The sequence below is a fragment of the Patiria miniata genome, unplaced genomic scaffold (genome assembly GCF_015706575.1).
Source record: "Patiria miniata isolate m_02_andy unplaced genomic scaffold, ASM1570657v1 HiC_scaffold_29, whole genome shotgun sequence".
Classification (NCBI taxonomy): Eukaryota; Metazoa; Echinodermata; class Asteroidea; order Valvatida; family Asterinidae; genus Patiria; species Patiria miniata.
This window is the reverse complement of record NW_024037068.1, coordinates 8,972,254-9,033,201: the sequence shown is the minus strand read 5'-3', so window position 1 is coordinate 9,033,201 and position 60,948 is coordinate 8,972,254. Positions and strand designations below refer to the sequence as shown.

Below are 60,948 nucleotides of genomic sequence, written 5' to 3'. Positions count from 1 at the left end.
ATTTCTGACGACTGCCAAAGTTTTAGCACAAGATCATCATTTTTCAGGGACGAAAATCGTCCCCCGTTCCCAAACGATCGACGCCCATGGTTGGCACCGTGCTTCAGAACGACAAACTTTACACGTACATTTTCTACTTAGGGCGTATGCATACATGCTGTACAACGTTGGTTGGTGAAATCGAAAATTCTGAGAGAGACCCTAAAACTTTTAAAAAACTTTTCTCTTCGCGTGTGGGTGTGTGTGGGTATGCCTATGTGTTTTATGGTACAATGCGGAATTTTCGTAGGCCCTCCCCTAAATTGTTCGTAGGCCCCCAATTTTTTCGTAGGCCCTAAATTTTTCGTAGGCCCGAAAGTCACGTCCACCGACTGAAACTAGAAACCAGACGATACTCTAAATTTTATTTTCAGAGTATTTCAATGTCAAACGGAAGCGATCTTCAGTCTAAATCGTAGTCCGTAGTTTCACATTTCGGAATTTATAGAGTGGGGGCGCTCTTCACATTGACTGCGCGACTCACGCACTCTCTTTTGCCTTGGGAAGAGTTACAAACAAGATCTTCAAATGTGTCGTTTAACACTGCCAGCCTCGGTTTTGACTCTTAAAATTCGTAAATCACTCATCTTTTAGCCGAGGGCGCTATTGGAGACAGCAAAGTTGGATGAGAACATACATGATGTTCTTTTATACAGCTTCCCATTTTCCTCGTGTGTCATTTGCTGTGAGTATGGTATCTCCATTATATTAAACAGGTTGATGTTACGAGAAAACAGGACTGTGGGCAGGTGATTAAAGTAGAGAAGCTCTTCAAATCAGAACTCATAGGTTGTTTATATGAAAACAGGAATCAAAAGTGTCATTTAAACAGTTGAAGTTGGTGGGAAAAGAAATAGATGTGCAATTTGGCATTTCTGAATTTTGGCACTTCTAAATCTGTGAGGCGAGGGTGAAGGGGGGTGGACGGAGGGAGGGGATGGGGGATGGGGGATGACCACAATCCAAATCTTGCCCGGCCGTGGAAATTCGAAAAGCAGGGGAGGGGGGGGGGGGGACTGCATACCACATTAAGCTAGGGGGCGCTGTTCATGATACAAATGTATGTTTACTCGCGCTTAAATAAAAACGGCGCATTTTTAGCTTTTGTACTTTGTTCTCCATTTGTTTGTACTATTGAATACATTTTGGTTGTTGGGAAGTTCGAAAAATACCTCGGGATCCAGTTTTTTGGTTTCTCACCAAAAACAAGTGGGGGAGGGGGATTCAATAGCCCATCCCCGGTCAAAAAGTGTGGGGGGATTATACCCCCCTCCGGATTTACGCCCCTGACACGTCTGCATTTCAACACAGGGACATTATGTCACTCTCATTTAAATACAATGTTGACAATCCAGCGGGCATAGTCCTGAAACCGCATTAGAGCACCCTATACCAAGAGGGCGCAATTCACTCCCGTAATGGAACTTCTTTCAGAAGTCTCCGAGTCCCAGTAAACTCTTTTGTGAGTTTGAGGACATTGTTTTTTTTGATATTAATACTACCGTTTTCACATTGTCTAGTTTCTCAGGCTAACACAATCAGGTCCTTGGAGTCCAATGTGTGGTAGCAACTGGAAGATGAAACTGGCAACTGCAATAAATTAAGTACTGGATTCTTAACTTCAAGATGTACGAAAAGGTACAAACAAAGGAAAAGGGAAGAGGAATCCTCGATTTTCACCATGAACAAACGCGTGTGTGGGTGTGCATGTTTATGCTGTAAATCGAGGACACACATGTGAAACATGTAATTGAGGTAATTGGAGAGAGGAGTCCAATCGAGAACGACCTCGATTAGTAAACGGGTGCAACACCAATAAGAGCTGTTGCCCAAAAAAAAATTGAGTAAAAACAAAAGATTGATGATGAAGAACAATCCACTCGATCAATCTTCGATTTACAACCATAAACAAACCTGTTTCGATGTGTTGGAATAACAATCTTGAAAAACAAATCGTACTATAGTCGGAGGGTTTTGCATGTTTACATGTGTGTATCACTTGCTCCCAAGTCGTTTTTTTTTAAAGTATGCTAACACAATACTAACCACTTATTCAGGGTACCATTTTTCACCCCGTACAACGCAAGGTCGCAGCAATTCCAAAACACTCGCCCCGTTATATACATGTACACACCATCCCATCGATCGGGTCGCTCCTGTCGCACACGAAATCAATTGATTAAAGAGTACGGTCAATCTCCTGGATTTGTCAAAATTGTGTGTAAAATTGTATACCAGTTGGACCTAGGCCCCTAGTATAGCCACTCTAGAAATAAACTACTTAAAACGGTGAATACATAATGACAATCTGGGGCAACTCGGTCAGGGGGCGACTTGACAGAATCATCTCCAGACAGGTATTTTCTTCATCGTTTTCGTCCAATAAATCCCACTGATTATCCGAATCATTTATTATTCACCCAAACACACCAGCTACATAAAGGTTACCTTTGAAATAAGTACCTGCTACTGAAAACCAGAAGTGGGAAAATCCTCAAATTTGAGCAAAAAAAATCAAAGAACATAACGGACGCATCATTTTGTTTACATTGGAGAAATCTTACAAAGGATCGGTGCCCCCTCCATTGACGTATTTTTGAGAGGGAGTTAATTCATAAGGCGAGTTTCGCAATGTATATTCATATACAAATGTAGTACGAATTGTACGATCGACGGTGACAGGGTTTTAGTCCGGTTCCGGGCTAGTATTTTTTTGCGTTCCAGAACCAAAAGGTAGGAGTCTGTGACACGTCGAATGTCTTTTCACGGCGGGCGTATTGTATTCGCGAATAGACGTGAACATATTTTGCACCGTAGGCCTAATTCGAGTTTTGCTTTTATTTTTGGGACTCGAGTCTCATAAGCCTTAGAATCGAGTCTACTGGTGCGGGACTCGAGTCGAGTCGAGTCATTTGCTCGCAGTGACTCGAGTCGAGTCGAGTCACACACAAAAAATTGACTCGCGTCGGATTCTAGTCGATTCATCGCCTCGAGTCAATATAAATCTATCAAACTGTATGATAATCATCCATTTTTGTCTTACACTTGTTTCCGGATTGCATCCGATGGCGACATTGTAAGATAAGCATCAGACAAGTAAGTACATTTAGTTATCAAAACGTCTATCCGTCGAAGCTTTACTTGTCTGCATTATACGCTCTATGATTATACGGTCATCGAGAGCAGGCTTATGTAACTCAATCTGCAACCTTTGAAATCGAAATGATAAAAGCTTGCAAATTCCGTCCACCTGAGGAGATCCTACACATTGTACGGGTATGATTAGGAACTGGGAACGAAAACAGCCAAGATGACAAATGACAAACAGTCATTAGTCTTAGGCCAGCTCATCAACAAGGTGATTTTGGTTTCCTGACTACAACGCATATATAGGTTCTCTCCAGGGTAACAATTAGGCAGTCATTTGTTATTGTATGGCCAGCCTCACTGATTGTCATTTGCATGGTCTCTTGAATCTCCTCCACATAGTTAATGTCAGTGCTACAGCCGAGTCATTGCGTTTTTTAAGTAACTGATAACAGTACCGAGATCAGACGGGCTTATAGCGCGTTGTACAGTACATCGATCACGACATTGAGAATATCTGTAACCACAGTTAAATTTCAGTATGCCAAACGTTACTCCAGCAGACGATGAAGGTTCGGTGGCATCTGTCTATGACAGTTATGGCGAGAAGCAGTTGTTAGCTGCCTTGTACGGTCTCATCTCATTCGCCGGTGTGATCGGCAACAGCGCCGTCGTGCTAGCCCCGATCCTCTCCCGCAAACCACGCACCACAACCAACGTGTTTGTGATCAACTTGGCCGTGGCGGACCTTCTCACGTGTCTGAGTCTGCCCATCATGATCCTGGCGGTGCTGGGAGAAAGCAAAGAAAAGCTACTTATTCCACCGCCTCTTTGCGCAGTCCAGGGCTTTCTATTCGTCGTTTGCATCGGGTGCAGTGTGAACAGCATCGCGTCAATTGCCATCTACCGCGCCCTGATCACTCGCAGGACGAACCAAAGCCGTCGGATCTGGCTGTTCAACCGTCGCGGCCTGGCTGCCACGGTCGCTATGAACTGGCTGGTTCCAGTTGCCTTCAGTATTCTGCCCATTTCATCTCTGGCCGGTTCGTACGAGTATAACACCAATCTGAACACCTGTTCCTTTAACCCAACCGCCCAAGGCTCCGGTACTTTCTCCAAGATCACGGTCACCCTCTTCGCTTTGCAGTTGGTTGTCGTTTTCGCCAGCAGTGCCTTCATCGTGTTTTCGGTGAGAAAACACATCGAAAGAGTCAACGTCATTCCACAGCAGCCAATAGCCTTTGCTGGTGCAGTCATGAGGCTACCTGGCCGGCAGCCAGGCACGCATGGCGAGGGTCACCCATCCGCTCATCAGCATCCTCGCAATCGACACAGACGCACGTTCCGCCGAAGTCTTGACGTTACCTTCACTTTATTTCTAGTCGTCTTCTGCTTCATGGTTTGTTGCACACCCTACTTAGTTGCTGCGGTTGCCCTGAAGGGAAATGCCCAGAAACATCTTCCCTTCTTGGCCGCACTGCTTATCACCAACAGCTGCATCAACCCTGTGATTTACACGGCCCGGCACCCAGACTTCAAAGAAGTGTGCCGCTGCATCATGCTGTGTAGACTCTCAGAGATACCCAGGAAATCGTCCTTCCTACGGAACTTGCTGAGATTTCGAGAAAGACGATCGTAAAAGTCTCGTCCCCTATTTTACCCTCTGGACGAATCTACCACCAGAGAATGTGGCTACCAATTAACTCAAATAAAAATGGATCTTGAAATGGAGGCCAATTAAAAAAATAAATCTTACCTCCCTGTTCTTACATCCCTCTTACCTCTTTGTAAACATTTCTCATTCTCACCACTTTTTCTTTATCCAGTGGGCACTGTTTCGTAAAATGCAGTATTACTAAGAAAATAAATATGCGCTGGGCAGGTTTTAGGCAACGTTTAACGACGCCTTGCGCCCTGGACACATATAAAAGCCCGAGCCAACGGCGAGGGACATCATCAGCTACCAGAACATTTTATTCCTATTTACAAAACAACCTTTCCATCAAAATATTAAACAAGTCAAACATCATACATTTCCAGCGACAACAATTTTACTTCATATTTACATGTATCTGAAACACCCTTCTAGCTATGTTTATGGAATGGGCCTTTCGCAAGTATAGTACTAATAATGTCCTCATATCGAGAACGAGGCGATGCCGATTGCCGATGTTGTGTGAATCTATATGACTCTATGAAATACGGACTCATTGGTACTATTGCGTACCCTAATTGAAGACTGTGAACGTCCAACCAACAGAAGGATAAAGAGGACCAGATTTCATCAGAGTCCAAATTTTTTTCGTATTGCTACAAACATAAGGTCTATAGCTGTCCCTAGGCGTACCTCACGATACGTCAGACGATCAGACGATCCTCGTGGAGAAAGGGGGTTTAAACCGTTCGGAAAGTGCCTTTAAATAAATAATCATATAATACCTTCAACTAAAATAAATAATTCAATTCCAGGCAAAAAAGATTTTCGTTCGTTCTGTCGTTTTACTTGTTGCCATCTTTGTGTCTGTAAACATTTGTATCCCCTCGTGCCGAGCTTGGCAATGATTGGATCTTTATAACTGGTCGTCAAGCTCATTTAAAGGCACTTTCCGAACGGTTTAAACCCCCTTTCTCCACGAGGATCGTCTGATCGTCTGACGTATCGTGAGGTACGCCTAGGGACAGCTATAGACCTTATGTTTGTAGCAATACGAAAACAATTGGAAGACAAGTCGACAGATTTGCACTGGCGTTCTTACGTAATTCTCGAGAGTCTGCGGGGCCGTTCCCTGTAATCCTTTTCCTCTTCTCCCTACATTTTCCATTCTTATTTAACTCTTTCTTCTTTCTTTTCACGAACGTTATCTTATTTTGGGAACATCTTATTTCTTACACGTTAATAAGATTTTAAAAATTATTAAATTATCAAATAAATTTTATGAACGAGATGCTTAACTAAAAAATTTGTATTTAACCTATAACAATCTCTGAGCTGCGTTTTTTACTTACGTCGACCCCGCACTGATATTGTGCCACTCCTTTCATTGATACGCACAACGATTCATTATTACGCGCGCGTATGATACGCGTGTATCTTAGACGTTTTCAAAAAACCGTGCGTCGCGCCGGCGTCACGTCACACTTTGCTCCCAGCTACCATAAGAACAACACGTATTTTCTGACGTTGAAACGCAATTCCTTTACTACATGTACTTGTACCTTTGAACGTGACCTCTTAACACCATATCCTCGGCTTTAATGCGCGGACGTCTTATCGTTTTAGGTGAGTTGATCTCTAATGAAAATTATACTCTTACAACCCAATTAAATACCCCCTTCCTTGAAATATAAATTATGATATAACATCAACACGTAAGAGTTCTTACGGGGTAGGTCGTACAGTCTCGAGACGAAACCTACCCAAGGTCTAGCGAACTGTACCTGATGAGTCTCGCTTTTTAGACGAATTTCTGGTTTCTTGTCAAATTTACCAAAACAGACTGGTAAGAGCTTTTACATGCCGGCATTCCTTACTACTTATACTAACCTATAAACTACTTCACTTTCCGGTGTATGTTTTAATGATCCGTTCCTTACAATCCTTGAAATTTTCCACGCTGCGTTTGTACGGCCTAACGTAAACTTCCTTTAGTATTCATGCTAGGCTACTAGCTGCGCCAATTTTCCTTCTAAAAAGTACCCTCCGAGCCATGCTGGTTAGTCTTCCCAACTTTATTTATTTTATTTTTTTTTTTAAATATCCTCCTAGCCATGCCGGCTAGTCTTCCCCATTTTCCTTCTAAAAAATATCCTCCTAGCCATGCTGGTTAGTCTTCCCCAATTTTCCTTCTAAAAAAATATCCTCCTAGCCATGCTGGTTAGTCTTCCCCAATTTTCCTTATAAAAAATATATCCTCCTAGCCATGCTGGTTAGTCTTCCCCATGTTTCCTTCGAAAAAATATCCTCCTAGCCATGCTGGTTAGTCTTCCCCATTTTTCCTTCTAAAAATATCCTCCTAACCATGCTGGTTAGTCTTCCCCAATTTTCCTTCTAAAAAATATCCTCCTAGCCATGCTGGTTAGTCTTCCCATTTTTCTTTTTAAAAAATATCCTCCTAGCCATGCTGGTTAGTCTTCCCCATTTTTCTTTTAAAAAATATCAAGCTCATTTAAAGGCACTTTCCGAACGGTTTAAACCCCCTTTCTCCACGAGGATCGTCTGATCGTCTGACGTATCGTGAGGTACGCCTAGGGACAGCTATAGACCTTATGTTTGTAGCAATACGAAAACAGAAGAATAAAAAGGACCAGATTTCATCAGAGTCCAAATTTTATGTGTGACACCTGAGAGGTGTTCAAAACTCTCATGGACCACCAGCCGTGTAGTGTGCGTCATCGTACAAGTACATCCATTCGGGTTTTGTTTTTGTAAAAAAACTGTATTGCCGAACTTGAATTTGCATGAAAATCGTGGGTGCCGCACATGGCTTTGAATTTATATCAGTGAATCACATTTAGTATTTAACAAGATTTTTTTTAAATTGGTACATTTATGAAGTTACAGATCTCAGCTCACTATCTGTATCAGCATAGTCGGCATGCAGGCGCGGTTCTACGGGGGGGGGGGGGGGGGGGGGGGGGTGGCTGGGGGGGCTTTAGCCCCCCAAAAACTTTGTCTAGCCCCCAAAATAAATTCCGTAAAAACAAATTGCATTAGCAAAAAGAAGGATTGTGATGTACATGCGAACGGTCTCCCCCTAAAGAAGTAGTCGTGACTAGTGTGCATTAGTTAACAGTGTGTGAATGATTTTAGGATTTATTGACGCTCCCCATTTAAAATATGGCATGATTTCCCTACATTTATGTCGTGCACACAGAGCAGAATTACCACTCGTACATGTGAACAATTAATTAGCCATAATTCCCAAACTCTTTGACCAATAGTCATGAAATGTCTTGGGTAAGTTAATGATGAGTTGTTCTATGCATGTACCGTGTTTCAAAATTTTAAATTTTTTCGTCACTCGATGGCCGAGATCTTAGGGGGGGGGGGGGGGGATCCGTGTTGGTGCAGTCGTTTGTATACATTTTTCTGGGCTGTGTGCCAATTGTACGGTGCCTCCCAAAAGACTCCTCACTACAATACATAATGAAAGTTTGATAGAGGCAAACGGACATAAGCTAAATTAAGCACGCAGAGCGTTGCATACACTCTACAGAACACACGTTACACAACATGCGTGCACATTTATATACAATGTACGTAATACGCGCGCTCGCGTGGAGTGGCTAACCATGTGCTTACTAATCAAAACACTGACGGGCTATATTTTTTCAAGCCAAAATGGTCGTCGAAATTTATTGTCCAATTAGCATGTTTCTTACATCAACGTTTAGAGAATTTTATCAACGTAATGAATGTCCTCACCCCAAGGTTGTTGAACTGTTTGTTTTGACGCTATGGTAAAAACACCCATGCGTGCAAAAAAACTAGTTAATGCTTCGTGGATGTGCTCAAAGAGCACAAAGCGTGGATGTGTTTTTTCGAAACTAAAATAATCGTTATTGGCCGAGCACTGTCAATGACAAATGTCATCCCTATAGGGGGGGGGGGGGGCGTGGGGGGCGTGGGGGGGCGACCCCCCATGAAACCTTTTCGCCCCCAGTCGCCCCCCACTGAGATTTTGAGTTTCTAAAAATATTATCATTGATCTACCTGACGCCCCCCCCAATGAAATGTTCCAGCCCCCCCCCCCAGCGGCCCCCCCCCCCCCCCACTGAAAAATTCCTGGCTACGCCACTGTTTAATACAATTGGCAGGCTATTTCCAAATGGATAACCGAAGGGCCTGCTAATATCGCTGTTTTCCCTGATGTTGTGAAATCACGGTTCATTTTCAGTTGTTTTGTTTTCCACAATGTTCACAAATTAATCAGAGTATTGCATACGGTACGTGCCACACAGCTGATTGAAAACTGTGGAGGGACTCATCAGAAAGCATATTATTGTAAACATGAGCCCATGGGCGTCACAGGGGGGGGGGCGAAAAACAACAACAAAACATTAGTAAAGGGAGGAAAACGAAAAGAAAAAGAACAAACAATGGAAAAAAAACAGACGCGAAGTCTTATTTGCGATTAATTCAATACACACGTAACAAAAATGGCCGTGGGTGTCAATTAGGGAGTGGGTGGGGTGAGGTTGGCAAAATAGATTGAGAATATGCTGGAGAAATTGAGGATTGGGGGATGTGCTCTCCCCCCCCTCCCAGAAAAAAATCCTGGCGACGCCCCTGCCATGAGAGGACCCCTTGCATACATGTGGTTTGACCTTTAAATGAATAATTATGGAGTAATGTTAATACTCCAAGTGACATTCTGCATTCTACAATTGCACGTTGGTCTTATGATCAGGTTTTTGCCCTTCGTCGACGCGTCGCGACGTATAAACACTACAAAAGTACTCTGTATATTACCTCCTGAGTGAAATTTGAAATGTTGGAAAAAATCATTCGGTGAAACTTTCACTCGGGAAACACTACACAGTGTTTATTCGTCGATGAAGGGCAAAAACCTAATATTGATTTACATCTCCCCGACGCGACGCAAATTCCATCTTATGAATGGACTACTTGGTCTATTTGACCTTGTCATGAAATGTATCACTCTAGATCTGCTTGAGCACATGTCAAGAACAATGAGAACGATATCGAGAATGTGTACTGTTAAAAATACATGTAGTGATGCGGACATGTACTTTTCCTGCGAGAGCACGTGTAATATGCCATCGACAAGGGCAGTCTGATAATCAATAGTAAGTTATGAAGTGACAACATATTATAAGAGTTCACTGAATTAAGCTCCGTCTGCACTGCGGTCAAGTTTAAATGCGCATGCGTTTTAAGGATGCTCCATTCAGAACTTGCTTTCACCTTGAACTTTAACACGGTAGGAAAATTATTATTCCATTGTACCATTAGGCTACAGGCAGTGTTATTATACCTGAACTTGCAGTGCTCGTGTAGAGGTGAATAAACAGTACTGCATTTCCGCCTGCGCCATTTTGAACAACCACATAGCCTAAGTTGCATCTGCACGCAGCCACGTAGTTGACACGCCCGTACAGTACTTGCCTGTGCACGTAGTCATCTCCGTCATCAGGAAAACACTGGGACAAGACACGTAAGTAGTTTTAATTTGGCATAAATCTCAACAAAGATATATGTGAGCTGCAATTATTTCTGAAATTTAACTGCAAGGCAATGTGATTTGTGTACATGTGAGAATTTCCAGCCTTATACAAGGTCAGTAAAAAAAAATGGAAACCCAAATGGTGGCCCCTGTGTTTTACCCAAGAAATTCTGCATGTAGCGCTTTCCAGATCTAGGATATGAAAGCCCAATTACTTAGCTTTCTTTTAGTGAAAAAAAATCATTCAAATTGCTCGTGTAGTTTTCAAGTTATGGAATTTTGAACACAAACACCCCCTTTTTTAAAGCTTGATCACGGACCACAATAAAAGTTAGAGATATTTCAGTAAAATAAAAACTACGCATACCAAAATATATCAGAACACTCTCATAACCATGAGAACTGACACTAATCATAAAATATATTTAAAAACCAGCTGCTTCCAATGTTAAAATAATAGCTTTATAATGTCAAGAGTTTATAGTTTTGCCCTGCCTTTTATACTAGGCCTTCCCGGAAACTTATGGGATTATTCTGATATCATTTTCAGGAAACGACATGTGTTAATTTTTACTGAAATATCATGTACCTTAAATGTGATCTATGGACAAGCAACAAAAAAGGTGTTTGCATTTGAAATTCCATAACTGGAAAAGAACATGGGCGATTTAAATGATTCTTTCACTAAAGGTAAGCTTATTAATTGGGCTTTCGTATCCTAGATTTGAAAGCGCTATATGAAGACGCTTTTCATGAAGACGTGTTTCCTGATACCTTAAGATGAAGCGGAGCAATTTATAGACTTTGGGAAATTGTAAGGTATAGAGAATCAGTCTAGCAGGCTTGTACCCCTTTACTAGGTGGGTAATCAATTGCAAACACAATGCGGAATAACTAAATATAACAAATTGGGAGCAGTTTTTGAAGAAAAAAACAAACATTTTTTTCCCAACGCTGGTCGGCCAACCAGCGTTGGAGAAAATACAATTTTTCTTAAAAATGACAGCACACCAGGAGCCACGATTTTACAGGATGCTTTAGACTGTCATTCCCTAACAATTCAGTAAGATATTCCTTCATCATTTGATGATTTTGTTTTTTGATGTTTGCAAATGTATCTTCCCTTTAAAGCCCACCGCACACGAGAGCTACGTGCTGAGCAACAAACGTCATTCGAGGCCGTTTGCTCAGCACGTAGCTCACAAACCTCGCGAGGCCGTGAGGCAAATATCTATCCTGTTTGATTTCCTTCGCCTCGCGAGGAAAAAAACTCAACGTGTGCAGTCAACCTGAGATACGTGCTGAACTAAAAAGATCAAAGAGCCAATGAAATCACATACTCTGTACTCGTGATTTTAAGATAATTTTGTTTGTGTGCAAATGTTCCAAGGGTTCACCCCAGTATAACAATTCCCATATACATGTACATCTTTGCTAAATGCCAATACAAAATGCTTTCAAAATAATCAGAATTCTCACAAGTGTTTTTGCAGCACAAAATACAAATGATGATCAACATGTCATCTTTCATGTTCTTTTCATTTGTTGGTGGGTGGACCATTGGCTTTTCGAGAAATGTGTAATCGCTTTGTATTAGTACAAGAACCACCCCTGTAAAAAAAATATGAAAATCCGCCCAGAACTGTTGACTTATCCTGTTCATAGAAAACACACTAACCAACCAACAAACAAACCAACGCCAGTGAAAATATAACGTCCTTGGCGAAGGTAAAAATACAAAATGTATTATATTTTCTGAAGTTCTGAACTACTCTTTATACCCGACAGATGTTGGAAATGGATTCTTAAATTCAACGTATACAAGCTCCTGTCATCGCACTAAGACGAAACTCTCCCCCCCCCTTTTTTTATCAGATCTGCGGTCATGGCAGACAGCAAAATTTCTGGGAGTGATGATATGTTTGAATCAACCACCACAGTGTCGACTGGATCTGATATCTGTGCTGTCCCTGATGATTTAATACAGACGATTTTGCAACATCTGAGTAGGAGTGCAACTGACCTGTGCCACGTGGCATTATGCTGCCGTTGGCTACGCGATGCAACCAATCAGGATTCATTCTGGCTCCCTCTTTGTCAAAGCAGAGGATGGGAGCACTACGGCACCACCACAGACCTGGCCAAGATAGCCTCCTACGGACCTTCCGAGCAGCAAGCAACTGGTGCTACTGAAGCAGGTCACTCCAGCGTCACCTTCCAGAATGATAGGATCGTGACTGATGACAACACAGTGGGTTTAACCAACACTTGTAGGTGGAAGGGCGTCTACATGAGAGCTTACCATCTGAACAGAAACTGGTCTACAAATTGCTCTTATTGCAAAGCGTGCTACCTTGCTGAGGAAGCAAACCCCCATCCCGATCACCGCATTGTTCTTGTCGATGGCGATCTCCTGGCCATTCACAACTATGATGAAGCGATCCAGGTCTTTGACATTCGTAAAAATACCCTTCAGTGTGTTATTCTTACTATCAAACCAGCGGGCTTAGGCAAGTTCAGAAATGGCGTAATCGTGGTGCCTTTCAAAAGTGGGGTGGCCTGTGCGTTTGATGCAAGGACAGGGAAGCTGCTGCAAACGATAGACGGAAAATGGCGCTTTGAAAATGTGTTATTGTTCTTTGATGGTGAACTGGTCATTACGTACGTGCGTACTTTCAGAGGGGTAGACAGTAGTAGGCCAAAGTTCCGTAACTTTTACGTGTGGAATGTGAAAGACGGCAAACTTCAACGAATCATAAAAGTGGATCCTGCAGACGGGGCCGACGTTTGTTATAACGTGGACTATCGGGACAAGATGGCAGCAGCTTCCCTCGATGATGACTACATTCATGTATGGGATGTGAGGAGCGGAGAGTGTTTGCATAAACTCAAATGCCCTGGGGAACAGTCAAAGGTTCATCTCGGCGATAATGTTATCGTTGGTTTCAGCACGAAAGGCGACGCCTGCGTTACTAGTATCTGGAGCCAAGACACGGGAGAGTGCCAAAAGGTGATACATGTAGGCTTACCCAACCGTTTTGCGGGGCTATATACTGCAGGGATTATGAATAATTTGATACTAATAGAGTTTTCGACTAGATGTTGCACTTCGATTTTTTCTGTGTACGCTTACAATCTGCGTGGAGAATTGGTAACGAAAGTGAAGCGTAATTTCTCTGACGTGAAAGGACAAGGCAGCAAGCGCCTCCTGTATCTACTACTAAACGAGTCGGTGGAAGGGAAGGGTAGCGGAGATGATGAGCTATCTGTGAGGTGTGGAATGGAATTAACGCGAGAAGGCAGAAGAAGGGAGTATGAATCACGGAAAAGGGTCATCTTCAACACCACACCAAATGGCTTGGTACCACTCTTTGATGCCTGTCCTACCAAAATCATCTGGATTGACGAAATCAGAATGATCCTCTGCGACGATAAAGAACACAGAATTCGTATCCATCATTACTGGTAAACCAGTGGTGACAGCTGACCAATTAACGAACTCACAATACAACTATCACAAATGGACAATAATCCCCTCAAAACGCTGATATGTCAAATGGGAGCTCTCAGAGTACACAACGGACAATGGCACCATCAACTCCTGGCATATAAACTGAGTACACAGCGATGGGAAAAATGTTACACCAGTACACACGGTTTTGAACTATTTTCATCTATTAAAGCCAAGTCCTTCTATTTAATCTTTTGGACATTTCAATATAAATTTTTCTTGATCCTGTTCAAATAACAATGTGTTTTCCTCGTTGCATATTTAGATTTTAATATTTGCATACATAAACACATTTCTGTAGATTTCTCATCATGACCGAAACGTTTGTATTAGGCGTTGCCTCTGCAACCGGCTTTTGTTTTAGCATATCGTGTAGTTGAACATTCGCCCATAAATCTTATTTTGCTACCACAAAAAAGAAAAAAAAAGAACTGAGAATGCAGAGGCAAAAGAGACTCAGAAGAATTCATCATTCGATTCCATCAATTTTGGATATACTGAGAGAGTTCTCGTTTTTGATTCTGTGTTTCTGCACGCATTTAGTAGCCAAATTCGCACGAATAGTGCGTTATTAAGTCGTCCACGAAGGTATTCTCGTGTAAATATTGACGGAACAATTTCGACTCAATAATTGAGTTTGTAAATCTAAACCTGTGCATCAACGGGTTTTAGCATTAATGCAAATGAATATTATGGAACAAGTGAAATTTGTTTACAAAATTTCATGCTGCTGTCAGGTGATGCAAACTTTCAGCGAACAGTTCTTTTCTGCACTGTATGTATATAATTGTTAACATACTGTTCAATATAGGCCAAATAGCATGCAAAAATATGCTTAACTGTTTGGCTTGCCCTGTGGTTTCTTGTCGGCATGACGTCACAGGGCAAATAAATCTTCTAATCATGTATATGCTGTAAATATTGAGTGCAACTGAAGAATTATTTTAAAAGGATTGATGTTTTCACTGTACAGCAATGTATCTCTGTGTCATGCAATGAATCAATTAGGTGGACATAGAACCACACACGAATAATAGAAGATATATTAAATAATATAAGAAATATTAAATAAGGCAAATTGTATCATTGTCAGTTGGGCGTAGCTAGTTTTGCTCATTTATCGGCAACCTAGTTCATGCAATTTTTCTGGCATATTACAGGCATAATGTGCTGGTCATTAAAAAGATTGTGTTACCCGATGTCAGTCTCGGAAAATTACAAACAAGTTTGTGTAAATAAAGAACAGTTGATTCTTGACGAGTGTTTAGGCCCGGCACCTTTGTACATAAGCAGTACATGTAGACATAAAATCAAGTAATTAATAATGAGTTGACCTTCATACTATTTAACATACTTGTATGAGAATGGGCTGGTTTGTACTGAGGACCATTAACCAGGAATACAACTCGTGGCTCAGTCAGAAAGTTGTTTTTGTTTAATTTTCAAAATTCTCATCTCTGAAAACATTTACGACCGTACCACTTTGTACACGCTAGAGATAGGTACATGCGATGGAAATATGTAGAGTTTAGGGTCAGTAATTTTTTTTCAGGCGTTATTTTGACATTTCTAGTTCATAACACCGTGTTCGCTTTGTGTGCGAGACCTGCTGATGACATTCTGACACACAAAAAATTCATCCAAACAGACATATCATTCAATTAAAGTAGAGCCCGTTTTATTTAACATAATAGTTTGGAGTTCTTTTTATCCGGTGTTGCCTACGTACAGAAAAACTAAAAGTGCTCTATTTACATCTTTGTTGCGGGTTGTCTTTACAGTGTCCAAATGATCACATTTTTGGAGACAATTTCCACGTTTGACGCTGAATTTCGAGGGCCTTTTTTAACATCAGAATTACCCACGTCATGTTTAAGGGTTAAAATATATGTACATGTATATTTACTGGGAAAATCCCTGCAGTTTAGCTCAGTTGCCTGCGATCACACTTCATTGCGCATGCGCCCAGACTGATCTTTTGAATACTCATCAATGTGAACTTTAACCTTCAAGCTATTGTTACCATGCAGAGAAATGCCTATTCAACTAATATAATACACCCAAAGGTTACGTGCAAGTTAATAAAAATACTGAATTCTGTATTCCACAATTTGTAAATCAATATTTGAACTATAGAGACAAGATTCTGTCTGCAAAACAGCCATTTTAACAGTAAGCCATTGATGGTTCTAAATAAGCATAACGCTGGGGTTTTGACATTGTAGTAGTGAGCTGAGATCTTTAACTTCATAAATGTACCAATTTAAAAAACAAATCTTGAATACTTAAATGTGATTCACTAATATACATTCAAAGCCATGTGCGGCATCCATGATTCATGCAAATTTTCGGCAGTTACCTTTCTTTTTACAAAAAAGAACCCAATGTACTGTACGTGTACGATTACGCACACTACACGGCTGGTGGTCCACGAGAGTTTTGAACACCTCTCAGGCGTCACACATGAAATTTGGACTCTGATGAAATCTGGTCCTCTTTATCCTTCTGTTGGTTAGACGTTCTAGGTCTTCAATTAGTGTACTCAATAGTACCAATGAGTCCGTATTTCACAGAGTCATATAGATTCACACAACATCGGCAATCGTTATCGCCGCGTTCTCCATACAAGGACGTTATTAGGACTATACTCACGAAAGGCCCATATCATAAACATAGCTAGAAGGGTGTTTCAAATACATGTAAATATGAAGTAAAATTGTTGTCGCTGGAAATGTATGATGTTTGACTTGTTTAATATCTTGATGAAAAGGTTTTTGTAAATATGAATAAAATGCTCTGGTAGCTGATGATGTCCCTCGCCGTCGGCTCGGGCTTTTTTTTTTTATAAGTGCCTAGGGCGCAAGGCGTCGTCAAACGTTGCCTTAAGCCGGCCTCAGGTCAACCTTGCGACAACACAGATCAGTCGGCGACTGACTTTTCAGGATCAAGCTGTGTCTGAGCTACGACCGTCGGGAACATTTCAGTCGCCGATTTTGTGCGACCTGAGTGTAACTACGACGGTATTAATACCATCGGAATTAGTCGGCGCTCAAAAAAAAACCAACAGTCGTAAGAGTAGAAAAATTTCAACTTCTACGACGACGTCGAGATCTTGCGCGCATCAAGTCATTCTTTTTCAATTGTGAAGCCAATCAGCACACTACACACCGGCGCTCAGCGTTCCGCGTAACATCACGCGCGCGTCGATCACCATATAAGGAGATTGTTTACTACTACTCGCAAGAGGATATTATACAAATATTGAGTGGCTTAGCGTGGAATGGGAGGAATATTATCGCAAGGTAAAATCTGGACTTTTCCATTTCACGAGGCGAAGCCGAGTGAAATGGAAAAGTCCAGATTTTACCGAGCGATAATATTCCTCCCATTTTACAATTTAAAGCCACTCAATATTTGTTTTATATAACTGACATGTAGATCCTTGTCATTTGATATATTTGAACTTTTATTTCAATATAAACCTGGAGGAAAATGTATTTGTCTCTTCCAAAGCACCCCTTCACGAAAATGTTTTAACCCAACGCTTTAGCGCTGGCTCTTTGGAACAATACGCGCTACGCGCAACGCTGGACGCGCACACCAGCATGCATTTGCACACAAATACCGCGTCATGATCCTAACTGTTGAATAGTATTTCCCATTCCCCATGGGCGGGTGGTACTTTTTGAGCCGTGGCATGAATGGGAGCAATAACGAATGCCACGTGATGTGAGTTCCACCAATCAAATGACTAGGATAACGGCCAATCAAGACACAGAATCTGTGGATGAGGTGTTATAATCCACATTATACAACACCTGAATAAATCCCTGTCATCTGATTGGTGGATCACTGATCACATGTTATTGAATTATTCGTCCCAACGCACGGCGCGCGCGGCGGCGCGCAGCGCACAGTATAATGGAAGTTCCATTGCACGGTGAATAGAACTTCCATTGCACGGTATTATCGCTGCTGGCGGTGGCGCTGTTTTAAATCGAGATTACTTGACTATGATGGTTCTCAACCTGTTGAACAGTTTGCATAAATTAAATATGATGAACTTCCTTGTCAAACTTTCAATCAGTTTTTAAGCTGAATAAATTTGCTATTAAAAGTCAACCAATCAGATGACAAGGATTTTTTCAGGTGTTATATAAAACAAATAATGAATGGACGTTTCCCGTTTGAACAATGGAAAGAATAATTTCATTCGGTGACAGATGAAATGTTCCATTCCACTCGGCTTCGCCTTGTGGAATGGAACATTTCATCTGTCACCTCATGAAATTATTCTTACCATTGCACTCACAAACTTTCATTATTTGGATACCATAGCTAGAGGGGTGTTTAAAAAAGCAATGAAGTAAAACTGTTCAACAAAATCGTTGGAAATTTATATTTTTTTTTTTTACTTGTGTCGACTTTTTGACTCAAAAAGTATTTGTGAATGGGAATACAACTATATTTAAGACCGTATGCGCGTTGATAATGGCTCGAGCCGAACCGGCCAAGCACATAAATATTCCCTTGTTGCCAAAGAAGCCACATGACTGTCTATGCTGTGGAATCGTGGTGGATCGTCGCGTCTTGGGTGACATGAGCATGGTTGAGAATATTTTGCGTCGGGATGCCGCTTGTTTCAAGAGAATCACACGATTTTCTCAGTTTTGTGACCTGAGTATTATTTTTCTGCTTGATGCCGACGGTTTCGGCGTGGCGCAAGCAAATCGCAGGTCGACCTGAGGCCAGCTTAAAACCTGCCCAGCACATATTTATTTCCTTAGTAATACTGCATTTAACGAAACTGTGCTCCCAATGGATAAAAAGTTGTGAGATTGAGAAATGTTTACAGAGAGCTATTATAGAGAGATGTAAGAACAGGGAGGTAAGTTTGTTATTATTTCTTTTTTATTGGCCTCCATTTTAAGATCCATTTTTATTTGAGTGATTTGGTATCCACATTCTCTGGTGGTAGATTCGTCCGGAGGGTAAAATAGGGGACGAGACTTTTAAGATCGTCTTTCTCGAAATCTTAGCAAGCTCTGTAGGAAGGACGATTTCCTGGGTATCTCTGAGAGTCTACACAGCATGATGCAGCGGCACACTTCCTTGAAGTCTGGGTGCCGGGCCGTGTAAATCACAGGGTTGATGCAGCTGTTGGTGATAAGCAGTGCAGCCAAGAAGGGAAGATATTTCTGGGCATTTCCCTTCAGGGCAACCACAGCAACTAAGTAGGGTGTGCAGCAAACCATGAAGCAGAAGACGACTAGAAATAAAGTGGAAGTAACGTCAACACTTCGACGGGGCATGCGTTGGTGTCGATTGCGAGGATGCTGAGCGGATGGGTGACCCTCGCCATGCGTGCCTGACTGCCGGCCAGGTAGCCGCATGACTGCACTAACGACGGCTATTGGCTGCTGTGGAACGACGTTGACTCTTTGGATGTGTTTTCTCACCGAAAACACGATGAAGGCACTACTGGCGAAAACGAAAACGAACTGCAAAGCGTAGAGGGCGACCGTGATCGTGGAGAAAGTACCGGAGCCTTGGGCGGTTAAGTTAAAGGAACAGGTGCTCAGATTGGTGTTATACTCGTACGAACCGGCCTGAGATAAAATGGGCAGAATACTGAAGGCAACTGGAACCAGCCAGTTCATAGCGACCGTGGCAGCCAGGCCGCGACGGTTGAACATCCAGATCCGACGGCTTTGGTTCGTCCTGCGAGTGATCAGGGCGCGGTAGAAGGCGACTGACGCGATGCTGTTCATACTGCACCCGATGCAAACGACGAATAGAAAGCCCTGGACTGCGCAAAGAGGCGGTGGAATAAGTAGCTGTTCCTTGCTTTCGCTCAGCACTGCCAGGATCATGATGGGCAGACCCAGACACGTGAGAAGGTCAGCCACGGCCAAGTTGATCACAAACACGTTGGTTGTGGTGCGTGGTTTGCGGGAGAGGATCGGGGCAAGCACGACGGCGCTGTTGCCGATCACACCGGCGAATGAGATGAGACCGTACAAGGCAGCTAACAACTGCTTCTCGCCATAACTGTCATAGACAGATGCCACCGAACCTTCATCGTCTGTTGGAGTAACGTTTGGCATCCTGAAATTTGGGACGATTTCCTTTGGTACAGTGCGTCCGAATTCAACTCGGTTTAACGGATATTCTCAATTTCGCAAACGCGCTTTAAGCCCGCCTGTCCTTTGTATTGTTATCAATTATTTAGAGAACGCGACTCGGCTAGCACTGGCATCAACACTGTATGAGCTGTACGACCGTCTTTCTCCCGGCACTATAAGATTGAGGTGTCAATAGATATGACAATTAGTGCCGGTGGCCAATCAATATCCTTATCAAAAAGATTGATTGCCTGCCTTAATTTGTACCCTAGGGTACCTGTATACGCGTTGTATTCAGGAAACCAAAATCACCTTGTTGATGAGCTGGCCGAAGACTAATCATCCTCTTGACTGTTCTCGTTTCCCCTTACTTATCAAACACGTACAATGTGTAGGATGTCCTCATGTGGACGGAATTTGCAAGCTTTTATCATTTCGATTTCAAAGGTTTCAGATTGAGTAACATAAGGTTTGCTATGCTCTAGATGACCGTATAATCATAGAGCGTATAATGCAGACGAGTAAAGCTTCAACGGATAGACGTTTTGATAACTGAAGGTACTTACTTGCCTGATGCTTATCTAGTAATGTCGCCATCGGATGCAATCCGGAAACAAGTATAAGACAAAATGGATGATTATCATACCGTTTGACAAATTTGTATTCACTCGAGGCAATGACTCGACTCAAGACCGACTCGAGTCAAACATTTTTTGTGACTCGACTCGACTCGAGTCACTGCGAGTAAATGAATCGACTCGACTCAGTCCCGCTTTAGAAGACTTGATTCTAAGGGTAATGAGACTCGATTTCCAAAAATTAAAGCAAAACTTGAATTACGCCAACGGGTGCAAAATATGTTCACGTCTCTTTGCGAATACAATACGCTCGTCGTGAAAAAAAAACCGGACTAAAACCCTGTCACCGTTGATCGTCCGAATTCGTACTACATTTGTATATAAATATGCATTGCGAAACTCGCCTTATGAATGAACTCCCTCTCAAAAATACGTCAATGGAGGGCGCACCAATCCTTTGTAAGATCTCTCAAACGTAAACAATATGATGTGTCCGTTATGTTTCTTGATTTTTTTTGCTCAAATTTGAGGATTTTCCCACTTCCGGTTTTCAGTAGCAGTTACTCATTTGAAAGGTTACCTTTATGTGGCTGATGTGTTTGGGTGAATAATAAATAATTCGAATAGTCAGTGGGATTTTATTGGACGAAAACGATGAAGAAAATATCTGTCTTGAAATGATTCTGTCAAGTCGCCCCCTGACCGAGTTGCCCAAGATTGTCTTTATCTGTTTAACTGTTTAAGTAGTTTAGTTTTAGAGTGGCTATAGTAGGGGCATAGGCCTAACTGGCATACAGTTTTACGCACAATTTTGACAGATCCATGAGATTGACCGTACTCTCTAATCGATGAACAACCCCGAAATCAGCATCTGGGCTCGGGTTAAACTTCTGAGATAGCACCTGCGGATGCATACTTTTTTTCGAGGGGGATTTGAATATGTTTTTTTTAAGTGATATATACTTTTGTTCGATACACGATTTGAAATGGGAGAGGGCACCCGTGGGGCAGCACCATCCCCCCCCCCCCGCCTCATGTCTCCCCCACCCCTACTTGCGCCAATGGCCGAACCCCGTCTTGAGTTCATGTGCATTATTGCCTCTACTGATTTTCCAAACTGGTTTTGAATGGAATCACTGGAAGACCAGCTCCACATTGATGGGTCTCGGGCGTATCATCAACAGCATTATTTGTGCTTTGAAATAACCGAACTACATGTATCTTCACCTGATGCTGTAACGTTTTTACGTCATGCACGGCCCTTCCTCCCCGGTAATGCACACAGGCGATGGTGTTGTAATCAGTGTGGGCTCATTAATTTCCAAATGATCCAATTAGTGTCGTAATCACAAAAGGTAGACCGTGTTTATCTGACATCTGGCTCATTACTGTCAAGTAGGCCTTGTATCGACACAAACACCAATTTTGCAGGAGTTCCCTATTAATTCTATTCAATGACCCTCGTTCACAACTCTGCGTCTTATAAAAACGAACATGTAAAATCCCCTTACTTGTGGGATGGATTTTGAAAGCTACGACTCGGTCGTGAAAGTTCAAATGCTCGTTGACATACAAGTAGCGAAGCAGAAATGGCCATATTTGAAAATGACATGGGAGGGCGCTATATGCTTTGGGCCAAACAAAATACGAGCTTACCCAAACCAAAAACGACCTTCTATTGTGATTGCCATATCTCAAAGGCTAATAACCAGCGCCGTAGCTATTGGGGCCGGGGGGGGGGGGCGTTCGAATCCCGCCCCAGGCCCCAGTAGCTACGCTGCTAGTTATGAAAAGTCGTCGCCCCCAGTCGCCCCCTTGTCTGAGTATCACCCGTTATCCACGGAGCAAAGTCTCCAGCATGCAGAGTTATGCAATCTCGCGCCAGCCAATCGGAGTCGACTTTAATAAATCGTGACATCATTTCATTCCCAAATCAAGACTAAACGTTTGATTGGTCAATTCGAATACGGTGTTTGTAATACAACAACAGCCGGGCGCATATCGCGTAACGCAACACAGAGCGAGTGACCACAGCGTTTGTTGCTGTGTTCAGGGATGTTTTTTATCCATTTCTATATGACGGGACAACGATGAATGACCGAAGACCTTATATAGATAGCACCCGCTGATTGGTCAAAATCTAGAGGTCAAGATGCGGTTGTCTTGCATAATCAGCGAATCTGCTTAAATGTTATAGTCATGGCTTTCTCCATGGGCTATTACATATACTAGTCGCTCCCCCTCCCCCCCCCCCCCAATTTACATTTGGCAATCGGAGACAAACTCAGTCCTATAAGTTACCATGATTAGCGGGATGAACATGAAGTGGCTATGGGTAAACTTTTTCTGTTTATTTTCCCCAAAAAACCTCAGCAAAGACCCATTTTTGATGCAAACAGATGCCATTTTTTTTGCCCTGGTGTGAATCAGGTGAAAAGAAACCAGATTCCAAATAGTTTTCATTTTTTTTTTATCTGAGGTTTTGATTCCGTGTGAAACAGGAGCGACGCGATCGATGGGATGGTGTGTAAAGCGGCGGGTGTAGCATCTGTAATATCGCCCCCATTCGACCATGCTACATAGTTTAATAAGTCATGTCACATTACAGAAGTAGTACACGTCCACTAACTTATCAAGTGCTCTCATTCTTTGTTCCTGAACCCCAAAATATGAAAGCACGTGTTTTTTGCATTGCTGCTACCTTGCGTTGTACGGGGATAAAAAAAGGTACCCTTATTGGATAGTATTGTGTTTAAATACTCATAAAACCGACTTGGGGAAAGAAAGTTTTGCTGTAATTTAGTTGAATTCATTGCCCATTCATCACTGACTGTAAGAGAGATCCGATACAAAATGAAGCAGTCGTGGTATCCCGGGCTCAACGGCTAGCAAGATTGGTTTCCGTCTCATCGCATTGTCCCTAGCTTTAATTGGGGGTCTGGAAACTAAACTATTTATTTTACACAAGTAAAAATAAGTTCCAAAGGTAAGCAGAAATAATTTTTTAATCGCTTTGTAGAATCAGTGAAGCTCGGCATTTTGCCTGCGGTCACATTTAAATGCGCATGCGCCAAGCCTGCTCTATTCAGCACTTGCATCCGCCTCGAAAGTTTGACCTGAAAGCTATTGTACTCATGCAGGGCCTGGGAAACTGTATGCCTATTCCATTGTACCCATAACACCTGTACTTGCAGTGTCCGTGTACAAGTGAATAAAAAAGTACTGCATTTCGGTCTGCGCCATATTGAAAACCAGTAGGCAAAGCATTGCATGATTACATGTACAAGGCCATACAGTCGACACCCCCCCCCCCTCCCGTACTTTCTTGAGCTCGTATCACTAACGTAATCAGGAAAACACTGGGACAAGTCATGTAAGTAGTGTTCAGTTTGGTATAATCTCCAGTGAACTGCATATCTTAATGAAAAATGGAATTTAACCGCAAGGCTATTGTTGAAGTAAGTGATGAGATTGCGTTAGCATCGGAAATACCTTCCTTACGTCTCTTACCATTCAAAAGTGGAAAATTTGGAGTGGTGAGCATTACGTTCTAGAATGATTTAGTAGGTGAACGTAAATTGTTGCGCGGATTATCCCTTCCAGGACCAGGGTATTCTTGGTCTTATCAAAGCCGGAGGGGCTTGGGGACGGGGTTGCTGCTCCGGTCGACTTCGTTTAATAGTTTTGCCTTAGTGTCGGTTGTTCTATATTCAAATGATGACGTCATTTTGGTATCGCTATTGCAACCACAGAACAGAGGCTAACCCGTTTTTGCATGTATTCTTTTTTTTCTCTCCAACAAAGAGTATTGTGCCATTTGTGTGGCTCCATTGCCAATCCAATGCCTTGAACTGAAACAAAGCTTAGTGTTGAGTACCTGGTATACAACAAGTAGGTCAATATTTAGACATTTATACTAGAAACACCAAACACGGCTTTTCATAATCCGATTCTCTGAAACCATCATGCAGATCACTTTAAAGTGCTGTCTGGACTACATTGAATACTTGACAGGTTCAGGGCATCAAGTTATTTTTAAATTAGATTGTCTTTTGTAAAACTAAACAGTCAAACTGTTTTTCCTGAGTTTCTAGAATTCGGATCATTTATTAATATTATCGGGGGTCTTTGGCAGTTCATTTACAGGTCTGCAACCCTAGCCTTCACCTTTTTCATACTACATGGGGCGAAGTAGGGATGGGGCGAAGTGGGGATGGGGCAAAGTGGGGATGGGGCGAAGTGGGGATGGGGCGAAGCGGGGATTGGGCAAAGTGGTTAGGGGCGAAGTGACATGGGGCGACGTGGAAATGGGCCAAAGCGTCCGACTGCCGTTTGAACGCATGTTTTATAGGTTTCCACGGTTTGTCTAATTCATAAGTCAGGGCGTCTTATTCAATCCCAATGAAATAAAGCAAACCTCACTATATTGCTGATTGCAGGCTCACATTATCGCAGTGTTATTGATATACAAGAATCTTAATAACTGAAAGTGTTATTACCATCAATCAGTGAAGGTCGGACATTAAGCTTAAATCCAATGCGACGAATATCGTTCAGGACTGTTTGATATCAGCTCAATTGTGTATAGCTTAATTAATTAAGATGTATGTTCTGTTTGCTATGTGCATGAATTCCGTACGTAGTGTTGAAGACATAAGAATCATTAACTACTCTATACCCGATGGATGTTTCAAATTGATCTCTAGGTTAAACCTGAGATCGATTGATGTCGTTGCTCTATAAACATTAACTATATATTTTTGTTTTTGTTTTGTTATATTTATTGACAGATGTCTGAGGTTATGGCAAACTGTGGAATTTCTGGAAATGATAGCATGTACGAATCAACCACCATTGCGTCGAGTGGATCTCTTATCTATGCTGTCCCCGATGATTTAATACAGACCATTTTGCAACATCTGGGCGCAACTGATCTGTGTCACGTGGCATCATGCAGCCGTTGGCTACGCGATGCGACCAACCAGGATTCATTCTGGCTCCCTCTTTGTCAAAGCAGAGGATGGGAACGCTACGGCACCACCACAGACCTGGCCAAGATAGCCTCTTACGGACCTCCCGAGCAAGCAGCCGGTACTAGCGGAGCAAGGGACGATATTGTCACCTTTCAGAATGATAGGATCGTGACTGATGACAACACAGCGGGTTTAACCAGCACTTGCAGGTGGAAAGGCGTCTACATGAGAGCTTACCATCTGGACAGAAACTGGGCTACGAATTGCTCTCACTTCAAGTCGTGTTACCTTGACAGGGAAGCACCACCCAGTCTGAATATCAAAGGTCGCGGTCTTGTCGACGGGGATTTGCTGGCAGTTTTCGACAATTGTGAAACAATTCGAGTCTTTGACATTCGGAAGAAGACCCTTCAGTGTGTCTTTCCTAGTGTCCAACCAGCGTACGATTGGTCAGCAGCCATCAGCAAGTTCAGAGATGGCGTAATTGTGGTGCCTTTGAAAAGTGGGGTGGCCTGTGCGTTTGATGCAAGGGCAGGGAAGCTGCTACAGAAGATAGACGGAAACTGGCGCGATAAAAATGTTTTATTGTTCTTTGATGGCGAACTCGTCATCACCGGGGTACTTCCCGGTTTTCCTCATGAAGACAGTGAGGTGTATCGTGACATATACGTGTGGTGTGTCAAAGACGGCCGACTTCAACGCATCTTAAGAGTGGATCCCGAAGACGGAGTCAACATGGTTTATGACATGGACTATCGCGACAAGATGGTGGCGGCTAATTACACTGATGGCTACGGTCGCGTGTGGGATGCGAGGAGCGGGGAATGTTTGCATAAACTAAAATGTCCAGGGGGAAACGTCAAACTTGGCGATAAAGTCATCGTTGGTTTCAGCCAAAATGTCGACAGCTTTAGTATTAAATTTTGGAGTCAGGACTCAGGAGAGTGCCAAAACGTGATACATGTACCACTCCTGCATAATTATAAGCCAAACCAAAAGTGCTGGGGTGTAGAGGTCGTGGGTAATATGATATTGTTAGAACTCGCCGGCATTGACTGCGACCCAATTCGTTCCGTGCAGGCTTACAATCTACGTGGAGAGTTTGTATCGGAGACGATAGTTCCTTACTTGGGTGGATTCGGTCGCGGACGCAAGCGCATCTACAGTGTTTCAAAAATGCCGATTGAAAGGAGTCAGGAAACATGGACAGAAGCAGCTCTCAACGTCACTCCAAATGGCTTGGTACGACTCTTCGATGTTGATCCACTAGCCCGATTCATCTGGATTGACGACATCAGAATGATCACCTATGACGTTAAAGAGCGTAGACTCCTTTTCCATCAATTCTGGTAAACCAGTGGTGACACCTAACCAAATTAGGGAACTCGAATCACGACTCATCACATCAAAAATCAACAATAATTCCCCCAAACAAATGCTCGCTACTCAATGTTCTGTCCAAATGTTCGCTGCTAAATGTACCATCACATTAAGAGAACTTCATTGATGATTGAGTTAAAAGCAATGAGTTAATTTCTGTTAAAGGACACACAATTTCAATTGTTCCTTTCTTACATTTTGACTACTCAAAAATTAACTGACTAACTGCATTTGTAAACCCGTGCCTATATTATGTTAATCAGATTTCATATTCAAATATGAATTTATAGTGGAATATGGTAAGTAATTAAGCATCTCCTTGAATGACGTATTTTATTCCCAGGACGATCAATTATAATTTGAGGTGAAGCAAAGTGTATATATTTCAGTAACTGATTTTGTACATTTTTTGACAACCTAGTTCGAGCATGGTATATATTGGTATATATTTTTTTTTTTTTTTTTTTATGTCATAAATGGCAGTCTTAAAAAGTTTACATTTTGCAAAAATAGGGAGGAGATGATTTTCCATCATAAGCAACAGTCTACCGACGTACATTTACAACTTGCATACTATATCTCAAATCGTATGACAATGGTTGGTTCGTATTGAAGTCCAATGCGCCATGACCCCAATTGTGGGTCGGCAAGAGAAGTTTATTTATCATTAACAGAGTTCTCACTTGCTATCTTGAATGCATTTTACGACAACAACGTTGAATATACTAGTTCTCGGCCAAAGATGGAAGTGTGTGAAAGTGAAGGTCAATTATATTTCAGGCCTTATAATTTCTAGTTGCGATATTATATGTTGTTTGTTTGCCTGACCTCCTGATGCACGCAACCAACCAACTTACAAGATTCCAAACTCGAGAATAATACTCTGGTAAAATCGGAGTTCTGCCAATTAGCAGTGGACTAACTGTGGTCAGGGGACACACCGTTTTTAACCATTATCACAATCAATTCGACATTTATTTTCACATTGACATCCTCAGTGAAAATTCACACAGAAAAAAAAGAAATATGTATAAACAAAACATTCTTGACAGACAATATGTAATTAAGTGTAAACATTAAATAATCTTCTCTTCAAGCCTTTTCTATTCTTTTGGACATACCAACATTTTGTTCTTTTTTTTAAACTAAACTTTTTAAACATTTACTTAATAAAATAGGCAAGTGTGTAAATCTGTGCTTTGCTGCCTATTATATATTAGCAGGAATCGAAGTATAAACAAACTATTATAGATATATTCTTACTATTCCCGAGATACGCAGTCTTGAGAAAGTTGGAAATTGAAGCATGTCTTTGCTGTAAATATTGTGTGCACCAAAACAGATGTCTCAACGGAGTGGCAATTTTATTTGTAAAACTAATTTCTTTTCTTTGTAACATACATTGATTCGAAATCATGTTATCCTACATTGAAAACAAACTCACTTGTTAAAAAGAACGGGTGAAATTTCGTTTCCAAAACGTCCGTTTCCTCGGATGTTGGAATATGATGAATCGAGAAAATATTACGCGCATGTATTATGGAACACAGGCATTTTATGTGGGCAAAAATACTGTGAGTAAATAGGTACATGTATCCTCTTGAACACAATCTGACGTACAGTTACGTTCAGCTAAACCTGAATTATTTCAGAATTGAGTCAAAGTTTGTTTTTCTTTAAGTTGTTGATTTTCATCAATATTGTATAGACCTCTTATACATGTGTATATATATGTATGCAAATTTGATAGGCTCTTTCAGTGTTGCATATTACATGCGATGATGTATATGTGATGATTATACAAATATTCTGTAATGTCACTTGGTGAATGGGAGTAAAGTGATATGCAAATACCTGTTCATAAATGTCTTCCATTGTAATTATGTGTGCACATATGTTAGTAATGATTATTGACCAGTATGTATTCGTCTGTCGGTTTTAATGTAAATTGTGCAGACTGATTTATCCCCACCTTGTGTGGATGCTTTAAGGTGGACTGCACCCTGGCGAGCCGAGTCAATGTCTTGTCTCTCTTTTGACCTCGAGAGACTATTCATTCACCACTGCCAAATAAGGACCGACATGATTTCTACCCTTTTTTTGATCACATGAACGATGCGGAAATAGTTTAGTCGGACAAATTTAGATTGAGTTTCTGTCACAGATATGACAAAGGTGTAGCCAGGGGGTTGGGGAGGGGTAAGGGGAGGGATGGACGAATTCAGAATGAATCGCTGTCACAGATATGACATTGGCGTAGCCAGTGGCGGAGGGGGTTATTGGGCCCCCCAGCATTGTGTAAATGCTGCCCTTTTCTATTCAAACGATTTTTTTTTGTCACCAGCGCTTCCCCCAATAATAAGATTCCCATTCTTTTGCCCTATTTTCTGAACAATTGTCCTTAGAAAAAGACTAAAAAAGCACCATATATTTTCCGTTAATATAGTCGTAGGTTTTGAACAGCGCCCCAAACGACAGATGGTACCAGTCCCCCCCCCCCACACACACACACCAGCAACGTTTTTTTTATGGTGTAAATCGAGGATTTGCTATTGTTCCTCTTTCCTTGTCCTTTATTTCTACTATTTTGATTTTGTTCACGTTTTTTTAATCGAGGTTGTCCTCGATTTGGTTCCTGTCTTCAATTTATCGATGATGTTGGACGTGTGTCCTCGATTTACACCATATACAAACACACTATTGGATGTTACAGATGCTAAGTGTTCGGATGCAAAGTGTCTACATTTCAGCAAAGATTTGCGAGTGCCCTTTTCAAGAAATGCCCCTCCCCGGCCCCGTCATTACCATAACTAGACAGCAGTGATCAAATTTCATGCCAACCAGATACTACGCGCGCTTTTTTGGACCACCATAGGCCTATTAACTTGTCTTCTTCTTCAGCATTTCAGGTTTTCTGTTGCTAAGAAACTGCCAAATGTGCATCACATCCAGGTCAGGTGCGAGTTGTCCAAGGTTCGAGTTGCCTAAGGTCGGTGGAAATAATCTGTACCGGCGAGTGGGGGATGATCAATATTCAAAAATTGCCCAGCCGTGGAAATTCGAAAGGGGATGGGGGGGGGGGGCGGCTAGACACCGCATTACACTAGGGGGCGCTCTTCAAGATATAGATGTATATCAATATGTTTACTCGGGCTTACGTCAAATGGGTACATTTCAAAAGCTTTTGTTCTTTGTTTCTCCATTTTCAGTGTTATTGAATACATTGTCGTCGTTTGGGGGGAGTGAAAAATTACCTAAGACTGCATTTTTTTTTCATCACGAAATGTTGATGGAATTCAATAGCCTGTCTCCCCCTAGTTTAATAAAGTTGGGGGAGTATATACCCTCACCCTCCTGGGATTTACGCCCCTGCCCAAGGTACGAGATGACCTGCTCAGTAATTTTGACTGCGACACACACAAAAAACCACATGTAAAAGAGCCATCAAAGCTCAGACAGAACTGTACTGTGCTCTCAAGTACTCCAAAATCTTAAGCATGTATTGAGGCTAATATTCTTACAATGAGTCGCCGTCAACTGACTCAACTCCAACGTTAAACCTGTAAACTTATTCCAAACAGAAACAGTTGTTAACTAATCATTGAGACTCGGCCCAGTTGCCTTTGGTCGAATGCGCATGCCCCAAAGCTTCTCTATTCAGCACTTGCATTCAACCGGAAAGTTTCACCTGAAAGCTATTGTACGCATGCAGTGTACCTAATCCATTGTATGCATTGCATCTGAACTTGGCAGTGTTGATGTACAAGTGAATATAAGTACTGCATTTCTGCGTGCGCCATATTGAAACCTATATCGGCCTAACCATGGCTTGATTCTGTACACATCCACGCAGTTGACACGCCCGTACAGTACCTGCTTGTCCACGCCGTCATCTATGTGATCAGAAAAACACTGACATAAGACTGGTAAGTAGTTTGAATTCGGCAAAATCGCAAGCAGATCAGTGAGCTGCAATTCTTTCTGAAATGTGGGGTTTAACTGCGGGGCTTAGTGACTATGTGTTGGTTTGGGAAACCCCATTCCTATATTGCTTATCATTCCAAAATGCAGAATTCTCAGCGGTGAGCATAGCGTTCCAGAATGACTTAGTAGGTGGACACAAATTGTTGTAGGATTATCCTTTTCAGGCCCAGGGTATTTTTGGTCTTATGAAATTCAGAGGGGCTTGGGAGTGGTTGTTGCTCCGGCCGATTTTCCTAACAGGCTGAAAGATATAACTGTCGGTTGTTTGTAAAGTGGGTTGTCGTAATATCAAACGATGACGTCATTTTGGTTGTGCTGTGGCGTCAACAGGAGGGAGCGTTACCCATTTTTGCCCATATTGTATTTTTTTAAACAGTCTTTTGGTGGTTCCATTTTCATTCCAGTGCTTTGAGCTTAGTAGGTAATTAAAGACTTGTTATACAACAAGTAGATCAATATTTGAACTTTACATGTCACTGCAAGGGGCGCTGTATATTTTTCATTTTTAGAACATTCATAAACGCTTGTGATTTTGTTAGTCTCTATACTTTTTTTGACGGAACTTCGGTCCAGTGAAGAATTTTGGGCAGAGTTATCTTTTTTGGATATAATTATGAATCTGGCCATAAGCAAAGGTTTAAAAAACGAACATCATGTAGAACCACTGAAAATGGCTTTTCATAAATTGATTCCATGAAAGCAATGCAGTAGATCACTTAAAAAACAAAACAATGGAACGTCGGACCAATGGGACGTAAAGACCAACGGGACGTAAAGACCAATATGCCGTCGGACCAATGGACCATAGGGACGTCGCCGGAAAACAAAGTATGCAAACGTCGCCAATGTTCGTGCCGTTTGCAGACTCATATTACTTGGACATTGATATATGAAACTTAAATGTTTGCTTGGTAGGCATAAATAATGAATGGGAGGCTTGTGGTAATACCATGTGAAGGATATCTCTTTGTGAGTTGTGTGGTTCTGAGAAGAACTAGGTGGTATACCTCGACGTTTCCGACAGTATGCTCTGTTTGTCATCACGAGACTGCCAGACTACGAAGAATAATGTTCAGGCCTGTTTGATATCAGCTCATTAAGAGTAAAACTCGACTCGTTAAGATGTATTTTCTGGTTACGTGCATGACAATCTTACAGAGTGTAGAAGAAATAAGAAATAAAATTAGTGTTGATATCTGGGTTAAAATCCAGATCAGTTCTTGTCGTCGCACTATAAAGTCAATGTTTTATTTCACTCTTTATATACAGATATCTGTGGTCATGGCAGACTGTGACATTTCTGGAAGTGACAGTATGAGTGAATGCACCACCGCTGCATCGAGTGGATCTCTTATCTATGCTGTCCCCGATGACTTAATACAGACGATTTTGCAACATCTGAGTGTGACCGACCTGTGTCACGTAGCATCATGCTGCCGTTGGCTACGCGATGCAACCAATCAGGATTCACTCTGGCGCCCTCTTTGTAAAAGTAGAGGATGGGAGCACTATGGCACCACCACAGACCTGGCTAAGATAGCCTCCTACGGACCTTCCGAGCAAGTAACCGATACTAGTGGAGCAGGGGACGACATTGTCACCTTCCAGGAAGATAGGATCGTGACTGATGACAACACAGGGTGCTTAACCAGCACTTGCCGGTGGAAAGGCGTCTACATGAGAGCTTACCATCTGGATAGAAACTGGGCTACAAATTCATCTCATTTCAAGAGGTTTATTAACCTTGATCTGGGAGAAACACAAGGTCCCGAAAGTCCTAGTTTCTGTATCGATGGGGATCTACTGGCCATTAAAAAAGGTCGTCAAGCAATCCAGGTATATAATATTCGGAAGAAGGCCATTCAGTGTGTTCTTCCTCCCATCGAACCAACGTACAATTGTGATTGGGACCGTGGATTTGAGTTCAGAGATGGCGTAATTGTGGTGCCTTGCAGTGATGGGGTGGCATATGCGTTTGATGCAAGCACAGGAGCGCTGCTTCAAAAAATAAGTGGTAACTGGAGCCGCAGCTCTGTGTCAATGTTCTTTGATGGTGAACTGATCATCACCTATGTGTATACTTTTCAGACGAATGTTGATAAGAACAGCGAGAAGTTCCGTGACATTTTCGTGTGGTGTGTAAAAGACAGCCGACATCAACGCATCCTAACAGTGGACCCTTCTGAGGGTGTCTGCGTTTGTTATAACGCGGACTATCGGGACAAGATAGTAGCAGCTTTCTACGATGATGACTACATTCGCGTGTGGGATGCGAGGAGCGGGGAGTGTTTGCATAAACTAAAATGCCCAGGGGAAAAGTCAAACGTCAAACTTGGCGATAATGTTATCGTTGGTTTCAGTAAGGCAATCGACGAGGAAGTGTGCGATATTATTATTTGGAGCCAAGGCACGGGAGTTTGTCAAAAGGTGATACGTAAAGCATCGGGTTACTGGATGTACCCTTATGCGCAGGTCGTGAATGATTTTATATTATGGCATGAAAGGAAAAAATCTGGCGATGCGACTTACTCCCTGTACATTTACAATTTACGTAAAGAATCGGTAACGGAGATGGTGCATCATTGCGAAGATACTACAGGAAACGGAAGCAAGCTCGTCTACTTTGTTTTAAACGAGCTAGTCAAAGGGATAAAGAGAACAGGGAAAAGGGTCGTCTTCAACGCCGCTCCAAATGGCTTGGTACGACTCTTCGATGTTGGTCTTTACCAGGTCATCTGGATTGACGACATCAGAATGATCCTCTATGACGATAGAGAGCAAAGACTTCTTTTCCATCATTTCTGGTAAACCAGTGGTGACACCTTTCCAATTAAGGAACTTGCATTTATAATCTTCCGACAATAATCCCCAAATACACAAACATCGACCATTATCCCCGTACACACAATATGCTTTGTTACATCGGAGCTTTGTCAAATGTTTACTGCCCAATGGACCATTACACCCGGAACTCCAGGCACGATGGGAAAACTTTGACGATAGGACACACGTTTTTTTTTAATAACCATTTTCGTTTCTTAAAGCCCAGTAGTGTTACTTTAATATAATACAATGTATACCCAGAATTCTGCACTAGTTAAATGTGTTTTTTTTTTAATTCTTTGCATTTTATAATTCCATACATGAACACCTTTCTGTAGATTTATCATCACGACCCAAGTGTTTGTAGGAGGCGTTGTCTCTGTTACAAGCTCTTATTTTAGCACATCGTGTAGTTGAACATTCGCCATAAGCCATCTTTTGCTACCACAACGAAAAGAAACTGAGATTAGTTTTCAAAGTATAATACATCTGTGGATCACACTAGTCAGTTTTGTATTATACTTTTAGAGTTATCGTTTTAATTATGTGACTCTGCCCACTTCGTAGCCAAATTCCAGCAAGATAGTGTTTTATGAAGTCACCCTAATATCTTTTTCTCCGTTTTGAACATTAAACAAAAACAAAATAAATTGAATACCGGTAGCGGAATTTGTAAATATTGAACCTGTACATCAACAGGTTGTAGCAGTTCAAATGCAAATGAATATTTTAGACCACGTGACATTCAAAGATGCTTACAAGATTGCATGAAGTGGTCACGTGATGCCAACTTCCAGCAAATGGTTCTTTTCTGCACTGTTTGTATATTTCTTGAAATATGAAGGGTTTGAAAGTGTTGACATGATAGTACTGTTTAATTTGGGCCAAATAGCATACACAATATGCTAAACTATTTGGGTTGCCCTGTGTATGCCTGTCGGCACACACAGGGCACATAGTATTCTGCTTGATACGTTCTTTTCATAATTATTAAGCGTAACTGTAAATATTGAGCGCAATTGAAGAATGATTTGAAATGAGTGTGTTAATTGTACAGTCATACAACTCTGTAACATGCAATGACTCATATACGTGGACTTGTAACCACGCGTGAATATTAAACGTTATATTAATTAAGGTAAAGCCTTTTCAGTAGTTAGTTTTGCTAATTAACTAGTTCTTGTAATCAACTGTACACGTTAATTTCATGGGTATTCAAACTATTACTTAATGTGACGAATGTCAGTCTATTAATTTTTACATTTGCATTAATAGAGACCAGGTGATTCGTTACTACATGTTCAAGTAATTTTGATAAATTATGAGTACTGCGTGAGTCTAAAGAAGCGGAACCCAAACCCCCACAAATATATTTTATATTAAAACAAAATGTAGCACCAAAAATAATAATGACTAGAAGGCCAATTTAATATGCTAGTTCTTGATGTAAACAATACTGACATTGCTTAATCCGCTCGAAAAATATAACAATTTAAACGCAATGCCCCTTTAACCTGGGTGTTCAAAACAAAAAGGAATTGATTGTGTGTTCAGACTGTTCGGAACAGCTAAGAAAATGACACAGAGTACTTGTTTCAACAACTGACAACAACTGTAGTACACACTATATTTACTAACAACCGTGCTTACGGCAAACAATATGATATATGAAATCTACTTATTTTAAAGACAGGCCTTCAGAAGGACTTCGGTGGATATTTTCAACTTTCAAATTGAAGTTTTATTGCTGGTAATGTTTGAAGACAATTGTGACGACGATTCTTGAATTCTCTTTTTTAGACGAAAGACGTTTTACGGTCATTGTGTTTAAATGGTGTTATACTTTGAACGACTTGAGCAATCGAAGCATTTTTTTCAGTTTATGAAATTCGCCTTCAAGTCTGTAATGTTTTTGATGCTACATATTTTTTTGTTTCAAATAAAATGTATTCGTTGGGGTTTGGGTTCTGCTTTTTTAATCACCCTGTATATACATAAATAATGAGTTATGATAATTGAACTCGTATGCGAATCCGCTGGTTTATATTATATTGAAGTTCATGAGTCACAACTAAAACTAGTTACTGAGTCAAAGAGGTGTCCCCCCCCCCACACACACACACATATTCTTAACTGGTATCTTGGAATACATTATAGGACCGTACCACGCTGTGTACTCTAGAGATTTGTGAGTAAGATGAACGTAAATGGAGTTTAGGATCAGTTATTTTTTCAGGCGCTATCATGAAATGTCAAGTTTATAATATTTCATTCTAATTATGTGGGGGACCTGCTGGCGCACGCACCAAACAAAAATGACATATATAACGACAATATAATATAATCCATCTAAGACACAGAAGCCAGGTTGAATCGGGGCTGTGACCATTTTTACACAATGAAAAAAAATCTGTCGCGGGACACAGGATTTTATTATCTTCTCTGAAAGCCCAGAGCTTCAATGTCTATTGCTTTGGACATGCCAATCTGGTATTCCTAGAATTCTGTTGATTTGTTTTCTTTTCTCTGGTTTTAAACTACGCATTAAACTAAAGGGCCCATCGGATGATTTGTTTGTCGTTTGAATACATTTTGCGTCACTTGATACTCCTCTTAAACGTATGAAATGAGAAGTGCTCTTCTTTAAATATTGGAGATTTTCGAACAACTGACTGCCCTATTTAGGTGAGAAAAACTTATTGGTATACTGCCATGTCAAATCACCAAAGAAAAGAACAGTTTCGACGGCGAAATATCAAACGTCCTGGTAACTTTTGGTATTATAATGTAGAGGTTTCTGCCTGAAATGACATCACCCTTTTGCTCATAAGTATGGAATTCCACATTAAAATAAAATCTTAAAAAAGGCAAAACGAAATGAAAAAGCTAAACGAGACACAAAGATTGCATTGCACAGGCCTTTAATTCTATCTGGTTGTCTGGGAGTAAAAGGATATTTCGGTTGCAAAGACCTGATCTCCCATGCACATGATACGTCGGGATGATTCTTGACGAGTATGTTTGGAAAGAATATTTGCTTAGTTTGTTTTCAATGTAAATTCTGCAAACTGATTTATCCCCACCTTTGTGTACATTATCGCAAGCAGACGGCAGCCTGGTGAGCCGAGTCTATACTTTTACCTCGTGTGAGATTATCCATGATGTCTAACTCTGCGATGATTTCTAATTCTTTGTTTATGATCATGCACGAAACGAGCGATGCTGAAATGATGGATTGACTAATTCGGAACGATTTTCGATCACACGCAAGAAAAGAAACGCCTGTTTCCTGCCATAACTAGTGATCATTCACAACAAACTAACCACATCTCATTTCGGACAATCATGACTTTTTTTTTTCAAATCGATGTTATTGCCCAGAAATATTGCATCAGTGTTGGGGGATCGCTTTAAGCAACCAAAGAAACAATGCATTGATTGCATAGGAGTTCTTTGAGTGTAACCCCGGTGTTTCTGTCTGAGCATACCAGCAACATTCCGCTGATTACATAGGATGGCAGAGCATCCAGTGGGCTGTCCTAGAGCACCAAACCCTCACTGCACTGATTCCATAGATGCTATATTTCAATCAGAGCACTCTGTGGCTGGAATGCTCTAAGAGATCAGTGACTGAAGAGCCCTGAGAGAACCCCCAAAGCAATATAGTTGCCATTTTGCTCGGATGTTCCGGGAGAAACCTATGAGATTCTTTGAGAGAAAACTCCGGAATGCTCTAAGAGAAGTTTACGAAATCCATGTGCAATCATTGCAATATAGGTGGGAGGCTGGAAGAGAACCCTTAGAACCAGTGTTGTTTTGGTTGAGATGCTCTTAGAGAGCTTCCTGTGATGATATAAGATCTCCCTATGCAACTAGTGCAGTGTGGGCTTGGATGCTCAAAAAGAACCCGGATGAGGCTATAAGAGAGCCAGCACCTGCGATGCTCAAATACTACATGGAGAACCCAAATACTGCGTGACACAAGGTATTATATATTTTTCATGAAATTGCGATACTATAAAGTTCCATTTTTTTTTTAATATTCATGCAATTGTATGACACCAGGTCTTGTACGAGTACGTTTGTCTGCGTGTGAGCTACTGATGAAGCACACGCACTGCACATACACGAACACACAACTCAAGCCGCGCCGCGAAGCCACAATTTCGTGAAATGCAGCGGTCGGGTCAGGCATCAGGTCACACGTTTTCTCAGAGAGACGTTTTGAAAAAAGGAAATATTTATCTGCGTTCTTTTGAGCGCTTGTGCACCAATGCTGTTTATTTAGCAGTGCTTTCAACTTGGCCGTTGAACCCGAAAGATATTGTACTCACATGCAGGGGCCGCCTTTCCCATTGTACCCATTATACCTGAACTCACAGTGCCATGGACAACAAGTGAATACAGTACTGCATGTGTGCGTGCGCCCCGTTGAAAATCCCTGTAATTGTGTGGCTGTATTCCGTTAACACGCACGTGCAGTTCCTGTTTCAGCACATAGTCACCTTTGTGTATGATCAGTAAAAACACTGGAATTACACTTGTAAGTAGTTATAAGCCAAAAATAAAGAAAGATGTGTGAGTGTGAGCTCCATTTTCTTCTGGAACGTGAGACCCAACTGGATGTTTTTGAAGTGAATTCAGCTTGGGAAATCCCAGCCTTAGTGTATTGCTTATCATTCAAAATTGCAAAATTCTCAAGGGAGTGAGCATATAGCGTTCTAGAATGATGTAGTAGGTCAAAAGAAATTAGTGCTAAGATGATTCCTTTCAGGACCCGGGTATTCTTATTTTTTGTACAGATTTGGTTACTTTTGATTTTGTCACGTAGTGCTGATTAGAATCGCCGGGCTAAATATAATGAAAATCAACGCTGAAAATGGTTTTTCACAATCTGCAGAGTATTGCAGTAGATCACTAGACTTTTAAATGCTGTCTGGTCTCAGCGAATAATTTGCACACCACGTTTCTTTTATAGCTTTCCACGGCAACCACGGATATCTTACCAAATTAATTCCCTTGTCCGAAACTGTGGGACTCTCATCACTGTGTATGAGACTCCCAGAACCTAAGGTATTTCATGCAACACAAGGGGAAAAATAAACTGTACATGTAGCAACAAGTGCAGCACAGATTGCATTGCATAAGTTAACTGTCTCAAGAGATCATCAGGTACCAGTCTCCATTTCTACACATCTTTCCAAAGTCTTCCACCAGGCTAGTGAGTTTGGATCATGTCATGCAGATGTATACAAGTATCATTGAAGCTAGACACAGCTGCCTGCGATAATGAGCATGCGCACAGGCTGATCAGTTCAACACTCGCTATCAACTCAAACTTTCACCTCGAGCCATGTACCCATGCAGTGTAAGCCTTTTCACGTGTATAAAAACAGCTGGATTCGCAGTGTGATCGTGTGTGCGTACACGTGAGTGTTAAACTGCTTCATTTCCGTGTTCCATTTTGGAATTCATTTCCTCATAGTGGCTTGGTTTATGCATGCAGCAACAGATGACCCGCCTGTGCACTGATTCGTGTTAGCTACATCTGTACGGACATTTGTCTCAGCAAAACCTGGGGAATGTGCCACGTAAGTCAATTTATTTATTGGCATAGCTGTTAAAAAAAAAAGAGATTTGTGCAATTTAGGAATTCACTAGTGGCTGCTTTCATTTAACGACCATTAGTATGCAATTACATCGCACTAAAAAAACAATGGAGAATCCTAGTGGCGGATTTTGCAACTTTACTCATAATTATGTAAAGTTACTGATACCGACATAACCCATCCCAAAACGGCTAGGTGTCCCTCACATAAACCAAGGTGATGACATCAGCAGCTTTACATATAATTTTGCCAAGCATGAGAGATTTGTTAAACTTGATCAATGGTTGGTGTACCCCGACAATTTGCTTATTCGTTCTGCTTTAGCATAATACATGAGATTGGCCGAGGATAAGGAAAACAAGTAAATACTACTAGGCCGTCTTGATCTCCGTTTTGTCGCAATAAGTCTGTGTCACATGACGAAGAAGAACGTCAGCTCATTTTGATTACACTAAAATAAAATTAGAAATAAACAATGTTTTTTTTTACAGGTTTCGTCAAGTCCGCTGACAATAGTTCTGAAGGTGACACCAAGGGTCAGTGCGTTGCCGACGCGTCGACTGGGTCCCCTATCTATGCTGTCCCCAATGATTTAATACCGACAATCTTGCAGCATCTCAATGCTGCTGATCTGTGTCACGTGGCATCATGCTGCCGTTGGCTACGCATATTAGCCAATCAGGATTCTCTCTGGCGCCCTCTTTGTCAAAGCAGAGGATGGGAGCACTACGGCACCACCATGGACTTGGCCAAGATAGCTTCCTACGGACCCTCCAAGCAAGCAACTGGCGCTACAAGATCAGGTCACTACAGCGTCACCTTCCAGAATGATAGGATCGCGACTGATGACAACACAGCGGGTTTAACCAGCACTTGCAGGTGGAAAGGCGTCTACATGAGAGCTTATCATTTGGATAGAAACTGGTCTACAAATCATTCTCATGAATGTAAGATTAAATTCAACTACTATTCTAGTCCCAATTTTTTTTGTCGATGGTGATCTCCTAGCAATCCACAACGATTTCAGCGAAGTCCGTGTCTACGACATTCGGAAACAGACCCGTCTGTGTGTTATTCCGTGTGAGAATTCGGCGAACAGTATCAAGCTCAAAGATGTCGTACTAGTGGTGCCTTTTAAGGATGGAAGGGCCCATGCATTTGATGCAAGGACAGGTAAAACACTACAAAAGATAAAAGGAAACTGGGTCTATGGGCAGATGTTACTGTTTTTTGATGGTGAGGTGGTCATCATTATCCCAAGGGATGATGAGTACTTAAGGAACTACGGTGAGAGGTTGCGGGACATTTACTCGTGGTCTGTCAAAGACGGTAAACCTCAATGCATCTTAACTCTTGATCCCGCAGACAGGGTTAACAAGTTTTACGGCGTGGACTATCCGGACAAGATGGTAGCGGCTGTCTACGATGATGACTACATTCGCATATGGGATGCGAGGAGCGGACAGTGTTTGCATAAACTAAAATGTCCAGAGGAAATGTCACATGTTCAACTCGGCGATAATGTCATCGTTGGTTTCAGCACGGAAGGCAACATGTGCGTTATTAGTATTTGGAGCCAAGACACGGGAGAGTGCCAAAAGGTGATAAACGTAGACCAACCCTACGCTTATAATGAAGAGATCGTGAATAATTTGATAATACTAGATTGTAGGACCAAATATGGTGATAGACACACTCGTTCTGTTTATGCTTTCAATCTGCGTGGGGAATTAGTAACGGAAGAGATGCGTCGTACCCTTGTGAAAGTGAACGGAAACGGAAGCAAACTCCTCTTCCACCTACCAAACGATCCGGTGGAAGGGAGTCGGGAAACATGGAAAGGGGTCATCTTCAACGCCACCCCAAATGGCTTGGTACGACTCTTTGATGTTGGTTCTGCAAAGATCGTGTGGATGGACGAAATCAGAATGATCCTCTATGACGATGACAAACACAGAATTATTATCCATAATTACTGGTAAATCAATGGTGACAGCTAAACTCAAATTATAATTACAACTTTTTTTGAACTCTACCTCAGGCATAATTAACTGAGTAAACAGCGATAGGGAAATGTTTACTAGAGGACACACGGTTATTTACTAATGGTTTTTTTTTACTTCAAGCCGAGATCTGCCATTAGTGGTAACAGGTAACCAATTCACGAAGTCAAGTTACAACTTTCCTGAACTTTAGGCCTAACTGAGTAAACAGCGATGGGAAAATGTTGACTAGAGGACAAACACGGTTATTTAACACTTTTTTTCTCTTCAAGCCCAGATCTGCCATTTCCGTTCCATAGGGCACGCCAATATTTCTAATATTCCTTGAATTCGATTCCAGGTTGTTTTTTTACATTATCTTTGTCATTTTTTAATTGCATAGGCCTACATTAACACATTTCTGTCGATTTGTCACCACCAACCATGTGTTTGTAGGAGGCGTTGTCTCTGTAACCAGCAGCTTTGGCCAATTTAACAGAGCTGCTTCAGCCCAAAATGTGATAAAGCATAAAACAAGCTTGCTAAATATAATCAGGTTACCGGCTCAAACTCCATGCGATGTACATTGCTTGTGACCGGTATAACAATCGCCTGGAGTTTTGGTGGGTAACCTGATTATATTAAGCAAAATTGTTTTGTGCTTAGGCAAATTTTGTGCTTAAGTAGCTCTATCAAATTGGCCCTGCTTTTATTTTAGCATATCGTGTAGTGAAACATTCGCCCATCCGTCTTGTTTTACTACCACCAAAAAGGGAACCGACAGAGAATCATCGAGTAGACTATCAGTATTGTAGCGAAATCAACTCTGCGCTGTATAAAGGCGTCAAAAGAGGGCGCTATCGCCGCACGCTAGGCGCGCAGCACAGTCGTGGTTCTTCCACGTCCGCAATATAGGACTCGCTGCTACGTCTGCGGCGCGGCTATAAAAGCCGAGCGTATCGCGCGCGCACGCTCTCTCTCTCTCTGGTGGGACTCGCCGGGCAAGTTGACTTGGTGAGTATATTATACAAATATTGAGTGGCTCAGCGTGGAATGGGAGGAATATTATCGCCAGGTAAAATCTGGACTTTTCCATTTCACGAGGCGAAGCCGAGTGAACTGGAAAAGGTCCAGATTTTACCGAGCGATAATATTCCTCCCATTTCACAATTTAAAGCCACTTAATATTTGTTTTATATAACTGACATATAGATCCTTGTCATTTGATACATTTGAACTCTTTTTCAATACGAAACTGGAGGAAAATCTATTTCTCTAGTCCAAACCACCCCTTCACGAAAATGTTTGAACCCAACGCTGTAGCGCCCTCTCTTTGGAACAATACGCGCAACGCTGAACGCGCACACCAGCATGCATTTGCACACAAATACCGCGTCATGATCCTAACTGTTGAATAGTATTTCCCATTCCCCATGGGCGGATAGTACTTTTTGAGCCGCGGCGAGAATGGGAGCAATAACGAATGTCATGTGATGTGAGTTCCACCAATCAAATGACTAGGATCTGTATGTCAGTTATATAAAGCTGGTTAGCTGAACTGCGGAAGCGGGACTCCAGTCGTGCACGGCGCGAGGAGGAGCTACAGGAGGCTTACTCAGGATCTGGGCTACGCATGTCCATCGGGACAGGATCGGGAGGCTGACTCACGATCTGGGTACCGCTGGTTCCTCACTGGGATCGGGATCACACAGAGCTACTGGAGGCTGACTGGATCTAACCGGGATTCACAGGAGCTACAGGAGGCTTACTCAGGATCTGGGCTACACAAGCCCATCGGGACAGGATCGGGAGGCTGACTCACGATCTGGGTACCGCTGGTCCCTCACTGGGATCGGGATCACACAGAGCTACTGGAGGCTGACTGGATCTAACTAGGATTCACAGGAGCTACAGGAGGCATATCAGGATCTGGGCTACGCATGTCCATCGGGACAGGATCAGGAGGCTGACTCACGATCTGGGTACCGCTGGTCCCTCACTGGGACCGGGATCACACAGAGCTACTGGAGGCTGACTGGATCTAACTAGGATTCACTGGAGGCTGCATGAGCAGTCGTGGCCAGAGCACAGAGGAGAGCCGGGTGCATTAGAGGCGCTCGTTACAAGCGGCTGCAACCCCTTTGTTATAGGAGGCGTGGTGCGCAATAAGCCCCCACAGGAGGCTCCCACATAGCAAATAAGAGGCACATTAATTCACATATGCACACCCCTTAATTACAGGCCTACTGAGTATTGAATAAATCTTACATTTTTTATTACGGCACATGAAACCCAGTTGTCAGTGTCCAATATAATTCCTTTGTCCTTGTCTATTATTTAAGTATCCCTTCCCCCATCTGATTGGTGAGCTACTACATTGGAAGTCGGCGGTATATTTCGGCCAAACGGACTCGGGTTATTTCGCTAAATGGTGGCAACGGTCTGTCGCGCTACAGTATAATTCATCATTCGATCACATCATTTTTCGGATAAACTGTGAGAGTTCGCGTATTGTCTTTGCACTTCTGCCCATCGTAGCCAAATTCACACGCAAAGAGTGTTTTAATCAGTCACCCACGAATCTTCTCGTGTAGTGAAATTTACGGGGCCGATTTCGACTCAGTAACTGAATAAATTTGTAAATCAGCGCCTGGACATCAATGGGCTTTAGCACGAATATTATAGAACACGTGAAGTATGTTTACACAATTCCATGTTTTTGTCACGTGCTGCCGATTTTCAGCAGACGTTTTCTTTCTGCACTGCATGCATGATTTGAAAGTGTTGACGTAGTTATACTGTTTTATTTGGACCACCCGCACAACACATGCAAAAGATGTTGAACTGTTTGGGTTGCCATATGTTTGCCTGTCGGCATGACGTCAAAGAGCACGTGGTTTTTACCTAGATTCTAAGCATGTTTATACTGTTAATATTGAGAGCAATTAACCCGGAAAAGGGCCAGGTTATTTTGACCATCTCTCAGCCGGGGGATGGGGGGGGGGATTCCGCCCCCCCCCCGACATATTGGCCATCAAGTGACGTAATAATTTTGAAACTCAGTACATGCATAGAACATCTTATCATGAACATACTGAGCAAATGTTATGACTAAAGGTTGAAAGGTTTTGGAATTATGGCTAATTAATTATTCATATGCATGAATAGTAATTCTGCTCTGTGTACACTATGTAAATGAGGAAATTCAGTTTTCACGGAAAAAAATTATGTTTTTGGTATCGAAAGATATGCAAGTCTCGAGGCTAAATAGTCAGAACAGCTCGGGTTGCGAATTTTTTTTCAAAGCTGCTGCGGAAAAAAAAACTTGGGGGGGGCGGATTCCGCCCCGTCCCCTTTAGGGCTAAAGAACTATTTAAAACGACAAATGTGTTCCCTAGCTGTACACCACGGTTATATATTCACTATTTCTTTTTCCTGAAAAAAAGGTGCAGGTAAAGAAAAAAAAAATATGTTTCGCTATTGCCTACTGTTGGACCGATGGTTCCCCAACATGAGAACAATAGTTAACGCCAGGATCTTTGGCAGTATTTGTAATCAGACTGTAAACTGAATGGTTCTCGGACTTTATTTCCCTTTCAAAAAATCCTCCAAGGTCACAGATCACTAAGGAAAAAAAAGAACAATAAAAAGTAGGGTTTGATTTAGCCCCATAAAAAGGATCATTGATATAGATTTGCAATGGCGTATTTGAATTGCCCTAATGAAAGTAAATGAAAATTGCGTTACGGTAGTCACTACGTAACCGTATATTGTTTTTCACACACTGCACCTCCACTGATCTGCTGTTACACTTTTTTTTCTTTTCATAAGTGTTTCCACTTAAATTTCCTCATACAAATTACAGGTGTCATCAGTTCCTACACATCTCCCAACATGTATGATGGAGATGACGCACCTTCAACGTCTACTGCCGCTGCCACGACTACCGGTGCGTTGACTGTGGCCAGTCGCATTCCGTTTGCCGAGCTATAGGCCCCTATCAATTTAACTTCAAATTCGAAAGTTTTTTTTTCCAACAACGTGGAAAATAGGCCAAAAGATCGCAGCAGTTTTCTGCCTTAATGCCTACATGTCCTTATAGCGTAGTCTTTTAGCAAGATGAGGATACCAAATTTAAATCAGACGATTTGCGCACGACGCACGATATTGTCGTATTTTGTCTTTGGCTAAAACGTTGTTGTGTAAAATTGACGATAACCCGCCGCCGCGAGAGGGCGTTATCACGACGAACCGCTATCACCCACGAACAATTATTATTTTGACCAGACAGGGACATTTCCGTTTCTATCATGACGAATTGTCTGGTGCTGGTGGTGATATACGGAACCTGCTGGGGTACTTAAATTTAACACATTTTTAGGCCTTCCCTGGGGTCAAATCTTTTTTTTTTTTTATGCAATAATTACATTAGCAAAAAGGTGAAGTAAGCTCCATAATTATTTTTTTTCGTACACAAATCGTCACCGTTTTCACGAAGAGCCACATATGTTAAAAATGACATTTTTTTCGATTTTGATTTTTTTCTCAATATTTTACATTAAAACAATGTACTTAACCATTTTGACATGTTTCTGTAGGCAAAACATCATTAATGTTTAAGTTACATTAACGTTGCAAGGGGCAGAAATCTCGATAAATGCATTTTGCGTTTTCACGAAGAGCCACAAACATTTTGGTTTTTTGAACGCGTACAAAACCCATTGCACAGAAATACGTAATAGTAGGTCAAATGAGATTTGCGTTTTCACGAAGAGCCACATATCTTTGTTACATTTTCAGCTGCGCGCTCGTACTCACGCGCGCCTATGGAAATACACGTTGAACAGAAAGGGCCAATATATCGAAAACCTTTTCACGAAGAGCCACATATCTTTACTAATTAATTTTCACTAATTAATGCTGTATTAAGTCTTATTACCGGGTTCATGTAAAACTTCAACTCTGCCTCGTAGAATCGTGTGATGGTTTCCTTGCTGCACAAAGTTGTTGCAAAGTAGTATTTCTTGCAGTTTTAAAATATGAGAAACTTCTTTTGCGATTATCTCGAAAACACTTTTCTTCAAAATCAACATAATATAGATAGTATGTGGCTGTTCGTGAAAACGGTGACGAAATTATAGCTCATTTCGAAAGATGAATCGCGCTATTCACATGAATGCTGTTATACGTAACTTTTTTCTACATTTTTATATACAGCAGTTGACTGACTATACTTCAGAGTCACTGTGAGCATGCTCGCCCCATATTCTGTCTCATCAATTTTGTTTCGCGTCACACGACCTTCGTCCGGCCGGCACTGGCATCGTGCAGAGGAAGTGAAATTTTAGCAAGTTTATAATTATCAGACCCCTCTTCATATTGTAAACATGGAGCTACTGAGATTATGTTTTTTTAGATTGTCAAAATATTTTTATACAAGTAAATTTGGGGACTTATTTGAACCTGTTCAAGTCCCCCATCGACGTTTGGTAACCCTTCGCCTAATTTTGGCCAAATTTACGGACACCTCCTTTCCCCCTTTTTTTTGTTTTCCCCCTTTTTTGATGTTATCATTTGTGCACATGATTTTCCATATAGTTTTATTAGGGTAACTGTGCCAGTTAGCAATTTTGTGAATTCAAAGATGATCAATATTGAGGTTTGGCAAAACTACTTAATATTTCGGGAAACGATAAATGAGTGCAACTTGAGGGTATAATTGCAGCCAATTTTGGATCGTTTTGATGTCATCATATTTACCCAGTCACTTATATGCATCACATTATGTTTTTATAGTAAAGATGTGTAAGTAGAATCACCAAAATATACTTTTTCTCCCAAAGAAATTAAGAAAATATATTGGGCCGACCAAAATATGAGAATAAATATATGACGCGGCAGCTAGTACGATTTATGCACATAGGCACCCCTTCCACAAGAATTTCAGGTGTCACTCCTTCTAAAAATCTTCTTTAGATCTATAAAAATCTATATGCCAACTTTGGTACTTTGGACCAGTCGGTCACGATCTTGTAAAAAAAAAAAAGACTACTAAGGCCAAAAAAAAAAGTCTCCGGTTTCTGGTATGGAGCTTGTCCAAAAAGTGGTGCGGCGACGCGGCTTTTTTTTTTTTTTTTTACCTTACTTTTTTTTTTTTACCTGACTTTTTTGCTTCAAATGTCGGCTGGTGACTGCAAATGGTGCCCGACTAAACTTAGTGGAAATATATGGGAGTCCAGAGAGGCCTCATAAAGCTTATTCTCGATCATAACCCCATCTAAAAACACGTTGAAATTGCGCAGCAGCAGAATTCCAGTCAAACCAGTGAGTTTGGCGGTTTTGAGGCATCATCTTTCATTGAAAAAAAACTTTTTCATTTTGCCGACGCGCATGGCTACGGCGACGCGCGCGCATACCAGAAACCGGAGACTTTTTTTTTTGGCCTAAACGTGAGGTTTTGCTAGCCTCTGTATTGTAGAATATTTGCTGGAACGATTTGTACTGATAATAATTTCAATGTTTGTTTTTAACCATGGTCTGAATTGAAATCTACATTGTTCAACAGATTTTGTGAAAGTTGAGTTGGGCTAATTTTCCGCCTCCATTCCGAGTGTACATAGTTTTAAACAAGAATGTATAAACGATGTGGTCGGTATATACAATGTAGAGCGAATTGACACTGAACAGCTCTGTGCGCGCACTGGTTGTAGCATGTGGTTCATGCCATTAAGCAATGGGATCTGGGAACCTTTTAAAACAATGTTTTAGAATATTTAAGCTATGTAGAATTTCACGAAAATTGTTTAATTTAGCAATGGCCTTTATGGGGAAAATGTGCGCTTTGCATGACATTCGGGCGTAGCTAGACTGTTTCGTCAAAGAAACAGTTGTATGTTATTGCGCTTTCACTCATGACTCGCTGTGAACTCGAACGTCTGAAAAGTATTCCCTTCAAAGCAAACATTACTTGGCACAGCGGTCACATTTAAATGCGCATGCGCCAATGTTGTTCTTTTCAGCACTTGTTTGTGCATCAATGTTTTTGTTTTAGTAAGGTTTTCAACTCGAAATTTTAACCTTGAAGCATTTGGTATCGTGCAGGAGCTATAAGGCCTTTGCGGTGACACAAGAATATTTAGTTGGAATTTGTGTGTACTGTTATTTATGCCCTCGTGGCGCGCCATACCACACGGAGTGTCAGAGGTCAACGATTGGTAACAACAGCACTAGTACCAGCAGCACTGTGTATACTGTACTGTAGTGTTTTGCAAGTGTCTCTAGGCCGCACCTATTATTATAATTATCAACGCGTTCAGGGTTTTTCATAACGCACAAGAATTACTGTTCCTTCATCGCTTCTAGTTATCGAATTATTAGGCGAGATTGTTCCTGAACTGCAGAGCAGTTAACATTCTGTAGTAGTTTACGCCGCCATTGGAGAGGTATTTTACAGATTTATAGTTAGCGTTTTTAATCTTGTGAAACTTTTATTTTGGATTCACGTTGCGCCACCTGCAATGAACTAGCATGAGCACGTAAACTGTGTACAAACCTGTGTTGTATAGTGTGTTCGTCCTTCGTTGTCATAATTTTTCTGTACCTTCGTCCTCGTATTTGGTTTGTGAAAGTTACAAAACAAACGGACTTGGCCTACTCCAGCTGACATGCTCATATTCATTCACATGTAGCGCTGGAGACATAACCTAGGTTAGCCCCATAATGTGGCCAGTTTACTGGACTGCCTCCGTAAACATAGGCCACACATCCGCCATCTTGGAATCTGACTCGGCGAAATTTTCAGACCCAGTTCATTTATGCTTTAAAAATACACTCACCCAGTCTTAATAACATAATGGGAACCTGCTGCCAGTGTCAGTTGCCCAGCTGCTGCGTAATTTACGATTATTTCTGGAGCCTTCTTGGCAACTTGGATTCTACCTCCATGGTCCAACTGAACAATGCCCTCGCGCAATATGCGATATGCAGGGATGTGTGGCCTATGTTTACGGAGGCAGTCCAGTAAACTGGCCACATTATGGGGCTAAACCTAGGTGTGAGAATGTGGTAGCAAGAGGCCCTATAATAATAACCTCTCAAAAATTGTCCTACTACATACCTCATACCATTCAGCAGTCATTCACGAAGCTTATGATCGACTTGAAACAGACCGCAAAATAGAAAGAAAAAATGTAAAAAATCTCGACGATTTCGGTGGCTTGTCCGTAAAGAAACTTCCAGTTCCTATGGCTGTCGTCCATTTTGTTTGGTTAATTTATGCATGCATCACGTGATGACATCGAAAAAAAATCTGCGCGCGCGATGTATGAGGGTACCACACCACTTTCAGGCGCCGCAAGTGAGTTCAATTTTCGTCTGGTGCGTTGTCGTGAACAACATTCTCGTTTGGCCTTACTTTACGGAGGTAGTCCAGTAAATAGGCCACATTTATGGGGCTAGCATGAACAGGGAACTTGTCTCTATTTACTACACATTTCTCCATAGACAGCCACCAGACTAATGACTCTAAATGAAGAGTTCAGTCTTTTTTCCCTTCTATATTTGGACCATGGTTGAACATGTACAAGTATTGTCTGTAGCCTCATTTTTAAATCATTTGACCTCCCTCTAATGTGCCAAATATTGAAAAATGTCTTCCTTAAAAATTGAATTGAGTCTGCAAACGTGGTTGGTGAAATGCTGAGGCCTTTTTTGGAGGGGAGGGGCTAAATGGCATTTATGGAGGCATTTGCTGGCTAAAGAGTGAGTAAAGTTGGCCTGATTTAGTTTTGCACGTTTCAGAGCATCCCAGGTCCCAATCTGAGTCGGTCCTTGTCCAGGATGTACACTTTTGGTTAGTAGTCACTATTTTCATCATTATCTAGCCCCATATAATGTGGCTGAAATACTGGACTTCCTCCGTATTTTACAGCCACACATGCTGAAAGGACCATTGCTATAGGGGAGCAGTAAATCAAATTAATATTGGAAATATTTTGTCACTTTATTATAACCTAATCCACCATGACTGCTTATTAGCAAAAAAAGAAACGAACATTGAATTCCGTACATTCAGAGGCTAGGCCTATAGTTATCCTGTAATTTCGGGCAAAAGTCGGACGGCTTTCGGGCAGAATGAAAACACGTAGCGTCCAGTTTAACCAGTGAAACCTACATGTATTGTACTCATGCAGTGGTATTGTATACATGTATGCCTATTCCATTGTACAACTTAAACTCGCAGTGTTCAGGTACAAGCGAATAAAAAGTACTGCATTTCTTCGTGCGCCATATTGAAAACCAGTAGACCTACATGTAATCATTGCATGATTCTGTACACAGCCATACACCTGTGCAGAGTTGTAATGAGTCACTGATGTTTGTGACTCGAGTCTACCCCTATTATTTTTTGTTTGTTTGTTAGCTTTGATGATTGACAGCTGCCACTATAACTTAAAAACAAAGATCAGGACCGAATTCCGGGTGGATTCGGTCCCGATTTGCAAAAAATGATGAAAAAAAATCCGCGTTCCGTACTGAGCAACTGGAGAAATTACACGTTCATAGAAAGTTTGCTTGCGATTGACTTGAACATGTATGTGTGCGCGCATGGCTAGCATCAGATGGGCCAATCACAGTGCACCCTGATTGGTCGCTTCGAAAGGCGCCCCATCAGAGCGCGCACTTTGACTTAGACTGCTTCTCCATTGTTCAAGTCCGAAGGACAATGGGGTCAGGGAACCGGACTAACTGTGATTTACCCATAGGGTTGCAGTAATTTCTAACCCTAATTGTCAACCAAGAAACATATTTCCAATGTAAGAGGGGTTGTTATTCATCAGCTTCAGTGGGAAAAGGGCATCACCAATCTGCAATGCACATATGGCAGGCAAGCCATAATGTGTTAAAGACAGTCTTCATATTCATGCCTGTAATTATCCGGAGAGTACTTTTTCTTTCAATTTTTCAATGAAATATGATTTATGGATACTTCTTCTTGCCTTAAATGCGGTCTGGGGATAAAATGAACATTTTTGCTTCTTTAAAGGTTGCAGACCAGTAAATAGGCCCCAAATTGCCTACGCCGGCCAAATCACGATGTGCATGCCCTCAAAATCTTCAGTATTTGAGAGTATTGTGGGCCATGAACTTGAGGGTTTGTATAAAATATGGGTGGAAGCCGTGCACAGGACTGGGAGCTTGCAGTTGTGTGTAATTTGGATGTAATTTGGACCCTAAAAGCGCTCTATTTTGCAATGGAGTGTAGCCATCGTTTTTCAAAATGGCGATGGGCTTCAGGACTATTTTTAGGGGTGATCATCTTTGGATGGAAATTTCTCCTAAAAGTCATCAGTTGACCCCCCGAAACTTGAAAAGAAAATGAAAGGTGATAAAATAAGCTTTCATTTGATGTGTGTCTCGAACACCTTCTTTTTTCCCGAATTTCTGAAGTGCCAACATTTACCATTGGGGTCTATGGAAGTTTATTTACTGGTCTGCTACCACTCTATAGAGTTATCTTATAAAAACTAGAGCGCGCATTCACTATACCGCACGCACAATGCAGACGTCGCACCCTGTAGACCTGGCCGCCATTTTGTAAGTGGGCAAAAAATACCCGGATGTGCACACTTTAGGATTGACTGCAATGCGTATCTTGTTGTTTTACTGTCGGTTCGTCTTATAAACCTCCCCCCCCCCCCGCGATGCCTTGTTTTACCGTGCTGTTTTGCCTAACGTTATGTGTTGTGCGCATGTGCTTTGCCCACTTACAAAATGTCCTTGCCAGCCCGGGGTCACGTGATGAGTGTGCTCTCTAGTTTTTTAATATAACTCTATGGATTTACCTGTCTGATGCTACCCGTGCGCGCACGCGCACAAGTCAATTGCCAGCGATATCTTCCCATGAACGTGTAACTTCTCCATGTTACTAAGTACGGAACGCGGACTTGTTTTCTTCATTTTTTGGTAGGATTGGGACCAAATCCACCAGTGATTGTTGGTGCATAAACATGAGTATGTCGATAAGTACAATACGGAGTTCAGGGGCAAACTGTGCAGCGGTTTTCTGGTAATGGCTGAATTTTGATATACATTTTTGTACTTTGTTGATAGTAGTAGTCAACAAGGCCATTGGTGATTCTTCTATGGGGCTCCGCTCCAAGTACTGTTCAGGGCGCGACAACTTGTTCAGGACTGTTTGATGTCAGCTCATTTGTGTGAAACTTAAGATTTATGTCCTGGTTGCTACATCTACATATGCATGAATTCCGTACTGGGCGTTGAAGAAATAAGACATACAATGTATCATATCACAAGTACATGAACTACTCTTTAGACCCAATGGATGTTTCAAATTGATGTTTGGGGATAAACCCGAGATCAGTTCATGTCGTTGCTATAAAAAAAAATCTTTAATATTGTTTTGTTTGTTTTGTTATATATATTTACAGATATCTTTGGTTATGGCAGTCTCTGGAATTCCCGGAAATGGTATGTATGAATCAACCACCGCTGCATCGAGTGGATCTCTAATCTATGCTGTCCCCGATGATTTAATACAGACGGTTTTGCAACATCTGAGTGCGACTGATCTGTGTCACGTGGCATCATGTTGCCGTTGGCTACGCGATGCAACCAATCAGGATTCACTCTGGCTCCCTCTTTGTCAAAGTAAAGGATGGAAACACTATGGCACCACCACCGACCTGGCCAAGATACCTTCCTACGGACCTTCCGAGCAAGCAGGGGACGACAGCGCCACCTTCCAGAATGATAGGATCGTGACTGATGACAACACAGCGGGTTTAACCAGCACTTGCAGGTGGAAAGGCGTCTACATGAGAGCTCACCATCTGGATAGAAACTGGGCTACAAATTGCTCTCATTTCAAGGAATGTCATTTCGATTTGCAAGACAAACCCCGTACTGATCTTCGCACCCATTCTGTCGATGGGGATCTACTAGCAATGTATAACTTTAACCAAACAATCCATGTCTATGACATTCGGAACCAGACCCTTCAGTGTGTTATCAACTCAGCGTGCAATTTGTATGCAATCAAGTTCACAGATGGCGTAATTGTGGTGCCTTGTGATAATGGGAGGGTCGATGCATTTGATGCAAGGACCGGGCAGACTCTGCAAACGATAGAGGGTAACTGGGGCCATAACACTGTTTCACTGTTCTTTGATGGTGAACTGGTCTTAACCTGTGTGCACACTTCCGATACGGAACGCACGATGTCCACGGACATTTGCGTGTGGTGTGTGGAAGACGGCCTACTTCAACGCATCATAACTGTGGACCATACGGACGACGTCTGCGTTTATTATACCGGTAAACTGGACTACCGGGACAAGATGTTAGCGGCTGTCTGCAATGATGACCACATTCACGTGTGGGATGCGAGGAGCGGAGAGTGTTTGCATCAACTAGAATGCCCAAGGAAACAGACAAAGGTTCAACTTGGCGATAATGTTATTTTCGGTTTCAGCACGAAAGGCGATGTCTGCGTTACTAGTATTTGGAGCCAGGAGACGGGCGATTGTCAAAAGGTGATAGATCTACACGTAGGCCTACCCACTCCTTACATTGGGGAGTATTATACAGAGATCATCAATAATTTGATACTACTAGAGATAAAGATTAATGTCTTAGATGTGCGAAGTTCTGTTAAAACTTACAATCTGCTTGGAGAATTCGTAAATGATGCGCAACTGGAGTATAATGACGGTGACGTGAAAGGAAACGGAAGCAAGGGCCTCTTCAATCTATTCGTGGAGACAAGAATGGGTAGGGAAGATTGGAAAGGAGTCGTCTTCAACGCCACTCCAACTGGATTGGTGCGACTCTTTGATGCTGGTCCTTTCGAAATCATCTGGCTTGACGAAATCAGAATGATCCTTTTTGACCATAAAGAAAACAAACTCAGTATCCATCACTACTGGTAATTCAGTGGCGACAGCTGACCAATTAACAAACTTGCATTACAACTTTCCCCAACCGACTATAATCTCCTCAAAACACCTGTATCCAATTGTTTACTTCACAGTACACCATGACACCCTGAACTCCAGGCATGACAGAGTAAACAGGATGGGAACATATGTTTTACTTGAGGACAGGCAGATTTTTTTTTTCATTTTCGTCTCTTAAAGCCCAGTTTTTCTATGTTGTTTCCCTTCGACAAGTCACTGTAATACTCCTAGAATGTTGTTCCAGCAGATTTCTCATCACGACCCAAGTGTTCGTGCGAGGCGTGCAGTTGTATGGCAAACAAAAATAATGCAAGTATTGCGACCCCTGGCATGTTAGCAGTATACAGTCGGTTAGTAAGCACACCTTTCAGTTTACCTAACAAAAATCAACAATAATTTCATTTGACCCCTCACAATGACATTTGACCTCAAATGGCTGAAGTCACCTGAAGTCCCCAGACACAAAGGTTGTTGTCACCAAGTCTGATTGAGAGTGAAGTTTGACTTTTCATATGGCAGCACTTTTCAGTTGATCTAGCCAAAATTAACATTGACCTCACTTGGCCCTAGACCTTTGACCTCAAATGTCTTAACTCTTCTTAAGTCTCCCTACACAAAGATTATTGTCCAACATGGGACATACCTTCCATTGTTTCGGTACCCCACAATCAAGGCAGGGGTTGTACACGCACTCTGAAGCGTGTATTTACCTGCAATGGGTGACCCCCTGTTGTCGCTTTTTTGTTTGTACTGTAAATTTTCCGTTTCCCAAGATATTGGAATATGATGAATAGATAAAATATTTTCTGCGCATGTATTGTGGAACACAGGTGTGTTATGTAAGTTGGCAATACATTGTGACTAAATAGGTCCCTTTGTAGACAATTTCACGCAGGCTAGGGAACGTGCAGGCAATGTGGGACTGCAGGTATCAATTATGGGGACGCGTGCATTAAAATCGATGCTTTGTTGATCAAACACTCTCAGAGGTGAACAAAAAGGACAATTTAACGAGAGGACATTTCAGTGGAAAAATCATTAAAAACTGACAAAGTGTATGAAGTTAACAGTTAATGTTTGCTCTGATATTAACCTTTATAACACCTCACCCACAGATTCTGTGTCTTGATTGGCCGAGAGCGAGTCACATGTTACTTTCTAATTTTGCTATCTTTCTGTGCACGGCCAAAAGTACTATGCGCATAGCAACCAAAGTACTATACCATTAGCAACCAAAGTACTATTTCCACGGCGCGGTATTTTTGTGCAAATGCATGCTGGTGGGCGAGTTGCTCGTTGTGCGTAGCGCGTATTGTTCCAAAGAGAGCGCGCCGCAGACTTGGGTTCAAACATTTCGTGAAGGGTTAGTTTTTAAGAGAGAAATACATTTTCCACCAATTTTGTATTGAAATTGAAGTTTATTTCAACTGTGTTCAGATTTAAATCATGTAAAATATTAAAATCAGGCACAATCTGTGGGTGAAGAGTTATAAAAATGACTCTTCACCGAGGTGATCCATGGATCATGGACCGAGGTGATCCATGGACCATTCTATTTTCCCTCGGCTTCGCCTTGGGAAAATAGAATGTCCATGGATCACCTCGGGAGGCTAGTTTTACTACACCACTCGAAGCATTCAATATTTGTATAATATATTTCATAGATTATACAATTGTGAAAAAAAGAAGATGTTTAGGATGCTTATGAAGTCCGTTGAACGTGTATGGGTCTATAATTGTTTAATGAGGTCATTATTATGCATTGAATGAGAGCTCATAGTTCAACAAGGTGTGGGTAATATGGGACATACATTCAAAATGGCGGACAGGGTTTGTTTACATGTCTTGGTTTGTGGCTTGCTTCTGTTAGGTATTTGTTTGAATTTGTAATGGCACATAGTTAGTGGTATTAATTCAGAATGATTGTATATTCATGCATTTGTGAAATAGTAATTCTATATCAATGAAATGAGTCAATGACAATTGTAAATAAATTCCAATGTTAACATCACAACAATGTCTTGGAAACACTGTCCCATGTTAAATACACCTGCAGATAATTATGCTACCTGTGGTGATGACGTCATGTTTTGCCTCTGACAGTCATAATACATGTATATACCACATGGGTGTTTGCAGTGCCTGCCTTCATTGCGACGTCACTTCACCCTAAAAGGGCCGGGTTATTTTGACCATCTCTAAGCCGGGGGGGGGGGGGGCGGTCCGATTTTTAAGTTTTTGGTGTCAACAGATGCGTAAAGTTCAAGGCTAAAAGTCATAAAAGCTTAGTTCGCGAAAATTTTTAAAGGCTATCGCGGAAAATGTCGAGGGATGGGGGGTGGGTGGGTTCGGCCCCCAGCCCTTTTAGGGTTAACAAACATGGGTTCTGTTGTTTGCCCTCCCCCTGGATCCTCCCTTGCAGGTTAATCTAATAGGTATAGGAAACATTTTCATACTATAAATAAGGGAAAGGATGATATTTTTGCTATAATCAATATTCTAAAAAAATGAGTTGCCTTCATGATCATCGCAACTCGTATAAAAATTGGCAGGTTCGTATTGCAGTCAAATATAAAAGTAGAATTATCAAAATAAGCTTTTCCAAAAATAAAATAATTAAAAATATACCCAAATATGGGAACAAATATATTACACGGCAAGTATTTATGCAAATTAGGCATATCTCCACTAAAAGATCAGCTTGGTAACCATCATTTTCGGATTCAGCACCCTGAAATTAGGTAAAATAGTTTTGTTAATAACTTGTACTCGAAAATGCCTCTTCATGTAACAATTTTTGAAATATTGCCTAGTCTATTATGGCAGTTCTTGTTAATAACATTTTGTTCTCTTTGTATGCGAGACCAGCTGATGACATTCCGAAATAGAACATCACCCCAACGGACACAGAAAAATATTAAAATAGTGCCAAGGTTATTATCATTTATTAATTTGACAGACGTTTTAATTTTGAGGTCTTTTTCCGGCGCGGCGTCTTTCCAGCAACACTTTTGTTGGCCTGTTTTTTTTTTTGTATAGTAAAAATGAGCAAATTTTCGGAGAAATTTTTCCACGTTTGACTTTGAATTTAGAGAGCCCCGTTTTTATCACAATATTCAAGTCGTATTTCAGGGTTAAATATGTACATGTTTATTTACTACAAGAATCCTTCAAGTTTAGTCCGTTTCCTGCGGCCACACTTGCTTATGCGCCCAGATCCTTTCAGTACTCTGTACAGGGGCGGCGGAACCGGGGGTGCTGGGGGGGGGGGGGCATTTTCAGAAGTGCCCCTTTTGCTGCCATAAATGTGCCCCTCGAACATAAAATTGCCCCATCGAGATAATAGAAAAATCTTAAATTATCTTACTATTTCTTAAAATTTACAATTTCCCACTAATGATATGCCCCCAAAACCATACAATACGCCCTGAAAATGAGCACATAATGCATAGATATCATATAATCATCGGTTTTGAAGAGCGCCCCCTATGTTGGAAGGTTTTACCCCCCCCCCCTCCCCCCCCCCCCCCCCCCCCCCACCACTATTTGATATTTCGGAGGCCAAGTGTCCGGTGAAAAAAACGTGTCGACCTTTCAGCCAAGATGCTGAGCAAGTGCCCCTTTTTGGTGATGCCCCCCCCCCCCCCCCCCCAGTTTCAAACCCGTTCCGCCGCCGCTGACTATGTATCAGCTTGATCATTTAAAGGGACACTAGGTCCTGGAACAGCCAATTGGGCTACAAAACGCACTTATCGTGTATATCGTACACTGAGAACGACACGAAAAACAATGCTCAGTGTTCACGTGAATACAAGTACTGCATTCTGTATTCGACACATTGAAAATCAATATTTGCTCTAGACACAGGACTTTGTCTGCAAAACAGCCATTTTATGAAAGTCCTCAACGGTAAATTTGCCATGACTTTGAATTCGCAGCGCAACACTGGGATTGTGTCATGACAGTAGATCTCACTGGCTCATCTGCAAAGTCAGATTGGCGAAGCGGTACTTTCTTCGCCTCCCACCGTTGTGTCCAGGGCTCTGTTCCTGCATCTTTTATGTGGAATGGGTTTTCATTCCCTTCCCGATCCCCTAAAATATTCCTCTGGGGTTTTTCTCCCATGCACCTGTCATTTCTTCTCACTGTCTCCTCAGCTCTACATGTTACTTGAGGCTTTCGCCTAGATCCAGTGCCTAAGGCTGCTGGAAATGCTATTCTTCAACACCTGACATGAGTACTAATAATGTAACAGGAAAATATTACATTTTGATGGCATTATATTATTTCCTATATACTTGTGCACAATTTTCCCCAACTTACCTTAGGCCAAAAAAAAGTCTCCGGTTTCTGGTATGGAGCTTGTCCAAAAAGTGGTGCGGCGACGCGGATTTTTTTTTTTTTTACCTGACTTTTTTGCTTCAAATGTCGACTGATGACTGCAAATAATGCCGGACTAAACTTAGTGCAAATATATGGGAGTCCAGAGAGGCCACATAAAGCTTATTCTCGATCATAACCCCATCTAAAAACACGTTAAAATTGTGCAGCAGCAGGATTCCAGTCTAACCAGCAGTGATGTAGTGCCTTGATGCTGGGCCTTGGCCTTAAGGCTGCCTTAAGGCTGGATTTTAGGGCCTTGGCCTTGGCCTCGAGGCTTGAGGGCAAAAGCCTTGGCCTTGGCCTTGGCCTTGAGGGTTGAGGGCCTTGCAATTTTGAGTCAAGGCTCTTCAAGGCCCATAGATTTTTGCATTTTCCAGATAAATCTGTTCGAAATTTTGCTGTTACTATTTTAATTGTATTACCATGGAGGAGGGAAGCACCCTGTAGATTTGTGTGTTGGGCACACTTCCACTTTTGTAGCATCACATTTTGTTACCATTGTAGTAGATTTGCTGCAAAAATATTCTGTACACTTGTGGGGCTAATGAGATGATCACTTTAATTGCATATAACTATGGAATAGATCTGATTGTTTGTATATGTCTCCCTGATAAGTGCTAAAGATTTGCATGTATCTGTTTTAGATAATGCTGATATTTCTGACCATGTTGGGCCAGCAAATAAAAAATTCCCAAATCAGTTTCTTGGATCCCCCTTTTGTTACACTTGGGAGAATCGTGTGTCAATATAGAAGTAAATCATTATTTTGTTTAGTTAAACCATATTGAAGACCTGAACTTATACTTTAATAGATACAGCGCAGTCATAAAACGGTGTAGGCCTATGCGAGCATGTTGATTGCAATTAAAGAAATGTTGTTCTTCGTAACGATTAATTCGTGATGATAAGGGCGGATCCAGGGGGGGCCCACTGAGCCGTCATTTTTTGACCCACTTTTTTGGGGGGGGGGAACAAATTTTTTTTGATGTGTCACTCAAGTGACTATAATTAGTTCTATATCTGTGGTCATTTCATAAAACAGGGCCTTGGCCTTGAGGGTTAAGCCTTGGCCTTGGCCTCGAGGCTTGATGGTCAAAGCCTTGGCCTTGAGGGTCAAAGCCTTGGCCTTGGCCTTGGCCTTGAGAGTCAAAGCCTTTGCTCCAACACTGCTAACCAGTGAGTTTGGCGGTTTTGAGACATCATCTTTCATTGAAAAAAAAAAAACTTTTTCATTTTGCCGACGCGCATGGCTACGGCGACGCGCGCGCATACCAGAAACCGGAGACTTTTTTGGGGGGCCTAACCTCTGGTAATGTTACCTTATCCTTCCACGTCTTCTGGTATTTTTACTAATCGGATTACGAGCAATCGATCTTGCCTATTTGCTGCAAAGAAATGTTGCCTCTTAAAGCTGAAACATTAGGAAGACATTGAAATCATGATCTCTTTTTCAAATCCAAGTTCCAACGTCACCGATCAATTTAAAATCATATTATATCGTGGAACAGGCATTCAAGTTATATTAGGAAATCTTAAAATAAATAATGAGGTATAAATTTACGATTTTGGCAAATGTTTTGGAATGGAGCGAGATAAATACCGACGTTTGGGTCCGCGTCAAATTGGGCAGAGGCCTGTCACTATGCGTTATTTGAAGTCCGCAAATGCCTGCAAAGGAGAAAAAAACATGTATACACGTATAAAACACCCATTGAAGCTATAATAGTCACAGCTGCCTGCAGTAATGCATGCGCCAAGGCTGATCCGATCAGCACTCGCTATCAACTTGAACCTTTCACCTTTAGCTATTTTATTCATGTAGGGTTAGCCTTTTCATGTGTACAAGTTTACCCGGATTCACAGTGTGATCCTGTGAGCGTACGCGTGGATCCAGTCGACGTTACAGTATCAAACTGTTCGTGCGCCATTTTGTCAATCACTTCCTCATAGTGGCTTGGCTTATGCATGCAGCAACAGATGACCCACCTGTGCACTGTTTCGTGTTAGCTACATCTGTACGTACATTTGTATCAGCAAAACATGGGGAATGTGCCACGTAAGTCAATTTATTTATTGGCATAGCTGTTGAAACTAAAGATTTGTAAGCGACACTTCTTTCTAAAATGAAGGATTTCACTGGCTTTATTTATATAACGTCCAAACTGAGTAGGCCTATGCCATGACAGAGAAAAAAAATGCCTTCTTCTTATCAATCGAGAATCCTAGTGGCAGATTTCGCAACTTTACTCATAATTTTGTAAATTTACTGATTATGGGTTACCAATATTAACGCTTCTAAAATGGTAAGGT

General features: G+C 41.7%; 4 protein-coding genes across 4 annotated transcripts; 3 read left to right on the top strand and 1 right to left on the bottom strand.

Moving 5' to 3' along the window:
- The first annotated feature begins 3,667 nt into the window (after positions 1-3,667).
- Positions 3,668-4,765, top strand: LOC119735153 (beta-3 adrenergic receptor-like). The gene has a single exon (XM_038208856.1). It carries the CDS (start codon positions 3,668-3,670, stop codon positions 4,763-4,765), a length of 1,098 nt encoding a protein of 365 aa, XP_038064784.1.
- A 14,071-nt stretch (positions 4,766-18,836) lies between these two features.
- Positions 18,837-19,931, bottom strand: LOC119735152 (beta-3 adrenergic receptor-like). The gene has a single exon (XM_038208855.1). It carries the CDS (start codon positions 19,929-19,931, stop codon positions 18,837-18,839), a length of 1,095 nt encoding a protein of 364 aa, XP_038064783.1.
- An 11,716-nt stretch (positions 19,932-31,647) lies between these two features.
- Positions 31,648-33,672, top strand: LOC119735151. Its single transcript, XM_038208854.1, has 2 exons — positions 31,648-31,692; positions 32,134-33,672. The coding sequence occupies exons 1-2, from the start codon at positions 31,648-31,650 to the stop codon at positions 33,670-33,672; spliced, it is 1,584 nt and encodes a 527-aa protein (XP_038064782.1).
- Positions 33,673-52,740: 19,068 nt separating this feature from the next.
- On the top strand, positions 52,741-54,228 carry LOC119735150 (F-box/WD repeat-containing protein 7-like). Its single transcript, XM_038208853.1, has one exon. It carries the CDS (start codon positions 52,741-52,743, stop codon positions 54,226-54,228), a length of 1,488 nt encoding a protein of 495 aa, XP_038064781.1.
- The last annotated feature ends 6,720 nt before the right edge of the window (positions 54,229-60,948 follow it).

Coding starts and splice junctions, on each gene's coding strand:
- LOC119735153 (XM_038208856.1), top strand. CDS start 3,668: ATGCCAAACGTTACTCCAGCAGACGATGAAGGTTCGGTGGCATCTGTC.
- LOC119735151 (XM_038208854.1), top strand. CDS start 31,648: ATGCCGTCGGACCAATGGACCATAGGGACGTCGCCGGAAAACAAA. Junction 31,693..32,133: donor GGACGTCGCCGGAAAACAAA/GTATGCAAACGT, acceptor CTTTATATACAG/ATATCTGTGGTCATGGCAGA.
- LOC119735150 (XM_038208853.1), top strand. CDS start 52,741: ATGGCAGTCTCTGGAATTCCCGGAAATGGTATGTATGAATCAACCACC.
- LOC119735152 (XM_038208855.1), bottom strand. CDS start 19,931: ATGCCAAACGTTACTCCAACAGACGATGAAGGTTCGGTGGCATCTGTC.